General features: G+C 50.6%; 2 protein-coding genes and 1 long non-coding RNA gene across 9 annotated transcripts in view; 1 reads left to right on the top strand and 2 right to left on the bottom strand.

Annotated features, from left to right (window-relative positions):
• The window catches only part of LOC110403097 (putative P2Y purinoceptor 10), a 7,231-nt gene extending 6,605 nt beyond the window's left edge, over positions 1-626 (bottom strand). Inside the window, exon 1 of one of the 2 annotated variants that reach the window (XM_021405918.1) lies at positions 485-626. In XM_021405918.1, the coding sequence (XP_021261593.1) occupies positions 485-593 (109 nt within the window). In that variant the 5' untranslated portion in view covers positions 594-626. The remainder of the gene's footprint in view (positions 1-484) is intronic. The other variant, XM_021405919.1, reaches the window with a different exon arrangement.
• Positions 9,930-60,887, top strand: LOC110403162. 5 transcript variants are annotated; one of them, XR_002441533.1, is made up of 4 exons: positions 9,930-11,718; positions 16,396-16,564; positions 53,316-54,321; positions 57,447-60,887. It is a non-coding gene; the product is annotated as an uncharacterized LOC110403162 (long non-coding RNA). The 5 variants fall into 5 exon arrangements; XR_002441534.1 differs by lacking the exons at positions 9,930-11,718; positions 16,396-16,564 and adding an exon at positions 52,016-52,516 and having other exon boundaries at positions 53,316-53,737; positions 54,157-54,321; XR_002441532.1 differs by lacking the exons at positions 9,930-11,718; positions 16,396-16,564 and adding an exon at positions 52,017-52,516 and having other exon boundaries at positions 53,316-53,485; positions 53,599-54,321.
• Positions 26,636-40,235, bottom strand: LPAR4 (lysophosphatidic acid receptor 4). Of its 2 annotated transcripts, none has more exons than XM_021406068.1 (2): positions 39,860-40,235; positions 26,636-29,002 (listed from the first exon to the last, which is right to left on the bottom strand). In XM_021406068.1, exon 2 carries the CDS (start codon positions 28,847-28,849, stop codon positions 27,803-27,805), a length of 1,047 nt encoding a protein of 348 aa, XP_021261743.1. In that variant the 5' UTR covers positions 28,850-29,002; positions 39,860-40,235; the 3' UTR covers positions 26,636-27,802. The 2 variants fall into 2 exon arrangements, with proteins under 2 accessions (XP_021261743.1, XP_021261744.1); XM_021406069.1 differs by lacking the exon at positions 39,860-40,235 and adding an exon at positions 39,015-39,816.

The following is a 62,715-nucleotide window of genomic DNA, read 5'->3' as shown; positions in this document are numbered from 1 at the left end:
AAAAGAAAAGAAAAGAAAAGAAAAGAAAAGAAAAGAAAAGAAAAGAAAAGAAAAGAAAAGAAAAGAAAAGAAAAGAAAAGAAAAGAAAAGAAAAGATAACCCAAACAGATCCACAACAGTTCCCCTTTCTGTCAAGTACCATTTTAAAGTAAAAGGCTCGGAGAAATCGCACAAAGGAAGGAATTTGGGCCTAGCAGTGATCCTGGGGAGCAGCAGGAGCACCGGGAGCTGCCCACGCTGAACCTTTGCCTGCTCTGGTGGCAGCAATTTCATGCAGCTGCTGTTGTGCCTCCTGCATGTGCTCGTGCTGAGGATGAGAGCACCCGGAGGGCTGCTGTGCCAAGAACCAGAGCTCCCGAAACCCCCTCCCTGCAAGAGCTGAGCCCGGGGAAAAAGCCAGGGAGGGCAACGCCTTCGCAGGAGACCCTAAAACTCCTTAATGCTTGTTCTAGATCATGAAGAGAGAGCATAAAAGCAGCCTTACCTCTTCGGGCAGCGACCCAGGCGACGCAGCGCTGCAGGCAGGAGGAAGTGCGCCGGCTCGCAGCACCGCTCCAGCCTTGTTTACACCAGCGTGGCAACCTGCGTGACATCACGCCGTGCCACAAGGTGCTGCTCTGATGCGTCCCTGCAGCACGTGGCTCTGCTTTGGGGGACTCAACTGGTGGGCTCCCAGCCACGCCGAGCTGAGTCCTGGATGGGTGCACGCAACGTTAGCTCAAAATGGGGTTCGTGTGCCTTCGTCTTTGCGGTTTTGATTCCAGGGTGGCTTGGCACCCTCAGGATGCTGCAGAATGCCCCGAGCAGAGTAGCCCTGCCACCCTGCCTCTGCTCCAAGCTCAGCGCCGAGCTGCCCAGGGACATGATCCCACGGCTCCTGCAGTCAGCTCTGCCCTCACCTCCTGACCAAGGGGCTCAGACACAGCCCGTAGCTGCTCCGTCTCACCCACTCCTCTCCCCGATGGAACCCAACTTCCCAACAGCTTTTTATAGAGCTCACTTGAGCCTTGCTTGACATTTCTCTTGCTCTTAATAAGCAGACTGCTCAGACAAGACATGCTGGAGCTGCTGCCAGCAATGTCAAGTGGTGGCACTATTTAAAATGTTTCCAGCAGTGGTGGGAAATCTCACCTCACCTTTATCTTGGGGGTTAAACAGCTCAGCCCTCCTGCTCTCCACTCCATTGAGGTTTAAGAGTATGTGGGTGAACATTGCTGTGCCCACGTCCTGATGGGTGTCAGAGGGCATCGAAGCATGGAAAACTAATGGCTCTAATTCAGGCGATTATGGCCCACAATGAACACGCCTTAAAACGCCTCGCTGTGCTTTATGGGCTGCCCTGCTTCCATGAATTGTCTAAGGAGCTTGCTAGAAGCCGGGAGATTGTCAGATGTTTATTTTAAAATCGTTTATAGGGCTTGATGAAAAGCAATATTGAGCAGTTGGCCAATACTGCAGCATTTATCTGTGCATCCTGTTTAGCTGGTCTGTGAGTTGGTCACGGCAGCTGGAAGTTATCCAGCCGCTGTCACCTGTTGCATGCGGGCACCGCTCAGCGCTGCAGCTCAGCAAGGCAGAGCCTGAGTGGGGAAAGGACCTCAGGAGCAGCTCAGTGATGGACCTGAGCAACATTAGGGAAACAAACCTTGCCCCTAGGCAGCTGGGATGTCTGCATGAACCTCCACCTGCAGCCCTTTCAGCCTCGCTCAGTTCGTAGACATGACCAATTGGAGCTAAATCCATGTTCTTTGGGCAGAGGAGAGATGGAGTTAACCAGAGCCACGCTTGTACGTGTTGGTACATGAGACACATTGCCCAGCTCTAAAAGTGAGCTCTAACAGAAGGAAAAATTGTAGAAGTGCGCTGCATACGTGTGAACAGCTCTACTTGCACAACAGGCGCCGCTGCCAGCGCTGCACGGAACAGTTCAGCAACTTGCACACAAATGGTTCTTAAGTTCAGTGCAGGTGGCTGCACAAAAAGCACAGCAACAACACGGCAGTTCTAACAGCACCGAGCCGCTCTGCTGAAGCTCTTCACGCTGAAGTTGACCCAGCTGCAAAGCGGGGATGGCACTCGGCTGTCCAAAACACAAGGATGTTTGTTGTCTGGGCTTTTGTAAAAGAGTTGGCAAAAATAACACAGCCCAAACCCTCTTGGGTGACCACTCCAGTTCCGTGCTCCTGCTCCTAAGGGAGCTCAGCGCTAGGACAGGGCAGCAATGTGAACCTGGAGGATAGAGATCTCACTTGCCTGCGCTGCGTATCGGTTTCCTATGTACATTGTCATGCAGGCAGGGAGCAAGGAAGCGGGTTTTTTGCTGATAAAGCCAAATTTACTCTAGGGATTTTGTAGACAGTTTTTCTGGTTACAGAGGTACTTTCCCCATAGGTTTGCCCTAATTATACAGGTAAAACTTCAGTTTGCATAGCGGGCTGGAAATTGCTCCTGCTCTCGGTTTGGCTCACCGGAAACATTTGGTAGCAGGACGACCTGTAGGAAAAGAGAGCTGTGCTCCTGTAAAACACCATGAGCAATACCTGTGGGAGCTGGTAACCCGGGGCAGGGCACACACGGTGCAGGGAGCTGTGCAGCACCGCTCACCTTGCTGCCCTCTGCCTCAACTGTGAGAAAGATCCCCTGGGCTTTGTGCAGCCACCAGCGCTACCTGGGGTTGGGAAGCTGTGGGGCTTAATAATTATTACTATTGTAATAATATTGTATAGTCGTTATTCGGCGTGTTATATGTAAATTATATATAAGGCTTTTAATATCGATCTCTATATTATATGTGATATACGCAGCATGTAGCAGGTAATATACATAGCTTATTCATCACACTACATCTTTGTATTTATGCATACGCCATCCTTACAAGCTGTAACAATTTATTTATGGGAGTGCAATCAGGAAGCGAAAAGCAGATGTGGACGTTGAAGAACATGAATGTGTTATTTATTCTAAACCCCCTCGATCAGATAACAGAAAGAGGAACGCCGACAAACATTTCAAAATCCGCTGCTTCCAGCCCCCTCCCCTCCCCTGATGGGAATCAGCTCTTCCCTTGCAGGACTACAATTAAAACAGCCATAGGGGAAAGGTAACAAGTGGGCGTCCTGCGAGAAATAATTTCGGAGTACCTGGAGGTATTTTCATGGCAACTGAAACATCACTGCTCAGAATTGGCTCTTCTGCTGTTACAGAGCCCAAATTACAGAGCACTGTTAAATCGCACGGTCAGTAATTTCCCCTGCTCCTAGCACTGGCACGCAGGGCAGTGCTGTCCCAGAGGATTTGTGTTCAAACCAGGGAGCATTTGTTCACAGAGAAGCCTGTGAGTTCTGTCGTGGTTCGCTCTTACACAGACCCCCAGCGCTCGTCCCTTCCGGACGCCGTTGAAACTGAGACTAGATAATGAACTGAAAAGGTTCATATGATGCATTCGTACAGCAACAAAAATACTCCTTTCTGACCCCCCAAAAACCAGAAGGGAAATAGAGTGTTTCGGAGCCGTGAACCATTGGCAGCTCCCCCTGGGCTTTATGCCCCCCAGCTGAGCCCCTTGACCCCCAGATCTGGGTGACACTGAGATCTTCACCCAACCAAACGCTGCTGCCAACGCAGCCACGCGTGGCCATCCACCGGAGCTGCTGTTTGCTCGTTTTTGCTGTTTGCTTCTCAAGTTCTGTTCTTTCGGTGGGAACTAGGAAGGAGGAAACGTGTCTTGTACTGCAGCACTCCACAGCCTCTGAGGAGCATTTTCCATGCCACTAAAAATAGGTTTATCCATTGTGTGGGCTGAGACTTCTTTGCTGTCCTTCACAGTTCCGAATCCCCCAAGGCGGTAACCTCCGCTTCTTGGAGTGGATGAATGAAAACCAGTGTGTGTGGGAGGGACCTGGAGGGAACGCTTGCTCATTTGTCACAACACGGTGATTTTAATTGCTTTGCCCGCTTTGTCCAAGAGGATTGTGAAAGTTCTGCTTCTAAAGGTTTCTGTGTAGCTGTACGTAACCCGTGCTCAGTAGCAGCTCCAGCACTCCTGCCCGTGTTTCCTTACCTGCCTATGTCCTGAACGCATCCCATTGTGCCTCTGGGAGCACTGTGCTCGCTGCCAGCAGCGTTCCTGGAGGGCTCAACTCAGCATAAATGCTGCACGACTGAGCACTGAGCGGATCTGGAGTGCTCTGCGTGAGGGTTCAGCTCTTCATGTGCTGCTGCAAGGAGATTTTTCCCACCTCCCAGTACCACATCATTGTACCAAAGGAACCAAATCAGCTCTGAAGCAAACACCTGCCAGCTATGGCAATTCGTACATGCTGGTGGCTAACCACCTAGTATTAGCAAGACAATTGGAAGAAGAGCGTTAATGAAAGCCTGTGCTCCTAGGCGTGCAGCTGTATGCCCTCAGGGTGTTGCCACTGAGAACCTACATGAATACAGCGGCTGGCTTTCAGAAAATGAGGCTTTCAACCTGTGCTGGGCCACTGGGGCATCCCCCAGCCCACAGTTCATGCTCCAGCCCGAGGCAGCAGGTTTGGTGTCTGTGAAGAGCCTGGCTCTGCTGTGGAAAGTTCATGAAACCAGTGTGGGAAGACCCATGGCTCTGAGTTCAGCTGTTTGCATGTTTGCATTACTTCCTCGCAGCAAAACAGGCCAGAGGAGTTCCCACCCATTGAGTGATGCTGCCTACAAGCACCAGAATGCACAGCATGCTTTTGGCATGCACCGAAAGGTGGAGGAGTGGGCACCGAGAAGGCTGGAAGGAAAACAACGATGCTTCAACAGCCACCGGTGTGTCCATGTCCCAAACACTGTCTGTGATGCTGCGGGCTGCGAAGTGAAAGGGAAGCATTCTCATATGAAGTGGAACACAGAAAACATGCATTAATTCCACGGGGGGTTCCCGAGGCTGGAAAATACCCTCCTCGCAGCCCTGAGCCCCCTCCGCTCCTGTCTTTCATCACATGAGGCTGTGCTTCCCCTTTCGCTTCAGCTGGGCAGACAGCATCAAAGGTTTCAGCAGAGAACTTGAATAAATTGAAGAACAGGAATAGCTTGACAAGACTGAGGTCAGACTGCTAATGTCCACAAATGAGGTCGGTACGCAAATCGAACCGTGCGACTGCAAAAGTCAAAGCAAGTCAACTAAACTGACATAGGGAAGTACTGGCAGAGGCATGGCACTAATGCTAATCCCCTCCAAGATCCGTTCCTACATCCTGACCTAAACCAAAGCCACCTGAAGCTGAAAGAGGCTGAAATCCTTCCTAACTTCATTGACTCTCCTTCAGGCGTGTAGCCAAAGGGCTGAGGCCCAAGGAGCCACTGATGCTGCTGGTGACCCACAGGGCCAAGAGGAATCCAGGCTTGAAAGCACTACCCAAGGCCCAGGCAGGAAAAGGGCTGATGGGGGTACAGGGGGGATTACAGGTACATGAACAGGGAGCAGTAGGACTGCAATGGAAACACTTTGCATTCGTGCTCTGTGGGACCACGCTGCGTTACAGTTGGGTTGTTTCCCAAGGGAGGTCTGCATCCCGGCCACTGTGCAGAGCTGCCAGCATTCTGCTGGACTTGTGCAGCTAAAGGCCGGTCGGGGGATGTGCAGGAGAAACAAAGTGCCTTACAAACACGAACACACGTCTAGGCACGTGCCTCGCTGTCAGGATGTAAACCTCTTCAGAGAGAAAAAACAAGTTTGATGACATCAGCAACTACCACAAAGCCAGAAGTCAAACTGCAGCTCTGCTTGGGGGAGCCGCTGGCTGGTAAAGGACTCTGAGCAGTCCTCTTTTGCTTATAAAGAACTTAGGTAAGCTGTCATTCCATGCAGAGTGTAACAAACTGCCTCACTGCCTTGCTGCTTGGACTCCACCAAGGCTGAGTATTGCTGGTTACCTGTGCCAAGGCTGCTCCTTCCTGTGGGCATGGAGGGCTCAGGCTGAAGTCCTACAGAACAGCAAGTTCCAGGCAAACAGGCAGAGGAGAGCTGGGGAGGGGCTTGGAAAGGAGCTGTGGCATCCCATGAGGAGGTGGATTTGGGCTTCCGAAATTGGTGGGAGGCAGCAGAGCAGGAGGCAAGGGAACGCGTGTCGGGGCTGGGGCTGCTTCCCAGCCTGGCGAGCGCTGTCCTTCGCTCACATCTCCCGGGGGCCGTTAGCTCCATCTGTGTGCTGGAAGCAGTGAGTAAGCCTGTACGGTTACGGGCAGTTTCATTTGGACTGAGGAGTCAAGATTTCCTTGGCAATGGCAGTGCATTGGCCCTGTTGATCTGCTTCAGTCACGACTTCTCCTTTTGATGGTTTCTCCAGTATCTCTGTATTTAGGCTGTCTCCTTTTTTTTTTCTCTCTCTATTTTCTTGCTTGAATTTGTCTTTCACTCACCTGACGCAGTTTTTCTGTGACAACTGAGGAGGAAATGAGACACAATATCTTAATTACATCTGCAGCTTTCCACAGTTTTGCCATGCTTAGTGCAAACAGAGAGCGCCCTTCAAATTCTGGGATGACACGACTCAGCTACGTCCATTTTTCTTCCTTTTTATCACTGTTCTCTACCTTTTAAGTTTCTCGCTTTTTTTTTTAATTTTCTATCCATAACATGGATTCTGTCAAACTACCAGTTCCCTAGACAGTACTGCTGAAGCTTGGGTATCGGCTGCCCTAAAGGACTGGAATCTAAGTCCCTGCTTTTATGCATAAATGATTACATATAGGACTAATGAGCAGGGAGAAGGAGACGTTTGTTTCCCTTGAGTCAGCCTAAATTTATTTTCCTCTCTGCATTACAGTGGCACGTGGAGAGGGAAAGTGCACTGTGCCTGACCCACTGCCTCGAGTCCTGCCTGCTTGCTGGGGCTGAAAGCAGAGCTCTGGCTGTGAAGAGTACAACGCAAATGCTCTGTGCAGTTCCAAGGGCTGGTACGCTGCTTAATTCTTGCACAGAAATTGGGTCTGCTCGAAGCGTGTCTGAGCGGTGCGTGCATACATTAAGGGCATTAATGACAAACATCTCTTGCCACTTCCCACGCACGCTGCACACGTTTAGATAGCGCCGAGGAGCCGGTTCACACCACTTCTACACCTCCTGAGGAACCAAGGATCCCCCACGCCTCTGCCTGCATTATAACCCTCAGGTTTTGCTGCTTCAGGATGAAGACCTTTGAGAATGTTTGGGAGATCTGGCAGAAAACCTTTGAGATCGGGATGATGCCTTGCCATCGAAAACCTGCCGGGGGGGCTCCAGGTGTAGAGCATCCCAAGAATTAGTAAAAGAGAGAAAGTGCTCAGAAAGCCTCTTCTCCAGGCTGAGAGCACGTTTTCTTGTTTCTCCTTCCCCCTGAACTCGGTGGAAGATGCCTCGTGGTCACAGGGCACTGCACAGAGCCCTGTAATTCCAAGAAGCACAGCAGCCCTCCGCCCCCCCGGGGCAGCAACGCAGAGCAAACCTCAGCGTGCCGTGGGCTCTGGCTGTGAACCAGCAGCGGGCTTTGCAGGCGGTTGTTGCAATTTCTCCTTTCAGGCCAGGCTAGCAGGGTTTGTCTGGCTGTGGGTTTTGCTTTGCTTGTCTGCTGAGCTTTGGTGAAGCCCTTTGGGGTGTGTTTTTCTGTTTGCTCTTCGTGAGCAGAACACGGACGTTTCCCAGACCCGCTAGCAGTTCTCAGGTTCCTCTTCCACAACGGCATCACCCCCCCATCCCTACTTCTCAGCATCTTTGCACCCAGATAAACACATGTTTCGCCACCGTAGATGATAGAGCAGATTGCCTCGGGGAGCTGCCTCTCACGTACTCACAGAGCAGCCATCCTTTTTTGAGAACGATGAGGCTGTTTTTTAAAAATAAGACAACCCTGGTTTGTGGTCAAGGCATACATGGTGATGCGAGAACTTTGCTCAGCAGAACAAAGGTGTCGGGGAGCAAAGATGTCAGAGGGATTCTTCTTTCTTCCTTTCTGACTGGAAGGAGAACTAATAACTGGAAGAAGCGCTGAACAGTATCAGGGATTTCGAGTTAGCTCCATTAGTGTGTATTTATTAGATTGCCACGGAGCAGAAGGCATCATGCTTCATCAAAGCAGTGTCCTGCCTTCTGTCAGCAGCCTCAGCAGATGCTTCAGAGGAAGGAAAGAAAGGCCCTCCCCAGAGTGCTCGGCTGCAAGGCAGCATGTGTCAGAGCAGCAATGAAATTCCAGCAATAGAATGAGAGGGGTATGGCCAGGGCTGGGGAGGGCTTCACCACTCTGACCACAGCTGTGGGTGACCCGTGCACCTTCAGACAGCTCTGGCAGGTAGGAAGTGCTGTGCGCTGGAAAGGATGAGCAAATCCCGAGCAGTGCACAGAGCAGCTTGCGGGAGGACGGAGGGATGGTGAGCATGAGAAGTCTGGCACTGAGACAGTGTTGGGCACAGCCACCAGGTGGTGAAGCCTGCTTTGAGCCTCAGAACAGGGAGAGAGAGTCAGGACTGACTTCACGCACAGTACGGCCAAACCTGCAAGCAGGAAATGTTTGCTACTTGCTGGCAATACGCTTTCTTGTTAAAACTGGCAAAAGTAATTAAACCCATTCTCCTGAGGAGTGAATGGGCGATGGCAAAATATATATTTTTTCTTCCTGAAACGTAGATTAAAGCCAGAGGAACTCTGCAGCTGAGTGCTCATTGTTTTTCTATGTCCTCTATGCCAAAAGACGAGGGAGGGCATTTAAATTGCACTGCTACGCCATTTAAATGGGAGCCCTTTCACATAAAGATCTGAACTCATCTCCTCCCGTAGCCAACAGCCTCTCCTGTTACAGCTGTATTTTGAAAATTACATGTTTAAGTCTCGGTTGCCCTTCATCTCATAGCTACTTCTGCAGGCACAACTATATATAACTTCCTTCTGAAACTGGCCCAAGGAGTACGTGGCTGTTTTCCGCCCATGTGAGTTGGGGCTAGAGCCAGCACGTCGGCCCGTCCTTGCACAACAGGCACTGCTATGCCTGCTGCTGGGACGCTGAAGCAAGCTCCATTCATTGCAGCTGGTGGGATTCTCCTCTGGCACCAGGGATGTAGGATCCTTGGGAGAGCACGGCAGGGAGCTCAGAGGAAAAGCTGAGCCCACAGTGTGAACTTTCCCTCCTTCATTTGACTCAGTGCATCTTGAATTCTTGGCTGCACGAGTGGAAGAGCTGAGAAAGGAAGGGTGGAGAAAGCACCCTTCCTTTCTACAAGAAATAAGCGACAGGCGTGGTATTGAGGGCAGCCTCCCTTGAGATATGAGACATGGGTGGGAGCCTGCTTCGAATGCCAGCTCCGCTGGCGTTGCAGACAAGGAGCACCACCACAGCTGCCAGGCTCGTGGCTTCCATTTGTTTAATTAAAGCACCTCTGCAGCTGTGTTCTGAGAGGAGCCTGATCCTGTCAGGACGCGTGCTGGGAACATGGGGACTGGGCCAGCTAAGTTCCCTAGGAGCTCTTTTGGATTTCAGCCGGACTGAGGCAGGAGTTGCCCCGAGCATGGCCAGCTCGGGGCCTGTGGCACAGCTCCAGGGTGGAAACACAAAGCGTCTGCAGGGCTTTGGCACATCCAGGGCAATGGTGTCTGTATGTGGCTGCAGTTTAGGTACTTTTGTTTGACCAAAACCACTTTTAAGAAGCCCAGGTCCTTAGCTGAAGCTCATTTTGAGTGCTTGGTCATGAGGTTGCTGATGGAAAGCTGATCACTGGTGAAGGCAATTGAGAGACTTCCTCATGCAGGTCACCAAATTGAACTTTAAGAATAGTACACATTTCTCTCAGCCTGTTTCTCATAAAAAGAGTAAATTCAGGCAAAAGACTGCTAACATTAGAACACAAACCAAGCAGCTGCACGACGCACAGGTGTACCTGGTACAAATTCACTGAGATTTCACATTCGTTCCCTTTGCTTTGGAGCAACGTGCTTGGGAGCCCTCTGTTCTCTTGTCCTGCGCTCCCCACTGCATTTATTGGACTGAGGTGTGACTGCCCCAGCTGAGATCCACACCATCCCTGGCTGTTGGATGATCCCACAGAGCACAGCAGGTGCAGCTGCTGCAGAACGCATTGTGCTCAGACCTCAGCTCCAGCACAACGAGCAGCATGGCTGTAACAGCGCAGCTCTGTGCCGGGCTGCCTCAATGTATTTCTCAGTGTTGTGGGCAGCTTTACAGCCCACACTGTTTCATGCAGCTGTGACTGTTACTAGCTCCCCAGACAGCAGGTTGGGACCCTCCTGAGGTATGAGGTGAAGTACGGACTCGTTTGTGTGTTTATGTAACACCCCTGTGATCTTTAATGTGTTCAGCATTAGGCAGCGGTATTAGATCTACTTTGTACAAAGGGTGCAAGAAACACAAAGTACTGAGACAAAAGGCTTCTGATTTCTCATGCTCTTGGCCTCCTTACCCACGCAGCCTTTCCCATCAGCGTTTATGCAGCTCTGCCTCTGCAGCTGCCTGCCACAGTGCAGAAGCTCACTGCTCTGCAGCTCTGCTGATGGATGCAGCCGTGACAAACCAGCACGCTGTCCCACAGCCCTGCAAAAAGATCTTCACAGATTTTAGGGCCTTTTAGCCTTCATAAAAAACAGAATGTGTCCAGCGTACCATGGCAGTCTCAAATCACTTCTGAAACAGCAGCTGGTGCTCTGTCTATTCTGTCTCTAGAGAGTCACCTGGCACGCCACTGGAATGCACACCTTGCATGGCAGGACGGGGAGCTCTCCTCATTTCTGTTCTTGCTATCCCAAACCTAACAGTCACTAGGGCTGACTCCTGCACTGTGCCATCCTTCCTTTGCTCTGGCTAGAGCTTTTCTTCTAAGCAGTCCTGGAAAAGAGTCTGAGAACGGACTCATCTACAGATGAGATGGATCAAAGCCTTGTGCCAAGCACTGCTGGAGGATTTGGGGAGCTGCTCAGGTGCCAGCCCTGGTCCAGCTAGAGGTGGCCGGGAAGAAGCAGGGGCCTCCTCACACCAACCCCACAGCTCTGTCAGGAGCTACTCAGGCCTTGGCTCTTGCTGCTGCCAAAGCTGTGGTTGATGGCTCCTGCAGTGGAAATCCACACTCCTCTCAGCCTCCCCCTGCTTTTGCAAGGCCTCCTCACTACCTTGGCTATGCGGTGGGTAGGCTACGTGGTGTACGACAGCACGCAGCAGGCTGCAGAGCCAGAGTGGTGGGAGGTGAAGACTGTCACCATAAACTGTCACCAGGTGTGTCCTGTCCCCGTGCTCGGAGGAAGCCAGGGAGACCTGCTGAGGGTCGGCCTCACATCTACAAGGCCATGTAATCTCACTGCGGTCAACAGTTGTGGTGGTGGCAAGGAGAGCCAAGAGGCATCTACTGAGCTAACAAAACTTCGGTTTACTGGAAAGGGAAGAAGGGTTTTTAGGGGCCTGCCAAAAGGAAGCTTGGTGTAACAGTGACTCAATGTCTTGTATAGAAGTCTGGGAGGCTGCAGGGCTCTGCAGGCAAAAGCCCTGTAGCAGTGATGTTTGGCAGCAGCTACATCCAATTACAAAATCACTATGCTAATTATTGTGCTGTCCCTTAATAGCCCTGAACAGTCTCACCTGGGCTCCCCACACTTGCCCATGGCTCTATTTAAGCTCACACCAAGGCTCTCAGCTCTTTTTCACTTTTGGTGCGGCCATGCTCACCTCTAGCCTCTCCTCTGGTCATATTACTGGGATGGACATCAGCCTTACAGTGCAGGTACCTTGCCCCTGGGGAGAGGCCTTGGAGAGTTTGTGGGGATCCTGCTGGGGCCCAAAAGAGTGCTCTGTACTTGATTATGGCCACCATACTTTAGGAAAATACTGAGTTGGTCATTTCCATGACTTCAGGCATGCAGCAGAGCTCTAGGCTCCTCCCATTACTAAGGAGAAATGGGCATGGGTAGGGTGTGATTCTTTCAGCTGTCTGTTCTCGAAGGTAAATTTTGCCGTTCTGTCTGTTGTTCTTCAGGGGCTATAGGGAAAGCCTAAATGACTTACTAGTACCTAAGACTATGTAAGTTGTATCACATGCCCTGTCTGGAGCTGCTGAAAGGCTGAGATCAGAACCGCCTACAGAGTTCAGGCAGCAGAAGTACCAGAGAATGTAGGATCTCAGTTTGGGGTTTAAGGTCCCGATTTTCACCTATGTGGGCTGCCGGAATCCTTTGGGACCTAGCCTGGTGTACCTCTAAGGTTCAGAGCAGGAACTGAGTACTGTTCTCCTTCAACCCCATGCACTTACAGCTGTGGAACTGCTGTTCTTCCTTATATCTATGAAACCGCTGGTGATGGGCTTCCTTCTCTACCAGCATCCAATCCACTCCTTGCTCTGTAGCAGACATGGCTGTGGAGTTCATTTCAGCTTCATACACTTGTATTTACAGGGTTAATTATAATTACCAATTATTATCTTCTTGGGTTCACTTGCTATTTTAAGATTATTTTTTCAGCTAAATGAACTTTCCCTTGCTGCACATGTGCGTTCAGAACAGGAAGGAACTTGACTTTGTCAAGATTTATTTCCCTTTTAACCTCATTATGTGACTATTTGCAACAATAAGCTTCAGTTCTACTTCAGATACTAAAGTATCTTGTCTTCTGTAGGCGATTGTTTGCCTCAGGCTGTAGTGTCTACTACTGAAACTCAGTGAAATGAAAGAATTTGTACATATACTGTCCAACATGTGTTACTGAAGTCCGTCCCTGTCCTGAATTATTTGAGCAGAAGATGTGGCGCTGGAAATAAGATGTGTGTGGAACTACACCAGAATTGTCTGTTTCCCCCCATGCTTCCTTGCTCTGTGCAGCTGCAGTAGTTAATTAAAGATAACAATGCCAAGCTCTCCCCTCCACAGGCCCAGTGTGAGGCCTCTGTGCTGCCTGGCCTCTCCTCCTGGAGATGCCCCCCAGGAAATGGCGGCTGGGCACAGTGGGAATGGAGGAAATGGCGGCAGTGAGGCTCACAGTTGCCTCCAGCCCCAAGGGATGGGGCACTGCCTGCTCTGTGCACACCCACGTGCCACCCTGGGACCGTTTGCCCTCAGCTGCTGCTCATAGCACTCTGCTGGGGTGGAAGGGCTCCTGTGGCCATCTTGGCAGCCCCATGGTGGCAGAGGGGAAGCAGTGGGTGTCTGCAGCCGGGGCTGCCTGTGGTGAGGGCTTACCCCTGCCAGCAGCCCCTGTGCCTCAGCGACGGTTTCTGGGGGAAGGAGTCTGTTAGCTGAACCCAAGGACACTTCTTGTTTTTGTCAGCCCACACAGTGTAACAGCCCTGTATGTTGCTGCTGTCCTCCATGCAGCTCTCCTGGCAACAAAGATGTGCTCATTTCCACCTTCCTCCTCTTGTTCTTTGCTGGCTTCCCCCCATCTTCCCTTTCCCAGTTCTCATAAATCCCCCCATCTCTTATTTCTTTCCTTCTAACCTGAACTTCTGTCTCCTTGCCCTCTTTGGTGCTGTGATCCTCTCTCTTACACAGGCAGAAAGCCTTTTTTCTTTACATCGCCCACTTGTTTCCAGTCCTGTTTCTGCAATGCTGGCTCTCATTTTGTTCATTTTCTATTTCATTTCCTTTACCTCTCATCTACATTTTCCTTTTGTCTCTGAAATCTTCCATCGTTCTCTAGAAAAGTCTTCATCCCTCACAACAACCTCCACTTTCAGGCCTCCAGGCTCTGCCCCACCTGAGACCACCTTGTCCATTGACCACCATTCAGCTCTTCATTCTTTCTCCCTCCAACCCATCTTTTGCTCTTGACGTAGAATTAAAGATACTCTTTTCTGGGTGCCAATCTTGTCTTTAATAACCAGTACTGTCTGTAGTCCTCAGGTGCCCCTGGGCCCACCTCCACTCATCTGAGTTAGGACCTCAGAATGACCAGACGCCCATTCAGCTCAGTGTTGTCCTTGTTCTGCCTTTCCAAACTCCTTTTCTTATTTGCAGGAGGTAGCACAGAAGACTTGACTGTCATCTGATGTGTTTATAGCTGTTGCGTCACTTAGTAAATTACAGAAAATTTAATGATGGTGGCCAGCAAACTGGCCATCTCTCTGTTCAAGTTTTCAGAGTGAAAGCGTGGTCTTCTCCTGTTGGGTTGCTTATGGAGAGGAGATGTGTTCTCTAAAGAATTGTTAGCAATTAGTAAATGTTAACAATAAGTGAATTCCAAACATATGTTTCCCCAGTTTTCCCATCCTTCTCCTCAAGAAGGATTCTTAGATTCTTATCTAAAACCTCTATTACCACAGAAGGCTTCTGGCTGCTAGCAGGTAGCTCCCGCTAGCATGATCCACACAAGAGAGTCTTGTCCATGAAGCTTCTGGTAAACCACAAAAGCCCTGCAGCCTATGTAGGAGTAGAGCAGCAGGATGGAGGCAAGCAGAGTCACTGCTCATAATTGCTCAGGACTGTGCTTAATTATAAAAGGAAAGAGCCTATGCTATGACAGTGATATTAGGGGGGTCCAAGCAAGCCACCGGTACTTTCAATTTGGAATGATGCGATGACTTTCTAAGAGGTGTGAAAGTTGGAGGGGCAGAAAGAACTTTGTTCTTGCAAACCTCAATGAATAAATCATTTGGTTTGGGTTTACATTTCAACAGATGGTTCTTCTCTCAGTTTTAACCACTTCTGTGTGTGCTTGGGAGCTCGGTTTCACATCAGCTTTCATGTGAATCCAGGGACCTTTCAGATTGCCCCTTCTCTTAATATTCCTGATCAACACTCTTCAATTATGAAGATGTGAGATGTTCAGCTTCCTTAAGTAATGATCACTCTGTCCATCTTGCTGCAGTAAGCGCTGAAAAACTCTCCTAGAATGATCAAGTTTCCTCTCAGGATGATAACACTCTGGTTCAGGGGATTAATAAGGAAAGTCACCAACAGATGTGTTCCATACCTTTTTCAAGAGCCTCACTCTAACTCCCAGCATCTGTAGGTCACCTTCTGCGTAAGTATGTCTGCCACCATAATAACCAAGGGTGTTATTGTCAAAGAGTGGCTCTGAACTGCAGTTCCAAGAGCAGTTTGATAATCCATGAGCAACTTTTTATGGCAAGGGTGGAGGGCAGTGGCACGGGGAGGGGGACAGCTGGAAGGCAGATTGCAGCTGGAGCCTTGTTCCTAGGTCTGCTTGAAGATCTGGAGAGCAGTGACTTCCCAGCCACGGAGCTGCTCAGGTCGGAGGTTTCTCTCATTTTCCTTCCTGCACACACGATGGCAGTATGTGCCTTAAGCAACAGTCACAGTATTTAATTCTAAAAAAGCAGAGAAAACTTCTAGTCCTTTACAGTGCCTTGCAAGAAATGAAAGAACTATTTATTTTCCCATGCCTAAAATCTCATCTTCCTGTCCACTATAAAAATGCAATTCATTCCTAGTTCTTCCCTAGCTTAAGGTGATGCAATGGGAAAAGCAATTTTGGGCTTCGGAGCAGCAAACATTTCATGAGAGGGATGTGCCAAAGGAGGGACAAAAGCAGCTCAGAGGGAAAGTGCCTTCAGGAGCAGCTGCAGGGAAATAAATTCTGGCTGTGGCCATCATTAGGATTTGAAGTGCCTCACCTGGACCTGGAGAGGATGATTTCAGATGAGCTGAGTTTTTTGAAGGCACCTTAATGATGGTTTTTCCTTATTTCCTCTACTCGCAGGGTCACATGGGTGCCAACAGTGTTTTTCCTCTAAAGACACCCTCAGCTTTCTGTCGGGAGATGAATTTGTGGAAGGAAACTCTCAGCCCCGTGTATTTTTCGCCTCTGATTGCATCTTCCTTCCGTGTCCCACGGCTGCCCTCTGCTGCTGCTTTCAGCAGGATCAGGATTCCGGTGTTACTAAACGGTTTTGGATCCAGCCCTCGCAGCTGGGCTTCTGGTTTTGTTGCTGATCTGTTGTCATTAGCTTGACCATTACCTTGGGCGGTTTCTCTGGTGTGATACAAGGGCAGAGTATAGCCTTGCTTCTCCAAAGCACCAGAGAAGAACTGGCCATGTGGATGCAACCATTTGTCACTGGGGAATACTTCCCTTGTAAACAGATCCAATAAACTCAGGAGCATCTTTTGCCACCCTCAGTGATAAGGCTTTGACAACAATTACCTTAAAATATGAAGGCTCTGAGAGATGTTCTATGTTAGTTGATGTCAGGCTTGGTTCTGATTCCTTAATGCAGGGTAATGCATTTAACTGGATAAAATCAAATTAGGTGGCTAAGAGGTAACTTGAGGAGATATATCTCGGGAGCACAAGTTGCCAGGCAGAATCCAGTTGGGTTTCTAGGGCTGAATTAATCTCCAAACATGGCCTAAGACTGCAAGCAGGACCCAAGAGCAGCTGACATCTCTGTGCCTGCAAAGCAGCACGTGCACAGATACTGGCTGCTAATGAATGCGTTCTTTTCCAGGATCCTCCTACAGGCAGCGGGCAGAGAAGCATTGTGCTGACCCTCCTACCTGACCCTGTCTCATCAGTCCTGCAACGTGTGCAAGGAGTCGTGTCAGTCTGCAGATCCCACCCAGTGTTGCCCAGTGATTGCATCCTGTACCGCCAAGCATCGAGCCTTTGGAATGGAGGTAAGGAGACAGCTGCTGGCTGTGAAGATGCCACTTTCAGACACATGATGCTTTTAATGCTTACAAAAGCTGAAAGGAGAAGAGGTTTTGTTCTACTGTCTTACTTTTGAGCTGGGATAGCCTGCATTATTGCTTGTCGCGTTGTCTGTTGAGCCACTGCAGTGATGCTTTAGAGAACTGGGAGAGGTGTACTGGAGAACACTTATCCTCACCTCAGCTCTCACTTGAAATGAGCACCAGAGTTTCAAAGACCAAAGACAAGTAGTGACATTGTCTAAAGTCTTGATATTTTGGAGTGATTGCACTGCTGGTGCCTTAGGGATCTGGCACCAAAGTCAAATTTCTTGGTGTGTTAGTGACATTTAATGGTTGCCGTGAGATGACTGGGCATCCAAAGCAAAACCCAGCACACCTGGCACTCACAGCCAAGCAATGTCCAGCTGCCTCCTTGCTGCTGCTAGATGGAAGTGCTGGCTTTCAGAGGGGAAGGAACACAATGTTGTCAGCATTCAGCTGTGAAGGTGGATGCTGTAGCAGTGCTTGTGCATGAAGCCCTGTGCTGAGGGCAGGCAGTGGTTTGCTGCTTTGTGTGTCCGAACTGCAGGGGTGTGCACCCTTGAGACTTGATGCCTTGTTGTTGTTGTGTTGGTGTTTGTTGTTGTTGTTGTTGGAGTGCTCAATCCAGTATCTGTGGGGCTTTTGTTACTTTTTAAAGGAAAAGCTGTTATTTCCGTGGTTGCTGGGAAAAACACCCTATGCAAACAGTTTCAATTTTGATACAGAAATAGGCTGTGCTTGGAACAGGCATCTTGGCATGACCTCTGAACTAGGGCTCAGTTCTTCCAAGCCTGTGATAACTCCAGGACAGCTCAGCAGAGCTCTCTAAGGGTGATCTTTCCCTCCAGCTTTGGGACACAGGGCTGTAAAGTTCATGTTTTGAGTCAGCTTTGGTCATGCCTGCATCACACCTCGTTCTGAGCTGAAGCAAGCGGTGGGGCTGTGACCATTCAGAAGCAAGCAAGTGAAGGTCCCGTCCTAAAGGCATGGGTTTTCACACTAGAAGAGGGTTTTTTTTTTTTGTAAATCAGTCTTAAAAATCCAGTAGATTTTTGTGCTTGGCATCAGATTTCTTGTAGTAGCCACAGCAAGAAGGTATTTAAATCACGACCTTTCCCCTTTGCCAGCGTTCTCTGCTGTCCTGAGAAAGAGTTGCTATGGAAATCCAACTTTGCCAGGCTGTATGCATGGGATTAGGGCTTGACTATGAGTTGAGAAACAAAAGGAGCTGGCTGAAAAGTATCTTTATCCAAAGACACATCTTCAGCAGTGCTCTCTTACAATCAAAATTCCTTCCCTGATTTCCTGCTCAAGGCACAAGACTTCAAGTGTGGCTGCAGTGTGAGAGGAGCCAACATGAACCAATGCTCTGTTGCTATGGTGCTGGGAAGAAATAGCCTTTTCTAGGATGGTCTCCAAAATGCGAACAGAGCTTGCTGGCTAACTCAGTAATTCAGTTCCTAGATTATCTGCATCCCTTTGCGTTTTGATTTATCCCATGTTCCCTTAGACAAAATGTTTTCTCTGTGCAGATGGAGCTTCCTTCCTCACTTGCTTTTCATGTTCCCATTGTGAAGAGTAGCACCAGTCAGAAACAAGCTGCCTGCCAGTGTGTTTTTCCCTGAGAAATGGCAACCTGGTGATCTGTGACTACCTGAAGTCTGGAACTATTGTGTGAAACGCTGTGGCAGTGGCTTCACCACTGCAGTATTGACTGGGGAGACAGGGGGTTGGAATTTCTCCTCCTAAAGAGTGGTCGGGTGCTGGAATGGGCTGTGCAGGGACGTGGTGGAGTCACTGTCCCTGGAGGGACTGAGAAATGTAGAGGTGTTGTACTGAGGGACATGGTTTAGTGGGGAAATATTGGTGACAGGTGGATGCTTGGACTGGATGATCTTGGAGTTCTCTTCCAACCTTGGGGATTCTATGACTCCAAGGAATGATTTTCCTTAGCGCTGCGAAATAGCTGGGGCAGGAGGGCTCGTGGCATGGCATGGGGTTGCAGCTCAACCGTGCTGCTCTGTGCAGGGTGAGCTGTGACCTTGAGCTGCACAACCTGCCTCGATCCGATAAGCACCTCATGGCTCTGGCTTGGTGTTATGCAGCCGAGAGCTGCAGCTTTCATCAGCTCTGCTCGGGGCCTGGAGTCCTCTGGCAGCCCTCGGCCAAGCACGTTAGCAATTAACTGGTTACATTCTTCCTGCAAATGTGTCCTCTAACGTATCTCTGGAACTCTGTAGCTGAAACCATCCAGTGTAATGTCAGTGATAGACAGATACCAGGCCCTGTCTCTGGTCTTTATCCACCGCAGTCATGCGTGGCCATTGCAAAATGAATATATATGTCTGCTTGATATGTTTTCATGAGAGAGCACAGTGAAATATGCTCTTTTTGCTTTAAACTCTGCAAGAAAAGGAAGTGAACTTGATCTCTGGTCCTTGCCTAGAGCCCTCAGGTTTCTTTCTGTAGCAGTCAAGGGAGACCAAGCCAGTAAAAATATATCCTGTGCAACACATTGGTCTCACCCCTCTCCAGCTGCAACTGTCTGCTCAGCTTCACCAGATGAAATTTCCCTCCTGGCGCAGTGGAGCGGAGCGGTTTTTATGAGGAGCTGCTTTAAATCTCCTGCGTTATCCATCTCCCCCAGGTGGGACATCCAGCAGAACAGCAGGGGAAGGGGCAGCTCAGGGAGCTGTGGAAGCACCGGCAGCAGCGGCTGCCGCTCACAGAGCCCCTGTGATGCAGATTTCCTGTTTGAAGCACGGACACAGCTGTGGTGCTGCTCACGGTTACCAGATAGAGATCACTTTTAATGGTGGCAGAGTGAAGCAACACCGCATGAATTAAGGTGGTTACACAGAGACCGGGTTTTCTATTGGCATCAGCAGAGGTCGAGTTCTCCTGATCTGGAAGGCGTCCAGAGAGCGCTTTTTGGCACGGGGACCCCGATAGCTCATTTCCCAAGCAAACCCCTGGTTGGGGCTGGGACTCTCTTGCCCTGGATTCTCCCTGGGCACAGACAGGAAGACACAGACGGGGTCTGCTTCTGAGAACGCCCACGCATGAAAAAGTCATTCTGGAACTGCAGGGTAATTCCGGCTCTGGCTGAGAACTGCTCGCATCACGACTATCTTTGCATTCTCAGCGACTCGTCCCATACGTCTGCTGCATAGATTCTCGTAGCATTTCCTTTTTTCTGAGATATCTGTATACTCCTTTCTGTGCTGTGATATTCAGCACGTACTTTCCCATAACTCTCCCCTGGCTGTGTCTGCGCTGCAGCGCGTTGCCCCGTTGGGAACAGGCATTTGGCTGCTCCGTGAAGCCCCTGCCAGCTCCTGCTGCAAGCTCTGGTGCCTGGGCCCCCCCCCCCCCCTGCTCACAGAGCCCTCGCTGTCCTGCACCTCTCTTCGTGCCCCCTGTGCCTGATTTGGGCTCATCTTTTGCGGAGTTTCTGCAGATGTTTTTTTATTTAAACCACATTTTATGAAGGGAAGGAAAGGAGACCCGCGGACGCAGAGGAAGGAGGTGTGTTTCATGGGATCACATTTATCCCGAGGTGGCTCTGATGCCAGGAAAGCGCTCACATCGTTCATAATTTGTCTCATTTGTTCTTCTCTCCAGCTCCCCCCTCAAAAAAAACACCAACAGGAATTCCTTGCTTCCTCGCCTGCTAATTAAATCTCCCTGCCTGCAATAAACCACGAAGGTCTATCAATGAGGCAGTATGTGGTCAAATGATGGTTGGAACAGCTCAGCAGGAAATTTGGTAGGAAAATACGACTTCAGCAGCTTAGCAGGTTTATTTTTAGGGCGCGTGAGCTTGTTTAACTCGCAGATGCAAACTGCCAGATTGCTATTGTTGTCAGATGGCTCTCATCCCGCCAGGCTGGGGGCTGTGACTCACTGCAATGGCTTTGGCAACAGGCGGTGATTTTGTTCCCTCCTGCAGCCGAAGATGCATGATAGACACAACTTGTTTGGAAAGCTCCTTTCCAGCTTGCTCTGGTTTTAAAACCTACATCGGACTGCAAAACTGTTTGCGAAGCACCTGATGTGTGGAGCTTTGCTGCTCTGTGGGCGGACGTGGGCTGCGCTGCTGGCTCTCAGGGCTGCCCAGGTGTGAGCCAAGGCCAGGCGGAAACAAGGGGCTGTGTTAGCTCAGTGCTGAGCCCGGGCCAGCAGCCCCTGCAGAGAGCTGGGATTTATGGGGGGCTGGAGCACAGCGCTGCTCTGAGCTCAGGTGGGGCTGACTGCCCCCCACCCCAGCTTGGCCAAGTGGATGTAAATCCTGAGGAAGGCTTGGGTCCATGTGCTGCTTGGGAGGATCGAGTCCTGATTTCAGAGCACAGCCTTTTTCTTCTTCCCCCAGCCCCGCTCCTCCCACATCCTAACTCTCCTCTGTAGTGCAAACAGCTCCTAGAAATCATTGGATTAATTATTTGAGATATGTAAGTGCAGATACGTTAACAACCTTGGACTTCTTACTGTGCTTTCTTCTCAGCTTTCTGCCTTCGTAGCTCTTTAAAACCTTGTGTGAAATCAGATCCCAGCTGGCACGTATGGAGGACAGCTCTCAGGCTGTCTCCCTCAGGGATGAGCAAACTTCTGGGCACTTCTCTGTCTGCTCCAATGCAGTGGGGGGGGGAGAGACAGGGGGGGTGGAATCTGTGCTTTGCAGAGCAGCAGCAAAGCTGTGCAGGGATGCATCATTGTGCAGGCTGTTGCTGTTAGCTGAATTGCACCTGAGCATCCCTTTAAAATGAGCAACAAGCTTCTTCCTCTAACGTGACATCATGTTGTGCACGCTGTGTCAGTGGGAAGAAGACAGATGGCCTTAGCAAAAGGTATGATTAAAAACTGGTGCAGTCAGCTTGTAGCATGACACTCCTGCTTATCGCAGGGTTATCTTGGTTTAAGCTTTGGTGGATTGGGTACTGAAGGGTCTCTTATGGGGATGTATTTGGGTAACTAAATGAGTTTGCTTTTTTGTTTATTTTACTCTTAAAGAAATTTGCTCACAGTGAGTTTCAGTGTAGCACGTCCTTCAGCCTATTGCTGAAGGGTTGGATCACACCAAGCCTGAGGATTTGGTGTTGGATAAATCCACGTATGATTGAATAGCCTTAAATAGGAAAAAATGCCCAGTCCTGCGATTTCTGCATCCAAGTCTTGCTCATGGCCATGGCTGTCTGACACATGCAAGGACTCCTCCTGATCTCAGGCAATTGTACTCGCTTCCTGACACTATTTATCCAGATCCCTTTTTTTCTTTGGCCTTGTAACTGTGCTCAAGCTGTCCTGCTGTGCCCAACAAGGATAAGGTGATAACTGCCCCTCCTCAGCTGCAGGCTCACTGATAACTTTAAAGGATGCTTTTAACAGCACCGCTTCTTTCTTTCCCAAGGACGCGCTGCTGTATCAGCAGAAGGTGCTTTGATGGTATGAGAGCTGAAGTGCAAACCCAAACAGGTTCAGATAGCAAAGTGAAAACAGAGCATGAGTCGGGCTCCGCAGTGAGGAAGGCGGTGGTTTGCTGGGGGGGGGGATGCAGTACATCAGGAGAAGCTGGGGGTGTACAACCAACAGAAAAAGCAGGTTCCTGTGGTCATGGTTTCCAGGGAATTCTCCACGCGTGATGGATGTAGTCACTTTCTCAGGAGGTCTGCAGAAAACCTTCAATCTAAGTATTATTCCAGCTAATGTGTATTTATAGAAGTCGGGGAATAAATGAGCACGCTCGCACGTACTGTTTTTCCGGAAAAGACTTCCCCGCCTCACTGTACACACACATGCACACACACACACGTTTATGAAAGAGCAAGCGGTGCAGAACACGCGCATTGTTCATTTCTGTGCAATATTTACATTGGTCAAATCCCACAGGCAGAGAGAGGAGCCAGTGTGGGGCTTTCGGAGGTACTCAGCAGTGAAGTATTTTGGGAGAACCTGCACACAGCGACCCTAAAGATGCACTGCCTGACTCCCTTCTTGTCCCCCAGTGTTCGTGAGCCTGCTTTTGCATGGGAGAGGTGCAATTTAAGAATCGAGGACAGCCAGCAGTGTTGTTATTTTTAAGTGAGACGACATTTTCTGTAGAGAAACAGGAATTGTGCAGTGCTTTTCCTTGCTGTGAAATGAGAGCAAAATCACTGTGTTAAATGATGAGCTTAAGACATGTTGCCTGTTGTCTGTCTCCCTTTCCCCCATCCTGCTGGCCCCCAGGGTGCAGCAGCCTGCCCAGCACCAGGCTCTGCTTGGGGCTGCATTGGCTCTGCCTGGGAGCTTTGCTGCTGTTGGTGCAAGCTCACTGCATGTCACAGCCCCAGCACAAAGCACAGCAAGGGGCAGGCGCAGCCCTTACTGACATAGGTGGTTGTTTGCAGAACAAACAGAAAACGAAGATTCCAGCGGCAGGGATTGGTATCTGGAGGCAAGGTTGTGACTGCTGTTGTGGGGAGTAAATGTTCTGCACGGATCTCTCTCACTTTCAAGGCTCTGGTTTGAGCGCGTCATTGAATCTGCCATATGGTTAGCTTCCCAAACGTGTCACCTCTGCAGTGCAACACCTTGTGGTATTTGGAGCCGTGTCAGAGGCCCCGTGTACCACTTGCACCCAGATAGAGCTCGTGGGTGAGCCCGAGGTCAGCACTCAAAGTTAACATCAGCATTAGATGGGGAGAAACAGTGTTGGGACTTGTAATCTTGCACAGAATAGCTGTGCCCCTTAATGCTGAGCAGCGTAATCTGCTTACTGCAACAAGGGCCGTTGTGTTTGCTGCCCTTAAATTGCACCCCAAGGATGGTTTGCAGCCTGCCCCTTTGGCTGCAAGGAAGGCCTGGGGTCACCGTGTGCTGGGGGGGAGGCACAGCACCGTGCCAGCAGGATGGCTGCCTCTGTGCAGCTCCCCACGGCTCAGTCTGTTTGCTTGGGCTTTGCAGGCTGCAGTGCTGATGGTTCGAGCATCTCCGTGGTGTGTTGTGGAAACACTCTTCTCCAGTACGGTGCTCCTCCTGAGTTTTTTCTTCTCCAAACAGGGCTCTGTGCAAGTGCTCTTTCACAGCGGTGTTGTTTGTTGCCGTTCCCTGTTCTGAGACAGCGTTTCCAAGACGGTCATTTCCTGCCTGTTTTACAGCAAATCCGCTGCTGAGAGACATGGAGCGGCGCTGGGGGTTGTGTAGGGACACCAGCCTTCAAGGAGATTGTTCAAGCTGTTGTAAAGCCCCATCAGGGCCATGGGTGCCCTGCTCCTTTACCTGCTGTTGGTTGGAGGGAAAACCTCCAGTCTGTGCAGAGCAGTGAGACCCAGTGTCCCCCATGCAGCACCACAGGGACAGCTTCCAAAAATGCCCTGGGGGTGTTCCTGGAGGGGCCCAGAGGCAGAAGCCACACAGCAGGGCTGTGGTGGGCACTAGGAGGGAACTGCTTTGCTTGCTGAGGAGCAGAGACTTCTCATCCTTCTCACTTGCACAAGGAGCCAGTGCACAACCTGCGTGTGACTTGTGCTGTGTTCTTGCCTTCGCAAATCATAGATTTGAGCCTGAGTAATTCACACTACAAAGCTGGGAGCATGTGTGCTGTCACAGAAATACTGGGCACCTTTTACGTGCCCAGAGCCTGTTGCGTTACCAGAGACTCTTACTATGGGAAGAGACCTTCGTGGTGGCTGTCATACTCTTCATACCCTGCTTCCTCATGTCATGACACCCACAGTGAAAACTCAAACCAGCACATCATGTTGCATCGATGTGCGTACGCAGAGGTGAGTTTGGGCAGAGATTGCTTTTCAGAGCTCCAGCTTGCAGCAGAGCAAAGCCATCTGGTGAGCTTGCAGCAAACAAATTGCATAAGGAAGGCAGGGGGACAGGAAAATTGAGCTGGCAGGCAGCGGTGGAACACTTGGCTGATGCTGTATGTCCAGCATCTGAGAGGGCTGCTGCATCCTCTCTCCCCGCTCCAGCTAGATAAGGCATTAATTTCTCACTAATTTGATTTTTGCTTTGGAACTCGCACTTCTGGTGCGTGCTGTTTGCTGACAACAGCCTGTTGTTAGATGGGAGAAAGGACACCACGTGTTAGCCAGAAAAACTGTGAATCCACTTTTCATTTACCACCATCATTCCTTCCAGCGGGGCTTTACCAGCCTCTGGAAAATGATTTTTCTCTCTGAATGCATAATTGGTTATTTGTACACAAAACATAGAGCATTTACTCGGTATACCTGATCTAGAAAAAAATAAGCCGAGAACTATCCTACCAGATGTGAGTGTCAGTCAGCATCTGATCTCCATATAATTTATAAGGTATTAAATTACAAAATAATGAATCTTTTCAGTTAGCGTTTTGGCACATGATGATAGCATTACATTTTATGTGAGAATATTGACCGCAGCTCTCGCCCCATAAAACTGCAAACAGGGATTTGTAAGCATTGGCACGGGTTTCACTTAGAAAAAGACACCCATTATGCTCGGGTTACAGTTAAGCTATGTATGCACAGCCTGGAGGCTGTCCAGTCACACACAGTTCTTTCCTCCTCTCTTTTAACATTTCCTTAAGAAGGCGAGACAGTGGTTTCTGGGCTGGATGTTTTTTCCCCTGGATTTTGCTGGAGGAAAGCTGAGGACTACAGAGCTGAGGGTCCTCCAGGATTCCTGTGAGTGGTGTTTGCTGTCAGCCCCGTTCTGCCCCTGTTCAGCCTGGAGTGATGTGGTGAGAGCAGGTCCTGCCCACCAAGCCCCCAACCCCCCGAGTGGTGTGGGAATCCCAGCTTTCTGCATGGTGCTTGCAAGCTTTAAAGATTTGCAAGCTAACAAATAAAGGTGCCCACTGAGAGCAAGCTAGCGTGGAACCAGGCTTCAGTCTACGTAAAACTGAAGAAAGAAGGTTGTGTGTCTTTTTTTTTTTTTTGCATTGGAGAAAAGCATTTGTTTATGTTCCATGTATTTTTCCCATCAACAGAGTGAAATGCACGCTCAGTACCATACCCTCAGATTTTAGTGGTTCTGCTTGTATTCTTTCTCTTCCATCCCTACGAGTAGAGCACTCCTCTCACCGAGCTCCATTTCCAACTGGTGGTTAATGGCAGGGCAATGTGATGGGTCCCAGCTGTCACCCCTCTCTCAGCCCCCTCCCTTCCCCCAGCAGTGCTGCGTGAGCTGTGCATGGAGAACTGCCTCGTTGGAGCCTCTTGTCTCACTTGGCATTTTGGTCTCGAGTTATGGCAACGGCTCCTCTGAAATAGCTACGTTTCATGGCAAGTGCTGAAACAGGTTCATCAGCCAAAGGAAACACAAATTTTAAAGGGTTTTATACGAACAGTACAGACTGTGTGGGAAGGGAAGGAGAGAAAGGGGCATGGCAGCTCTCTCTTGGCACAAAATGGGCTCAATTACAGGGGCATGTATGCGGGGTTAGAGAGGAGCACTGATCTCTAGGAGGAGGAAGGCGAGAACAAAGCTGGTGTTAAAATCATTGAGACACTGGGTTCTTACCCTTCTGTAAGGGGTATGTGACAGTTCTATGAGCGCTAGAGCAGTGACCTCTAGGATCTGTCTTGGCTTTGGTGAGCAATGGGATTTTTTTATTTGAAGCCAATGTATTGCGAGATAAATATTCCTGTCAAAGCGTAACATTTTTGTTTGCAGCCAAATTCTTTTCATGTGTCAGAAAACAGATTGCTTTTAAGCAGTAATAACGCTGCTGTAGCTCAGGATCTCATGAGATTTGATCTGAGGGAAGTAAGATAAATGGCTGCGTAGAAAACATCTGTTCATTTAATAGTTTGCCTTTTTTCCCATTGTAGCCTGAGAAGTACCTTGATGCTATACTGTGGAAAATGTAGGTTTTACTGATCTAAGAGGTCACAACTTAAGATTTTTTTTAATGTTTACTTGGTTTTCTCATTTAAGTGTATGACGTGTAAGAGTGAACTGGCCTACTTAGGTCAGGATAGCTTGAAATGTGAAACAACAGCTGGAGAAATGAATCATCTCATCAAATGCAACAACATATACAGAAAGTTACTTTCCACATATATTTATATGATCTATGTCTATAAAAGGAAATGCAGGATATGTAATAAATTAATTGCAAAACAAGAAAACATTGCGGTGATGAGGAAGAGTGCGGCTAACTTGTTTAACTTCTTCTGGAATTACTTTGAGACCTTCTAGTTCAATTAGTTGAGTGTGCAGCAAAAATCCAGCAGGCAATCACTGACAAGATCTTCTGTTAATTGGATGTCTTCTGTTAATTGGATGCTCTGACACCAGTTGTCTGTATCCAAATGCTCTTTTGTAAGGTCAGCACTCCGGGGTTCTTTAGCCTCACACTATCCCACTGGAGAGGCTTAGTCTGGCCAGAGCTGTGGGCTTTCAGGCCCTTTCCTTCAGCTGACTTACCAGAAATAGTCCCCTAATCTCCTGGGACATAAAAGCCCAGGTGCAGCAGAGCAGTAACGTGCTCTTAAGTGACATCTCTAGGGAGAGTTAAAAATAAATTAAAAGACAGTTTAGTCTTACAAAATGAAGCTTACTTTGAAACTGCATCATTAATTACTCTTCTAGCTTTTTTTATATCATCAAGCAACTGATCTACCTACTCCCAAAAGAATTACGTACACTCCAAACCTTTCCATACAGTAAACTTAACATGCCTGTATCTAGTAAAGCCGGGATGCATATGCTCTTGCAGTGAAATAAGGAAAATCCCAAAGCTTTTATTATACCTCTTTAAGCAAACATACATAGTGTGTGAAGTTATGAGTTAACATACGATGATGCGTTTCCAGAAGGCATGAAATATTGGCAGATATCTCTAAGAAAAATTAGACTTCGTATTTCCCAACTGGTTCCATGTCAACCACTGGGGAAAAGAAATGCCAAATGCTGGCACGTTCTGCATACTCAGATTAAAGAATCTGTTCTGTTCCCTCCTTTGTTGGTACACACGTTGTCACTCAGCCATTCTCTCCAAAGAGAGCCAGGATTTTTATATTTTGTTTAGCTGTCACATCTGGTGGGACCATCCCACCATAGGAACTTATCTACCTGTGCAGTTATTCCCCAGTAACTTGTATTTGTTAACACCATGCGAGAACCCACATGCTCTGAAAGAACCATTTCACACCTGCTGTTAATTGAAAGGTAATGGGGGATAAGGCATGTGTCAACGTGGCATTAGAAATGTGATTCAGATGTTGGATCTCCCCCGTTTGTAATGGCCTGGTCACTTATTTCATCCTGCGGTGCTGGCAGCGCAGTCTTTGTTAGAGGGGTCTCAGTCTTGAAAAGAGAGTCCATTTTTATCTGGGTCTTTATGTTGAAAGACTTCTGGAAGGATTCTGATGTGAAGTAATAGATGAACGGGTCAAAGCAGCAGTTCATTGTTGCAATGCACAACGTGATTGGGTACATTGTCCTCGCAAACCTCTCCAAGGAGCAATTTGCTATCGCCTGGGACCGCACGAGAGCGTACAAGAAGAGTATGGAGTTATAAGGCACGAAGCACACAACAAAAATGGCCACGTGCACGATGATCATTTTCAGCACTTTCTCTTTGTTTGTCCCGATCTGAGACAAGGTGGCAGGTTTCCGGAGAGTCCTGAGAACTAAGGAAGAGCAGGTGAGGTTGAGTAGCAAAGGAATGATGAATCCTACCACCTCAATAAATATAGTGATCTTCGACAAATAGGTTTTCCAGATACGTTTGGAAAAGCCTTCGAAACAGGTGGTGCTAGTGTTGGAAACATTGGTTGTGGAGAACAACGAGGCTGAGATTCCACCGCTGAGGACCAGTATCCAAACACCAGCACAGACTATGCCTGAATTTCTTCTGGTCCTGATGGTACGAGATCGGAATGGATAGACGATTGCAAGGAAACGGTCAACGCTGATGCAGGTGAGGAACAGCATGCTCCCATAGATGTTGGTGAGAAACGCTGTACCAGAAATCTTGCACAGGCTATCTCCAAAAGGCCAATGCCGGTTGAAATTATAAAAAATTTTAAAAGGCAAAGTGAACACAAACAGCAGATCTGAAACCGCCAGGTTTGTCATGAAGATGGCCGTTTCACTTCGCATCTTCATCCGACAGCAGAAAACAAAGAGGGAAGCGCAGTTAGTAATCAAACCAAGGATGAAGACCACGCTGTACACGGCTCCGTACAAGTTGTACTTAAAGGAATCATCCGTCAGACAGGTATGGTTGTTGCTGTGGTTTCCCATGCCAAGTTTGTGATGTGCTTCCGAACAATGTCAAAGTCTACTTCAGTGACATCCATAAAATAAGGCAGTGATCTCTTTTCTTCCTGAAGAAACGCATTCCAGGAAGGTCGCCTGAACCCTGGCTACCATGTCCTCATCGTGCGTCCTTTCATCCTACAGGGGAGAGAAAGAAAAGACATCAGTCTTGCCATCTATTATCACCCAATGTGTCTGTGCAAGAGAGTACCTGCTCTTTCCTTTCCAAACATGCAAACAGGACCAGGAATTAGTTTACCTGCCAGTCCTTATACATCTTTATAAATTCCACTTTTACTGGGATTTATCAAAGTTGAACACAGCAGTTACTGTACTCGGTTTTCCTTTGCTTCCCCCCTTTGCTCTCTCATCCTCCTGCTGGAAGGAGAGTGGCAGCCAATTCCAGCGTTCCTCCTGGAAAGGCTTTTCCTTAAAGTTTGAGATGGAGTTGGCCCAGTGTGTTTGGAAAGACATCGTGGGCTCTGATATTCAGGCTATTCTTTGATTCTACACCCGGGCAAATGCTCATCTAAGTGTGTGACAAGAGCAGAAAGGAGTTGAAAATATCCGTGTTTACTTTGAACTGTGCAGGAAGGAAGCCTCAATGGCTTTGCAACTGCTTTAAATGAAAAAATATTAAGAACTTACTCTGACAAAGTGCTCTTCTGCCTTTCTTCTACCTGAATGTAGGAGCGTTCTTGTGCAGGTTTTTCAAAGCTTAAAACTGGAATGTTGTACTTCATAAATGTTTTTCAAGGAATACTTTCTAAGGCAATGCTTGCTACTTGGGAAAATGCTGGGGTTTATATTCTTCAATTTTTCTGCAAAAATGATATTATTTACTGAAGGGATTTTTTTTTTAAACTTAAATTCTTTGCAAAAAGGAATCCTCCCTAAGCTGCGCTGATGATTTCATTTTATTTCTCCTCCTTGTCACCTTTCAGAACTTGAAATCTGGCAAATCTCATGAGCTGCACTTTTGTAAGACTCTGTCCCAATTCACTAAGCTTTGGGGAAGTGTAGAGTTGAAGTAAGCATGCCATTTCTTGGAAATATGTGTTCTCTGAAGCAGCTTGATCTTATTCTCCTGTGGCTACGCTATGTGTTTGAGGCCTGCGAGCAGAAGCAATGGGGAAGTCCCATTAACCTGCATAAGAAGGGCATGTGGGCTGGAATGGGAGCATGGCGGCCAGCACGCCCTGGCAATGTGGAGCTGGGTAACCAGGGTGGGAACCTTTGACTTGTTAAACACAGCAAAATGAATCCAAAAGAGTTTGTCACCCTTTTGTAATTTGTAATCTAGGAAACGTCTCAGTAACTGCAGCTATGGAGTAACTTGGAGATGAAACCATTGTGAATTGTAGGACCTGTTCCAGAAAGTGATTGATAACGTGGTTACAACAGCAAACATGTAGCTGAACAGGCTGGTGTTAAAGGTTGGAATGGCAACGCGCAAACAAACAAACCAGGGGAGAAAGCACGGAATTGAGACCATTGAAGATGCAAGCAGATCAAAATCAAATGTTTTCCATATGTTTTCCTACCGGGAAAAAACTCACGCTAGCAATTGTTCTTGTGTGCTGTCAGTGAGCCAGCTGCTGAACTGCCAGGTGCTGGGGGATGCAGCAGGGACTGGCTGTACTCGCACCCTGGCAGCACGGGGCTCGCTGTGTGCTGCCCAGACCAGGCAGCATCCTGCCTGGGAGATGAGTGGGGTGTGAAGGCAGGAAGGGAGGATCCCTGCATTTCACTCGTTAGGTGGCTTTGAGCAGCTTCAGTCTTTTTAGCATCCCAGAAGATGACTTGGGACTACTGTGTGTGTCCTGGTGGGGGGGGTTTCTTCCCTGCTGCTCTCTGGCTGGGTGGTGAAACGCTGCTCTGTGCTGCGCTGCTGTCCTGCTGGGTTTGCTGGGCATGCCCTGAGCTCCCTGAACTCTGTCGTTTCCATAGATGGCACTGGTACGTGCTTTTAACACTGCAAATCTTCCCTCATTTCACGTGCATTTTGTGTTACGCCTTTGCAGCGATAACGATATCCTGCCTTAGCAGATATTCAGATCAGGGGTAGACGTGCCTTTATCTGATCACGGTTGATTGTGTGACAATGAGAAATGAGATGGAAGCCCACAGAGAGGCTTTCCTTTGTGCTCGTGTGGGCAGCAGGAGTGGGCTGTGCAGGGGAGCCGTGTGTTCTGAGGCCCCTATGGGCTTCTGCATCCATCTCAGCGTTTTTCCTCCTTAATTATGGCTAAATGAACTTTGTTGTGAAACGACTTAAGAAAATGAGCACTTAAAATTATTACAAAGAGGGCAGTAACATTTCAAGGGTGCACTCTTTTTCTTTTTTTTTTTTTTTAAGAATATGTGGTAATCTAAATAAGTGGAGTCTCACCTAGAAGTTGAAATGCCCCTTGGCAAGATCTTGGCTAGATTCAAAAGCAAACATTAGCTCCAACAGGAATACTTGTGCCTCTTAGCTCCAGCCTCAGCCTAACGCATTAAATTCTCGGCTTGTAACTCTTCCAGCAAAATAAGAGACCGTGTGTTATCTCCATCAGGAGCAAGTTCTGTTTATACCGAAGGGTAACCTGCAAAGGACCTTTCCTCCTGCTGTGTGCAGAACCCAGGTGTGCCCAGCTGCTGGTACGGGTGAGGTTTGAGGATCACTGGGTGCCTGCACAGCGCTGTGCTGGGGGGGGGGGGTGGAAGCCCCGCTTTGCACTCTGTGCACACACTGGGGGTTTTGGCTGCTCCTCAAAGCACAGCCGGGCGCTGCAGGTTTAAAAGACAGCTTTGAAATCCTTACCTTCACTGCTGGCACACGTGGTCCCTGCCAGCAGCCTGACCCAGATGCTCGGAGCGCAGGAGGAAAGGAGCTCCATCAGCTGGTTATTTTTTCCTGCTCCGCATCAGACAACCACAGGGACAAATACAGCTTTTCTGCTGTATGAGAACTGCCTGCCAGCAATTGTCTAGCTAGGTTATGGTCTTGGAAATACAAGCGTGTGTTGTTTACCTACCGAACCCTGCGGTGTTTAGACAAGCTGACAAGCCGCTTTCAGACTGAGCCACGTGCTCTAAATTCTGCAGCATCAGTCCCCAGGTTTGGTTTTCTGGATGTAAGGAACTCTCCTTCCTTTTCACCAAGGATTAAAGCAACAGGATGCTGCTCTTCATGTGCATCACGTTCACTGCTGCTGCTCTGCTGGGGGAGCTAGCAGTGTGTTATAAATGCTGAGTTAAGTGAGTACGAAGAAAGCATCTCTTCCAATGCATCTTTCAGGCAGCTCAAAGCTTTAACTCCAGCGTCTAAAATGGGCTCTGTGGGTGAGGGGAGGAACGTGTCGAGCCATCAGGAGTGGCACCGTAACAGAATGGAGAGCCTGGCTCATGTGGGGATGCTGTCAGCATTCCCTCTTGTAGAAGGGATGATATGAGCAAACCCACAGCAGCTGTCCCTCACGTAACCCCTTTATTTTCAGTTACAAAGTGGGGCTCGGGATTTGCTCACATTTGCCTTCTGCTGCCGAGTCCCTGTCTTTCACATACTAAAAACAAAGGAGAACCTCTGTGCCTTGCTTCCCTTGGCACACAAGTATCCTGTTTGAAATTCTTTGGTTTCCTCCTCCTTGCACCCAAGAAGTCTTCAAAGCATCCAGTGCACAGCGGGATTCTGAACAACTTTGCTTTTGTTCTCTTGGGTTTGTTTGTTTTTTTTAGGGGATAGAAAATAACTTCAGGTAAAAAAAAGTACTTTTCAAAACCCTATTTTGTAGTTCCATTAAGGGCACTCCTCCTTTCACACCCATCTCATCGTGTCCTCACGTTTTCTCCTCTGTGTTTTTAATACAAGATGGCAGAGGTAACTTGATCTGCTGGAGCATGTCGGGCATCCTGTGTGCTTGTCTCTGTGGCTGAGCACCGCAGAGCTGTTTCAGCACCAAAAGTGGGAACGCTTCAAATCTGAAGGATCTTTTCGTAGGTTATCGCTATCTGTGCTCAAGTTATCTCTGACCTTGTGAGAGGCAGGCTTCATAGGTGCTGATGCCAAAACCTGTCAGATCAAAAGCGGCGATGCTGGTTTTGGGGTGGTTTCCCCAGGCTTTGTCTAGAAATTTCTCCAGATTACGGCAACATTTGTTGTGCTTTGATTTTATCTCAGACTCTCAGCTTGGAAATAAATAACTATTTACCTCAGGCACAGCACACGCTTTATGCCTTCCATTGACAAGAACCACATTCATTAGAGAATTTATTTCCCTGTTACCCAGGTAGTACAACAACAACGGCATGGGTTAGTTTAGATCATTCTGCGTAATCATAGAATCACCAAGGCTGGTGACCACAAAGATCATCCAGTCCAGCTGTGGGCCCAGCCATAAGGCCATGGGCCTTCTTCCAGACCAGTTACAGGCACTGTAGGTAGGGTGAGATACAACACAGCTGTTTAGTGTGAAATAGATGGATAGAAACCACCATTTTTTAGCTGCAGAAGCAATCATTTGTGATAACTCTATAGCAGCACCAGCGGGCAATCAGAGCACCAAAATGGTTAGCACTAAAGGCTGACAAATATTCATTTGAAAACCACAAAAAGTGAATTCAAAGCAGGTAAAGCAACAACGAAATGCAGCAGTGTGGTCTCACGCTGAGCTCAGACTGCTCTGCCGCTCACAATCCCTGTAACCGCAGCGGGATCCCGGCTTATCGACACCGCCTCCTCTCAGTAGAAGCTTTGCTGGTTAGTTTTGTTTGCCAGGAGAACTTTGTGAGCGTTAACTGAAAGGAGTTTTGGGGGAATCCTGTTGCTGGCTTTGTGAGGCTCCATCCCCCTGCGCCCATGGGTGCGGGCTCGCGGCACGCTGCGAGGTGACGGGTACGGTTGGCAGACCCTACTGCAGCATCATCAGCTTTGTGATGGGATGCCACCTTCGGGTCTGGCTTCTGAGCTGAGCAGCCTGCAGGGCTGCTTTGAACTCTCCATCCTCCCCAGCACCTCCAGCAGGCCGGTGTGCTCCATGCTGCAGTTCCTGGGTGCGGTGGGAGCAGGAGGAAGGGTGGGGTTTGGCAATGGGAGGCAGCAGCTGCCCGTGAGCACCGTGCTGCTGCTGCAGGAAGTGAGGAAGGCAGAGGTGCTTTCATCTCTTTCGTTGACTAATCTGAAGCGATGTATCTGGCAACAGTAGGAAAGGATTAGGCAGAAGTGTGAACTGAAGTCAGGTATAGTTTTCTGTAGCTTCAAAGGGCCGTTCTTCGCTGGGTTGATCTAACAGAGCGAATGCCTCAGCTGTGCTGGGCGAAACGGGGATGACGTTTGATGATTAGCACAGAAGATGGGCAGCAAGGCTCTTATTCGTGACTCTGATGCTTACAGTGCCAGGCTCTTCGATAGCAGTATTAAACCATCTCCCAGCACTCTGCTGTTGGCACAGTGACACCTCCCACGCTGCTACGTACGGGCTCCTTTCAGTCCATCTGCTTTCTCCATCCGCTTTCCCACTCCTCTTCAGCAGAGGACAGGCAGAGCTCTCCGTGTCAGCGGGGCATTTCCCACTTCTCCACCACCCTTGGCAGCAGGTGGCAGTGCTCCGGCCCCTGCTGCCCTCCTGCCACCAGCCCTGGCCCTCCCCATTCCCCAGGAGGACCCCGGTTTTGCTCTCAAAGATGGAGCTGGGAGGTGGAAACCTGAGCCTATCAGACCTAATCCTCACCGCGTTCTCCTTTTCCCCTCTTTTTTCTCTTTTTTCCTTTTAATTGCTCGGCACCGCCGTTGTCTCCTCACTGTCCTTTGAGACCTACAAAGCATTTCCTGCTCGTGGTGACTTCTCAGTGCTGTATCTGTTTTGTATTGAGCTAATTAAAATGTTTCCTTCTGCAGAGCATAGTGAACTGCCTTACCCCATATCCAGACGCCGATCCTCGGGGCATGACTCTCTTTTTGTTTTCACTGAGAATGTCTGTCTTCATTTACATCACCCATTTAACCCTTGCAGTGCTGTGGCGTTCCGAGGGCCTGGCCCACAGCCCAGAATTGGTGGGATTCACCCCAAGCTTCTCAGCAAAGTCTGCGTTATTTTACTTTTGTTAAGAGGAACAGTTTTCTTGCAAGGAAACCTCAGGCTGATGATGGAGGACTGTAGGAATGCTGCTCTTTGGACTCTCGATCTCCCCTTAGCAAGAAGCTCACGCTATAATAGCATTGCTAGGTGCAATGGAGAGTGTGGTAAGGAGGTTCAGATACAAAGAATAGTCTTGATGAGAAGCCATGGTGCTGCCTGTCCCAATGCTCGGAGATTCACAGGTTGTTTTCGCTCAGGAGCAGAAGGTGGTGCTGGAGGTGGCTGTGCCTTTGATGTAGCCCTGTTTATTTACAAAGCGTGGTGCAGGAAAAAAAAAATAAAAAAAAATAAAAAAGAAGAGTCCTGTTTCCCCGAACCGCTCGGGAATCCTACAGCAGGACTGGGTTTATTTGCTTACGCTTCCAGAATGCCTTCCAGCCAGTGCCCTGCCCCTCAGCTTCCTTTCTTTGCCTTCGGACACTGCTTGCAGCAGTTCCGTGGTGACTTGGTGGCTGCTGGCTGCCGGCTCCCTGCTGCCCTCCCCGGCCCCGCAGCATGAAGTCCTCCTTCCAGCCCGTGCCATGCCTGCTGTCTTGCTCTGCGCTGCTTCCTCTGCAGTCCCTTTGCTCAAAGCAGTGTTGAACTTTCACCTCTGTTTATCCAAAAACCATAGGCTTTTTTTTTCCTCTCCTTTATATGCATTAGCATCAACTCTGCTCCTCCAGCTGCCAGCACCGCAGCACAGATGCCTGTTTCAGCCTTTGCGAGCTCAACCTCAGTGCAAGGACAGCTGGTTTCCTAGTAGGTCCGCATCCATGGAAATCAGCAGGGCAGAAGGCAACCTGTTTGTCGCTCTAGCACGAGGATTTGTGCCCCGCATTCGTTTACTGGATGGGGTAAATAAAACAGGGCTTTGTTCCCTCTAATTGCATTATTTGGGGTGTGAAGGATGGTCTGAGGCTCCCTTCTGACAGGAGCGGGTGTGGGCAGCTGCAGCCTCATCTGCTCCATCCATCTGACCTGCCCTTTCCAGCAGCCCTCGATGTGCAGTCCTGCGTGCGGCCGTGCCATTGTGCAGGCAGAGAGATGGAGTAACACGCTGCGCTGGTGTGTGAAAATAAACGTGGAACAGCTCCGCAGTGCAGAAGCACCAAATCTCAGCCGGTGAGCGCAGTTTGTGACGCAACTGCTTGGAAATCTCTTTATCTAACAATGAGGTGAGAGAAGGGCGGTGGCATTTTGACATCCTGCAAGGCACGCTGCTTTTACGGATAAACGTAATTTCCATTTTCCGCGTAAAAGCAAATGCTTGCTGGGTTAGAAGATGGGATGCTGTCTGTAGGTTCAAGAAAATGAGAATAGGAATGATGCTAGCTAAAAAGAAGAGCTTCAGTTTTGGCTAATCGGTGCTTAAGGTGTTGTGGAAGCGTGTGATGTACAGAGAAAGCAATCTGCTGCATTGCTAGGTTGCTCAAGGCTTAGGGACCAGTCAGTGCCCCACAGTTTCACTTGCCAAGATCAAGAGACTGCATTTTCTATAAAACCAAGCCAAACTGTTACAAACAATTCCGCAACTTTTCTTGCAGTGAGGGTCAGCTCAGGCTAATTTGGCTCTGAGGCTGCGTGCATCTTTACCAGCTCTTAGGGGACCGAGCTCAGAAGACGGCGCATTAGAGGAAACCTTGCAGAGCCACTGTCTGTTCTTGGGAATACAGAGATGCTCTTTTCAAGGAGAGAATTTGCCTTTTGTGCAAGGCAGTGGGCTCCCCTTCCCTGAGACTAAATCAGGTCCTTATTTCTGGAGGAGGTGCAACGTGGAAAAGAGCAGTCTGCGCATGCACTTGACCTGGAAAGACCTCCTGAGGGCTGGATGTGAGCTCCAGGAGCTGTCCTCACCCCTCCGGCCCCATGGATGGGGTGGCTCACTGGTGTCTTGCTTGTGACCGTGGGCCATGAGACTGGGACCAGTCACCCATATACAACTGGCCAGCAGCACTCAGACAGCAGTGAATGGAGGCCCAACGATACGACTTCAGCCAAAGATAGTTGCAGCCCGAACAGACGCATTAGAAGTATCAGCATATGCTGAATATGGCCACTGAGAATCTAGCTCATTAACTCAGGAAATCTTATACCTTTCCTACCCTTAGCCAGGAGTTGGACTCCTTGATCCTTATGGGTCCCTTCCAACTCGGGATGGTCTATGATTCTTCCCTCCTATGCTGCTCCCTTTCCCTGGGAGCTGGATGAAGCTTTGGCTGAAACCGTCTTAATTCCTGCGCTTGTGTGGGGTCACATGCAGGAGGAGGGTAACCACCTCACAGCTGGGAGTGCACCCCCCCCCCGCTGCAGGCTGCAGGGCCCCAGTGCAGTTGATGTTACTGGGGCTGTGTCTTAGAGCTGGAGGGCACTGTGCTTTGCATTTTCTGTCTCACTGCAACACTTTGCAATGCAAGTGAGTGGATAATAGCATTCAGGCATCGGTTCTGTTTGTCTGTGTCCAAGCTCAGCTCATAGAATTACTAAGGTTGGATCCAAGTTCATCTATTCCAGCTGTCCCATTATCACCAGTACTGCCCACTAAACCACATCCCTAAGGACCACATCTTCCCTTTCCTTAAATGCCTCCAGGGCCGGTGAGTCCACCACCCCCTGGGCAGCCTGTGCCAATGCACCACCACTCTTTCTAATCCTTCCTAACATCCAACCTGAACAACCCTGGTGCAACTTGAGGCCATTCCCTCTTGTCCTGTCGCTGTTAGCTGGGTGCAGAGGCCGATCTCGGCACAACCTCCTTTCAGGGAGCTGGAGAGAGCAATTCTACAACTTGTAGAAAGCTACAAGCTGCAGAGAGCAGCTTCCTCTCTCCAGAATCTAATGACTGATTTCTATCAGCTGCCCTAGCCCCAGCCAGGCAGGAGTCTCATTTTCGGTCTCAAAGGATTAAAATGAAATGCAGCTCAGCTTCCCCCACCCTTCCTCCCTCCCATGTTTCCAGGACTGTCTTTCGAATTGAATAGGCTTTGAACCCCCTGAAATAGCAAGGTTAGCTTCCTGCCTGTTTTATTTTGGCTTTCAGTAAGGGAAAGAAGATGAAAAAGTGCTATGGGGGGGAATATCCTTATCACCGACATGTGAACTTTGCACTTCCCATCGCGTGGGTTTTCCCATTCCGTTCTTACAGGGGAGCAATGCTCAAACACACAATTGTCTCCTCTCAAAGAAAGATTAAGGTCTCTCATTTCAAACAAACAACAAAATAATCCTTGCAAACCCTTCCACAGCGAATTTATGCTGTGTTAAGTCCTATTTCTTCCGAGCAGCTGTCTCTTTAGATTGTTGTAAGTATGTTATTGATCATTCATTTTACATCTGACAATGGTATTTTTGTCTGCTCAGAGCTGTACTTGATTTCTTTTTCCTGTGGAATTCTGCCACTGAGTTTAAAGGGAGTCAATGTGAGCCACAAATGGAAGCCAAGGTGAGAAATAAAATGCTGCACTTTTGCAGCATAAGAAATGCAACTCATTTCCTATTTTTTAATATAGCCTATAGGAACCAGACCTCACAACACGTGAAGCTGAAAGCATGTTATCATCGTAAGCTGAAAGTTTAAGTTTTTGCCCCATTTATACACAGCCCTTTCTTCAGCTCATATTCAAGTGTTCTTACAACCCTGACTTCAAGTATGAGAAAAGAACCCTTGGAATGGCAAATTCACAAAGCTGCACCAAACACCAGGGGATGGAAAAGCGTCATCCGGAGTGACACGATGGCATTTATGATGTGAATTAGGACAACTTCCCCAGCAGCAGCTGGGACACGGAGCTCCTCCAGGCACCCCCTCCCACCAAGGCAGAAACAGGGACAGAAACATTCGCTTCTTCCACTCAAATCTCAGCACGGCGCTGAGAGGAAGATCTGCCTGGCCGGAGAAAACATGGCTATTCCGCATTGAAACGCACCGCTCGGCGCCGCCAGCGAGGTCCGTGCCCGGCTTTGTCTGAGCTGGCACATTTCAGAAAAGGCCCAAATCGTTTCTTGGAGCTGACACGCGATGGGGACGGGATGGCTTTGTGCTGAGCACTTACCGGGTTCGGACCCGTTCCTCGCTGCCGTTCCCCATGGATCCTTTTTGTGTGCTGCAGCCAGCGCCCAGCTAGTCCCACGCGGGAGGGCTGCGCGCTCTCGCCGCTAAAACTTCGCTGTTCATCTTTAAAATCCGAAGCGCCCGGCAGCTATCTGCCTTCCTTTGTTCGGAGAGGAAACAGAACTGCTGGAGGCTGCGGCCATCGCGTCTTGGGAAGCGGGACGCACGAACGGGCCCGACGTCTGCGGGCAGCACTTGGGGGTCTCTATAGGAAAAGCTTTCCGTGGGGCAGGGCCACGTTATGGCAGCGAGAGCCCGCCCCGCCCCGCGCCCCTCTCGGGCTGCCCCTCGCGGAGCATCGCCCGGCGGAGCAGCTGGGGGGGCCGGCACAGCCCGCAGGGCCCCGCGCCGGGGGGACGCTCCTCGGAGCTCGGCTTTTCCTCCTTGGTGCTTCCAATGACAAATTAAAAGAGAGGAGGGGGGTGGGAGTCGGGAAAGCAGCGGGAAGCTGCGAGGCAGCGCCAGCCGTGAAGGAGAAATCTTTCTAAAGGGATTTCGGAAGCCTTTGTGTTTGTTTGCTGCTTGCTTTTTTTTTTTGTCGGGGAAAACTTCTCACTGAGGTTGCCCAGAGTCCCCCGGACTCCGGTTCCCCAGCAGCCTGCTCTGAGAGCCCCAGGTTCCGGCTGGGAAACCTGTAGGCTCTCAAAAACACAGGGGCACAGCTACGAGCACTGCTTTCTGCAGGGAAAGCGTTGCTTTCTCCTTGTGCTGCTCGCCCCAGAGCTGCGTTTCAGTGGATCTGCCTTTCAGCAGAGCCAGTGTCTAAGGCTGTGCTTTACCTCTTACCTTCTATATCAGCCCTCCAGCCAGGACAGGGGATCTCCAAGGCAGCAGCAGTGCAGCAGACGGCTGATTTGTCTCGGCCTGTTTGCGCTGCGGAGCAGCCAGTGCCCTTTTATTTCTCTTTCAGCCCTCTCCAGTTCCATAGGGTTGAAATCCTGAGGGCGAGTTTAAAGCCCAGCCTCCCATCTAGCGCGTCCCGCTCGCATTGTGTTTGTCTGTCCTTTTCCTCCGCTCTTCTTGGCCGTTCCCACAGGCAGCCAAGGCCAGTAAACAGCTCATTGTGAGGCTGGAACTAATGTTATTCCTCGGGCTGGTGGCTGATGCAGCGGGCTCCGTCTCGCTTCTGCAGCACGCCCAGCTGCCACGGGCTTTTATCCAGGCGACTCGAATAACTTCCTGAATATCTCATGTAACAGCCTCCCTCCAGCCTGCAAACCTCATCCTCCGAGGGGTCACGGTGCTGCAGCGACCGTAAAAGGCGAGCGTGGATTTCAGCTGAAAACGCTGAAGGTGCAGATGTTTCCTACCCCTCGTGGTCACGGGGGCATTTTTCCTTTTTTTCTTTCTTTTTTTTTCTTTTTCTTTTTTTTTTTTTTTGGATGAGATGAGAGACGATCTGGGTAAATCGCGAAGGGATGGACAAAGGCGACGGGCGTCGCTATGCATCACTGTGAATATAGGGGCTGGGGGAGGGCTGGGGTGCAGACCCCACCAGTCTGAGCAGCCTGCGTGCTGGGCTGGCAGCGGGGTGCCCCTTGGAGGAGCAGGCTGGGCTGTGCCTTCCCCTTCTGATTCAAGTATTGCCAACTTTCCCCCGTCCTTCCTAAAACTAATGGCAACTTGTGAGCAGCAGTCAGCTTCGGCCTTTTATGGCTTGTGGGCATTTTCCTGCTTTCAAGGCAAGCCTGATTGCTCGGGTATAATGCAGCAGCTTTGCAGCCCCTGGCACCCATTCTTATGCGAGTGTGAGTGCTCTCCGTGGGGACTGATTAAACAACACGTCTGCATTTGAAATCCCTCTGTTTAGGGAAAGAAGTGTGGTTTGGATGGTTTGAGGCTGGGTGTGCTGCGCCGTGATGCAGAACGAGCACGCTGAAACCCTTGGTGGACTGAGGGACCAGTCCTGTGCAGAGCCATGAGGCTTGCTGTAGTTCTGCTGAAGCTGAAAGCGTGCCAGAGTACCCTCGGATAAACACAGGATAAAGAATAAACCAAAACCTTTGTGCTTCGTGCTGTATTTGGCCAGAACGTGGCCATTGTGCCAACGTGGATGCTGCTGGAATTGAAACGAGCAGCTGTACCTGTCAGGGGTGTTTGCTTTCTCTCTAGGGATATTGGTTTAATTAAACACTCCTAACAAAAGTCTTCAGCTGTTATGAACTTCAAGGGCTCTCAGGGAACTCCTCCTTATAATGTTACCTCTCACTTAAGAGGTGATTTGGGTTGGTATTTCTGTCCTTTATGGCGTTTGTCCTTCTGTCCACCGCAGTTATTCCAACCCGCTCTCCACCCAAGGCTGCCACTGAGTTTAACAGTGTTTTAGCCAACAGGTGCTTCGGTCACCTCCCATTTTCTTTGCTTTTGTGGATTTGGGGTTTTTTTCTTGAAAAAGGAGCACGTTTTTCTGCTAGCTGCAGCCAGAACGAGGAGCTGGGCAGTTGCACCTCTAGGCTGACCCATGATGCTTCTCTTCAGCCTCTAGACATCATTAAAAGGAAAAAAAAAAAAAGGCACCTCTTCCCCTCTGGAATGTAAAGAGAAAAATAATGTCCCCAGAGCCATGCATTCCTGCCCCCATCCCCGTCACAGAGCAATGCACACATGCCTTTACCCTTTCTGCCACACCAGTGCAAACAGGCCGAGCGCAGCGCTGTCCGTGTCATCTGTATGTATTTTTTTAACTGAACGAAGTACAAACATTCCCAACAAAGTGCCCTCAGCATAGGTTTATTTGCCAAACACGAAGGACGGAGGTGGCTGCCTCTCTTCGTGGTTGCAGTTACAGGGAAGTGTTTTCTTTAACATGGAAAAACAAGGAGCAGACTGCGTGGCTCTTCATCTCCCCTCTCCGCACCGCTCCGCTGCTGTCCCCACCCTGGTCCCATGGCGTTGGGCTCAGGCTGGGGACAGGGCGGGATGCAGCAAGCTCTCCTTACAACATTGGCAGTGCACCAATACTCCCCAGTTATTTTGGAAAACAAGGCAGACAGGACTGCTATCTTGTTGGAAACCGAGGCTGTTGAGCTGGCATAGCATCTTTAAGCAGAAGCTTTACTCCTGTTTGCAGCGCTCTGGCTTTCTGCTTGTGCACAGAAACCCAACCAATATTTTGCTTTCTCTCGTGCTCCTGGTTCTGTTGTGTCAGTGATCTGTGGCTGTGGGATTGGCATACGTGTCCATTGATATGAGCCAGGCAGGAATATTGGAACTTTGGGGATAAATTAGCCCAGATGAGCAGCGTATTGCAGTTCTGGCTGATTGATGCTTAACTCTTACACTGTCAAATCATTTTCAGTCACTTGATGCTTTATTGTGCCAAGGCTTCTGCTTCAGGGCACTTCTGAGCTCTCAAAAGGAGCCAAAGAGCAGAAAGCCAAGACACATTTCATTATAAAGGCCACTAGAACAGGAACGATGCAGACATTGGCTTTTCCCCTTCCTCCTCTGCTTGTTGGCAAGACGTTTCCTCTCTCTGCTGTCTCTCCATCGCAGACCTTGTCACTTGGTCACTGAATGCTGCATGGCGTTGGGGTGTTGTACCCACAGCACGCAGCAATGCTGTGGGGCACCAGGAACCTTCATGCTGCGGTGTGGGGGGGTGATCTGTGACCAGCCTGCTGTTATCTGCCATGCTCAGAATGAACCCTCCATGAGATGCTTCCCACGTCGGGGGATCCTCCTTAGGGAAATGGACAACCCCGTGCTGCCAAAATTTCTGCCTTCTGAGATATCAGACTCCAATGGGTCGAAACACGTTGCCCACGTGCAGCATATCCCCATGATGTGCCATTTGCTCAGCCCACGAGGCTCACAGCTTCCGACCATCACACCCTTCTGAAGCAGCAGCCTTAGGACAGCAGCTCCTGCAGAATGAGGTTAGTGCTGGGGTGACCCCAAAGGAAACATCTGGATGATTGGAAAAAAAAAAAAAAAAAAGGTTCGACTCCATTCAAACAGAATTTCATTCAGACGGTCCCCAGGAAAGTAAAGGAAAAAATTAGTAATACTGATATTTTCATGGGGGGGGGAAGTCACTTTGCAGAAACCGCAGCCTCTGCTGGAAAAGGTTTGGAAGGAAAATTCCTGAGCACATCTAGGAGAACCATTCAGGAGCTCACTAATGCTGCAGTGTTCACTAATGCTTAATGGCTTGTCAACGTTTCCATTGGAAATCCTTTTTGAAGAGCTTCATGAGAAGGCTATAAAAATCAAATGGAAGCGCAAAGCCTCATCCTGTTTGTGTGTTTGCTTTTAAATACGCTTTTGGAAGGACGTGGAAAACCGTTTTCAGTGCTGCAGACAGACGACAAAAAAAAGCAAGTGCTCATTGGGATGGGTGTCCTTGCAGTTTTAAGGCTTTGTCTGTGAGCCGTGCCCTGATAACTCCCTGCTGCTCGGAGCTCTGCTCCTCTCCCGTCCAGCACGGCTTTGCTAACGAGTGACAGGATGCTTCTTTCCCAAATGTTCACTCAAATCAGAGCCCTCCGGGAGCAGGTGCTGCTGGTGGCAGAGTGGTGCTGGAGCATCAGGAGAGCCCTCTGCCCGGAGCTGACAGCCTTCCCCTCAGCCCCTAAACCTCAGGTTTGCTCCCATCCAGTGACGTGTCGGATTAACTGATTAATCTGTGATTTATTTCTCTGGTTCTCAGAGCCATCAAAGCGCAGCTGTTTTCATTCATGAGTCCTGAGGGCTTGCCTTTATTAAGTGCAATTAACTTGAAGCGAAGGCATTAGAACACGAGCTGCTGAAACGTGTTTCATTGAGTAAAAAAGTAAAACAGAATCCAGAAGAAAAGTAAACCCAAATCCATCACGTTGGCTGGGTCACGCTGAAACCTCTGGCAGCACCACCACCCTGAGCCTGAACGTCCCCCCAAACCAGACGTCTTCCCCCTACCCCTTTGCTGTTCTTCTCACTGGCATCCCCAGTCAGCCAGGAGAGTGCTGATCTTTTGGATGGTGTCCCCCTCTTTGCTCTCCGTGTTGCCCAGTAGCTCAATGGGGCTCCTCCAAGTGCGTCTCGGTAGCTTCAGACCCTTTAATTTTTCCTGTCAACACGTTCATTTCGCAGACTCCCCGCTCATTACTCATTTTTCCCCATTACACGAAGCCATTTCCAGTAGTGCGTGACCAACCCTAGCGCACGAAGTCTTCCTTCAGAAGCTGCATCCAGCAGAGGTTTAGCACACCGGAGCTGCTGCAGGTGGGAGAGAAACACATGGGGACCCCCCCCTGCAGGGAGAGCTCAGGCATGGCTCTGTCCTGCTGCACTGTGGGGTCCGGATGATTCTCTTTGCACAGTTCAGAGGAATCATCTCCTTGCTACAGCTCCCATTTCAACAGACAGCCTGTAACATACGCTGCTGTTTGGACAGGTGGCACCAGCGATACCAAAATCTTATCCTCTGGAAAAAAGAAGAGGTATTTTCCAGCAGAGCACGATTCCAGAGCTCCCATGCAGCTCAGGCACCCTGCAGAGCTGGGGGAGCATGGGACGGGGACAGGGACTTCCACTGGGAGGATGGCACTTCCAGCAGAACGAGCCCCAGGGACACGAGGAGCTGGCAATAAAACCCCAGTTTGGACGGAGCTGGGAGCGCCTCGAACAATCGAAGGCGCAGCCGGGCAGGAGCTCGCCATTCTGCAGCCATGAATAGAAGGAAGAAGCTGAATGTCAGGAAGCGTGCCGTAACAATGAGCGCTGCGAGGCTGCGCCGGGCTCCCGAGGGACGCGCTGGGCTGCAGGATGGAAGCTGAGCGAAACCATCGTGTGCGTATGGACAGAAATCCTTCATGGTTCTCAATACCCAGGGAGGGGAGAGCTGCTATTGCTAGTAACGTCATTGCGCGGTGCTTTCCGATGCACAAACAGGGAGGCTGCGGGATGCTGAGCATCCCGGGCTCTCCTCGACCCCGAGAGGAAGCCTGCTCTCAGCGTTGCCTTAAGGAGTCCCTATTAATCCCGGTCCTGCTCCCTCTAGAGGGCAGCTGCTTCCCTTGTAATCCCGTGGCACAGCATCTCCCATTGCATCTTTAGGATCCCACTCTGCATGCAGTGGTACTTTGGTGCCACGGGACTTTGGTGCTGGCAGGATTTGTGCTGTGCTGCAGAAGGTGGGGCTGGGTGCCCCGCTGCTCACAGCCCAACAGGATCCCCCTGGCCCGGGGTCTGGGAATTGCCACACACGTGGCTGCCATCATCCACCAAGAATGGAAAGAGAGCTCTATGGATGCGATCCATGGAGATTTGGAGGGCTGCACGCAGCATCACAGCACGCAGCTGCATGGCTGCTACCAGAGGGCTTGCTGGAAATATGCTGGAACGGATGGGAAATTAAATATTTCCCATTTTCATTGGTGACACCTAGCAGCCGGTGTCGCTGGAGGCTCCCCCTGCCCTCACAAGCGGGGGTATCTCAGCACAGGGGATGCTCTGGGCATGGCACGCAGCGTGGCTGCAGCGAGACGTGCTGCTGCGCTGTGCTCCAGCCCCGAGCACTGCCAGCAAAGAGTATTAAACCGAGCTAATCGCGGCAAGCCAGCTGCTTTGCTGCTGCACAAACTCACGGTCCAGCAGTGTCATGCAAACCAAAGCGGCATTATTCGTGTTGCGCCAGCACTTACCTCCTGCTCTCTACCAGCCCATTGTTGACCAGGCTTTGGCACCGCGTCAATCTGATTGCAATTAAGCTTTTAACAAAGCAGCGTTCAAGGCTGGCTCTTCGGGTTTTAATTGTTCGTGCTCTGAAAGGCTCTGCACAATGGGTATCACAGGGAATATGCCACAGGCTGGAGCGGTAATGCCCTTGTTTGATAGTTTTGGTCGTTGCTGGTGACTCATGGAAGCTATTTTGGTACTGGTGTGTTTGTTTTTCTGATTGAAAAGTGGTTTCTGAGGAGAGAAAATGACGTCTTTAATGCCCTGCAGTAGGGCACTGTTTTCCTGAAGCCTTTTTCTACCAGCACAAGATGCTCTCAGGGTTTCTTTTACCGGAGACTCCAAACACCTGCATTCCTGATGCGAGCAGGGTTATGTGTAACAGAGCAGGAAAATGGAGAAATCCTGACATACATATCAAGGTCTGGCTGTGTTGCCCATGTATCAATGCAAAAATGAAGCAAAGCCTGAGATTCGCTTTGGAAATAACTGTATTTCCAGCTGAAGACGGGAGCGTTGAATTAGGCAGATCAAGTCTCTTATTCTCTCGTCCTCCCCAAATGCAGAAGCCCTCTGTACTGTGCTCTGCCATCCTGCACTGCCTGCAACAACAGCAGGGAGACCGAGGAACCCCTGGACACCTGGGTGCCCCCCGAGATGCAGCCATTGCCCTTTCCAGGCTCTTCCTAACACTCTTTTATCACTCTGTTTTGCCCACGACCATTACATCTTATAATTCCAAGAACTGCTCTGTGCATTTCTGCTGAAGCAATGTAAAAGTAACGATGGGTTTGACCAGATAAGCACCGGACAACTTCCTCTCATTTTAATCTAGAAGTATCTCGCAGTAATTCAGTGCAAGAGGAGAATGTGAGGGTTTCTCTGATGCGAGGAGAGGTCTCTCCTCCAGCATTGGCAGACAGTGGAAATTCAGCCTGAAATTACAAACGAGTCCCAGTGGCTCTAGCTCACAACCCAAGGTTCATGCTCGCACTAACACTGATGAAATGGAGCGAATGAAGGATGAGCTGCGTGTCTCCAGGAGCTGAATCCAGATGATTTCTCATGGAGAGAGGCAGCAAATGGGCCAAGCATTGCTCCCACTGCACAGCGCCCGCTTCCCAGCAAGGAGGCAATGCACACACCTGGGGCACGTCAGCGTGTCCTAGCAGCTTGTCACGGGTACAGGACACACCGTGCAGCTTAGGGGGCTCATCAGTACAGACCAATCCAAAGCACACAGCTCTGAACCGCCATTTCCTGCAGATAAGGGGAGCTCAGGGCACACGTCTCAGCATGGTCTACCTGCCAAACCTCACAGCCGGTGCTGTGGTTCAGAACAAAGACGGGTGCTGCCAGCAGATAACGGCAGGCGGTCTCAGTGCGCTTCCTTGGGGCACCTGAGGTGCTTATGTGTGTGTGTGTGTGTGTGTGTGTGTGTGTGACACCTGGGCACTGCTCGTGGGACAGGGAGTGCAGGTGGCACCGTGCCACGCTCAGGGTCGGAGGGCAGAGCAGCGCACAGGGTGCGCATTCGGTGATGATGAACATCCAGTCCTGGGAACGCGGCTGCCGTGGGGCACTTCAGCATCGTTCTGCAGGTGGTGACTTTCTGTCCCGATTTGCAGCTCATCACATCGAGGGCACACGGTGGTTGAGGTGCAGTGGGCCTTTGGAGGACACGGGCATTTCTGCGGTGCCCCGAAGACCAAAAAAATATGAAAAATGGACTGAAAAAAATGCTGCTTATCCTACAGTGTGTGTGCTGCTGATGGGAGCAGGAGTGTGAGAAGCAGACAGCCATGGTGGGGAACGGCCACCCTGCCAAGGAGCACCCTGATAAGAATGGAAATCCTTGTGTAACATTTCCCTTTGTGATCAGAGGGAAAGAAACACTGAAAAAGCATAGTTTTCCCAGAGGAAAGCAGCACCAATGGAGCAATGACTTTTTTCTTTAACTTGTTCTCTGTTGACTCACTGACACCAGCGATGGCTGTCCGGGCTGAGCCTTCTCTGCCCCTTCCCCCATCTCTGTGGGTGCTCTCTGCATTCAGTCAGCTCCTGATGCAATGCGTCCAGCAGTTTCAACCACACCCTCCCTTGGCCAGAGCCGCAGGTGTGATGTTCAGCAAAAGGAAAGCCAGGGTGATTTTCATGGAATCGAGCTAGCAAACGATGCAGTCACAGCCCACAGGCTCGCTTGGATGGAGTTCTTTTGGTACTTCTTGGAAATGGCTTTTATTAACCTCATGCTTCCAAATGGCCCAGCTCCCAAACTCCTCTGCTGGGCCTGGCCCTGTGCTGCATTGCCAGGGATGCTGGGGAGCAGAGGGGCACTCCTCCTGCAGGAGGTGGAAGCCTTCCTCCTGCTCCCTTTGCAGGAGGTTGGTGCTGTGATCTCCCTGCTCGCAGGGAAATTGCTTTCAGTAGGAAGCAGCGAGTTGGGCTGCACAGAGCACTGGGCCAAGGGAGAGCCCAGCTGGGCCAGGAGCTTTTCTGCAGGAGCCGTTCCTAATCCAGACAGCGTCTCCCAGCTCTACGCCTGCACTGCGCCGTGATTCAGGACAGGAGGCAGCAACCAGCACACCCAAAGGGAAGCACCGGGGGAATTCAGGGAGACAGAATGCACTTAGGATCCCTGGACTCTGCCCAGGACCTTGAGGCTGTCATCCCACCTCGTGCAGCGCGCTGACAGCCGCGCACGGCCCTCACCTCGGAGGTGCCACATCCCAGTGGGGTGAGCAGAGCAGGACTGAGCATCCCCCGGTGCTGGGTGCTGCTGTGCATCGCTGGGTGCCGCAGCAGGGCTCTGGCGGCCTTGTGACAAGCATTCTCACGGGAATTCACAGTGACTTCTCGCACCGTGACCAGCAGGTGCTATATTTATCCCGGTGCTGACATGTCTTTAAATAGCAGAGGTTACACTGCAAGTTCCCTGTTTGAAGGGCTCACCACCATCACTTTCACTGAGTGCAGCTCTTCCAGAGCTGTTTGAAAAGGAGCAGAGCCTCCCTGAGCACTGCTTTGATCCCACCAACATTGTTCTGAGCAGAAATCGTTGCCAGAGTCTCTCCCCTTCTGTTGAGTCTTTGCTATACCTCTGCTGTAAGCATTTTCCCTCTCCTTTTGTTTTCCCTAGCCTTCCCAAACCACCTCCTCCCATCTCCCAGATCCTGCTGAGCTGTCCCCAAGTTGCTCATCGCCTCCATTCTCATTGCAGCCTGTTGGTGCAAGCTGCCCTCGCTGCCTCACCTTGGATCAATGCCTGATTTCCAGCCGTCCCCTGAGAAGCATGACCTCACTTTTTTGGCTAGGGTGCCCTGCTCCAGCACTGCTGGGACATCTGTTTGCAATGTGAGGGATAGAAAACCGTTGCCTCCTTTCTTTTGTTTCCATCACGTTGGTTCTTCACACTTAAACTCAGCTTCTGCTAATTCATCATGCTGATGGATGCACCCCTGAGCCCAGGAGTGCTTTGCAGCTGTCCCAGCTGAGCGAGCCCAGCCCAGGGTTAAGCATGCTGCTTGTGCTTCCCAATCTCTTTAATGTGATTTTAGTTATTTTTTTGACTACTCTGTCTTTCAATGAGGACAGCGTTGGCACATGGCTGTTCAATCTAAGCTTTCTGTGGCACCAAAAAAGTACCATGCATGGGAAATGAACCAGAAACCAGGACTTTCTGGGTGGCGAGCAGTGGCTGCAGCAGCTCTACAACTGTCTCCAGTAATGGTCCTTTGTTTGGAGAAGGAGAGCAGCAGAATCTTAGTAAAGATTCTCCTTCTGATCGGAGGAGAAAGCTTACCCAATGCACGGGGTAACCACTGGGGTTGGGTTGGGTTGGGTTGCACGAGGGTCGAGTGAGGGCGAGCTTTAAAATTCTGCTTTCCTCATCCTCTGAGCCCTTAGGGGCTGCAGAGCTCTCAGTGTGTTGGACATGTGCTGCAGGCTGTGCAGGAGGGAGATAATGCAGCCCCTGCAGCTCACCTCCTGGAGTGGGAAGGGAAAAGGAGCCGAAATGGCACTGGCTGCTTTTGGGGGACACTGGAGAACATGGAGCCCTGGGAAGCACCATAGCTTTGCTCTCCTCTTGGTGACCTTCCTCGGTTTAGTTTTGCCACGAGCACAAGGATGGCTGTTACTCTGCCTTTGCAGCGTCAGTGTTAAACTTTCCCCTTATTTTAGCAGAACACATGGTTTTGCTTAGCACTAGCTAAGGAATTACAAGCCGTATGTCTTGAATATGTATCTGCCAAGGTAAGTAATCTCTGCTGTGAACTTGAACAATCAAAGCTCGGGGTTATTTGTTTTCCTACGTATAGATTAGCCAGCTGCATGTCTCCAGCATTGGTGGATGTTTTTGCTAAGCACACCCCCATGGCCATGCTGATCCGGGCGGGCCATCTCTGAGCAGGGAGGAGACCTGGACGCCCTGCAAAGTGCTCTGAGCCACGGCTGTCACAATTTCCACCATCAGGTCCCTGCAGGAAGGGTGTCAGGTACGGCACGAGCTCCTCAGTAAGCGATGAAGAAAGGTTTTCCTTAAAGACTACTTGTTTTGTAGGGCAGCCTTGGCAGCATGGGTGCACGTGGTGTTTTGGGACCATTTTGTTGGTTTGTACAAGCTGCTTTTGCCAAGAAATTTCATTTTGCACTCTTTGGCGTTTAGGATTTGCCTCTTATCTCGTGGTTTAAACACAGGCAGGTGTGGATAGAGCGGTATTGTCAATCCAGAGTGCAAAAGAAGTGAGGAAATGCACTATTTCAACTGCCTGCACAAGGAAGAACACTGCTTTGCCCATAAGATGCTCTGCGTAGTGCACAGAACAATAAACAGCAGGATGCAGGGCTTGAAAAATTGTCTTAAGCCTTTACAAAGAGTTTATCTACCTCGGGGGCTTTTCTCATTGCCTGGTTTCAAAGGATTCCTCAGTGCCAGACAGATTCCTGGGTATGGTTGGCAAGAAAATATTAAAATGGGATTTGGAAGCTATCAATCACAACGTGCCTTTATTGCACAGAGCAAAAGAGATTTGAAATGCGGGGGCTAGCTGATAACGCGCTGCATGAAACGCCCATTTCTTTTGGCCCTGGAGCTGTTTGTGTGCTCAAAGCACAAAGCGCTGCAGGATCCCTCTTCCCCAGGGGTGTCCTGAGCCAGGCCCTGCAGGATGGCAGCACCTCGGCTGGAAAAGCTCCACCTGCGCTCCTGGCAGGGCCTGCACACGGCCATCCTTTGGTGCCAGGGCTGCAGGCGGAGCAGCAGCAGGAACAGAGCCTGGCACAGAGCCTGCCAGGGCTGGAGCCTTGCAGAAATGCAACCAGAGAGCAAAGCACAGGGCTCCGGGAGGCGTGGGCAGCGGGATGCTGCTCTCCCAGCTGCGGACGGCTCAGAGCTCGGTCTGCAACCCCCCTCTGTAGGGAGGTGTGAGGTCAGGAAGGAAGGAAAGTGTCTGCTCCCTCCTGCCCCAGGGAGCAGCTTGCAGGGAAGGAGCAGGAGGAAACCACGCGATTGCAGCGGGGATTGCTGCAGGAATCGCCATCCGGCTCTCCGGCAGCACTGCTGCCCCACGCCAACACAAATAATACAAAAGTCCATCATCCAAAGGACATAGAAACAGTGAAATCTGCTCAGCACAGCTCCCAGGGCTGCGACCTGTGTGTGAGCTCAGCTTGGCAGGGGACAGGCAGGAGCCCAGCTCTGCGGCCGCGTCCTGAGGGTTTTGTTTGGTCCGTGGGGCACAGGGCGTCGCTCTGGTTTGTTTGGGGTTCTTGTTGCTAATGTACCCGGGAGGATTTCCTGAGCTGCATCTATTCTGAGCTGCAGCACTGAGGTGTCTCAGCAAATGTGTGAGCACAGCGAGCCCTGTGTCAGCCCCCGGGCTCCAAAATAGCCCCGACCCCAGGGGAGAAGGAGCCTGCAGCACTTTCACAAAGCAGGGCCCTGCAGCGGAGCATGGGGACCTGGTGGCCAATGCCACCATGACTGTGCTGCTTGTGGCAGAGGACGTGCCATTCGCACAGGCATTGAGACTGTGCCATCAGGGAGATCTTAGAATTGAATCTTGCTCAGTCTCTACTTCCTCGGTCCTCATTTGACATTAAGCTGCTGTGAATTTGATACCTCCAGACTCAAACTCGTTCCATTATGGAGCACGCAGAGGGGGGAAGAGGAGAACTGGCTGGGCAGGATTTTCAGGTACACTCAGCCCTTCTCACCAGTTTTGTTTTTTTTTTTTCCTTTTTTCTGGCTCTCCGTATTAGAGAAAGCAGAGAGCTTGGCACAGCCTTGCAGCCCCCACCAGCACATCAGTCCCCAGCAACTCTGCAGATCGCTGCGGGGGAATAACCCACAGCTGCAGTGTACCATAGAGGCAGCCCCCCCGCCACGGCACAGCAGGGATGTGTCCTTCACAAGGGGATACTGCACAGAGCAGAAATCTGGCACGAGAGCTGCAGGGCACTTCTCAGCCCATTGGGTTTCTACAGCCCCCCCAGCACCTGTAGCTCAGCACTGGGGTGCTCAGCTCTGTCGGGAGGGTGGCAGTGCTGCCCCGGTGTCTGAGTGGCTCGTTAGGGAGGTTCTAATTAGCAGGCAGGCGCTCTGTTAGGTCAGGACGATGTTGACAGTTTCCAGTTTCCAGGGGAGCCAATGAAGCTGCTGGCTGTGATGCTGAGCTGCTGCCTCTCCGGGAATCTGGTGGAAAGCTGAGAGAGATTTTTCCTAAAGCCAAGCAAACTGGGCTGCTGGAAAAGGCACCAGGAGTTGCTGCCAAGCGCAGGCAGGTAGAAATAATAAGAATTGGAGATGCAGCCTGAGAGCGGTGCACGCTGCCATAAGCTAGGAGGACACTCAGCTCTGTTTTATGGCCCTGAGATGACTGTGGAGCAGTGCAGGCATCCCCAGGCTGCCTCTATCTTGCATGGACCTGCAGCTGGAGCTCCACAGAGCGGGGGACAGTGGGGTGTGAGGCACAGGCTGGGGCTTCAGCCCAGCACCAGGCACAGCAGTGCCTGCTGGTGGCTCAGCCTCATCTCTAACAGGCAGGTTCTCCATAATAATAATAATAATTAATCTGTGCACGGCCTGATACCTGGCTGGGGTGGTCACTGTGTCAGCTCTCTGCGTGTCAGAGCACAGGAGATGCAGCTAGATCAAAGGAGCTCACCCAGATTGCTCTCTGCCCCTGGTTTCGGGCCCTGGCTGTAGGGCACATGCAGTGGCCACGCAGGATGAAGTCCCGATGGAACACACGAGGTGAAATCCAAACCCCATTAAACAGGTCCTGGGCATCAAACTGGGCTCCCTCCATCATCACCTGGTTCTGCTCTGACAAGTTACACTGCACAAGCCGTGCTGCGTGATAAAATTACGTCGGAAAAGAGCAAATGGGCGCTGCCTGATTTATTTTCATTTGCCTGTGTTTTGTTTTAGCGCAGTGTTGAGGAAAGGCTTTGGTAGGAAGCAGTAATGTTATTCATCTGGCTGTAAGCACTGCTGGGCTGGGTGTCTGTTGCTTGATTCCTTGCAGCTGCTCGGGGTTAGTTAATTATCTGCTTAGAAGAGGAATTCATATTTTCACAGGGTGACTGGAAGGCGGATGGAAACGTGCAAGAGAGCAGAAACACAAATGTTTGGGCAGACCTGGAAAACGCTTCCCACAGCCGACCACGCAGCTGCAGCTCGTGCCAAACGCTGTTTGCTTTCTGGGTGATGGATTTTTCGTAAGGGCTAAGTTGCTGGAATAGCTCAAAGTGAGCATCGCCTCTGCTCTGCATAGCCCTGGCCACAGCTGGCGCAGAGCTGGGTGCTGGGTGCTGGGTGCTGGGGCAGCAGCGTTATGCTCACAGTGTTCGTGTGATCTCAGGACACCGCCGACATCCCTGTGCTGGCACCGAGGGGGGATGTGCCCGGCGGCGGGGACGTGCCCTTGGTCCCCATCTCAGTGATGACACTGCAGAGTCACTCCATACGAGCGTGATCGGAGCCACGCCGGAGCCCTGCAGGTTCAGTGGGACAATGGGCAGCTCTGGGTGCAGCACACGAGGTCTTCCTGCAGGTTTCCTGCAGGCTGCCCTCGCCCCATCCGTGGCCCTGGGACACACAGCCCGGCCATGCTGTCGTGCTGCAGATGGGAGCGGGTCCAGCACTGGGGCTGGGGAGGGAGGGAGAGCAGCAGCCCTGGGGGGGAACAGCGTCCTTCTCCCATTCCCCTGTCGGGGGCTGATCACATGTGCCCGTGCTGGAATGTAAAGGATATCTACGCACTTTTTGTTGAAAAGCACAAAATGAAACCTAGCCTTGTTCAGTCTCTCCCTTCCTTTCAGCCTTTTCGGCTAATAATAGGCACATGTAAGCGATTAACATAACCTCGTGTGACTTCCCCAGTGTTTGTGCAATCCTCGACATGTGCTTTATCTTCCAGGCACCAAGTGAATGCGTTTGGCACTTCTTGCAGAGCAGCTTTGCCATCCAGCTGGGATGCTGGGCAGCCCCTATGGCAGCCCCCTGTGCTCTCCAAACCCAAAGGGGATCACTCACTTTGTTCTGATCATAAACACCTTTTAAATTTCATGGTTTCATTTTCAAGGTGTTTACTTTGCTTGTGCTATGTGGTTTCTGTCCCAATTCCCTTCTCCATTGCTAACAGAGATGCTGGGCAGCTGCGGGCTGCGTGGGCAGGTCCTGGCTCCATCCCACTCTTCTGACCTCCACGTCCTTGCCCTTGCCTGGGTGGAGCCATGTCAGATGCCAAAGATGAAGTTAGAGGGAAAAATCAACTAAAATCTCGGAAAAACTTTTTTTTTTTAAAAAAAAAAAAAAAAGCAGCAATATTTAATGAATAGCTGGGTCTAGGTACCCCATTCGCTCCAGCTGGGAAGCAGTTCACAAAGAAGCCCAACAATTTGTTTTGAAGGCACCTTACTGACAACGTGCACCGTGTACCACACCCAATGAGTTAAAAAACAATGCAAGAATCGCAGGAAAATGAACACTGAGATTTACAGCTGGGCCAGTTCTAGAGGCTGTGGATGAGCCGCTCTCTGCTTCATGCCTGGGATTATTTTCCATGCAGTTTGGAGGAGACGGAGAAATAAAACTAGGTTGATGCTGTCCATATGAAGGAGGGTGTTGCCGTGCTGCAGTAGCAGTGTGGGTAACGTGGTCCTGGCAGAGCTCCTGCAAATGGAGCAGAAACGCCGTCGTGTGCGAGGACAGGTAGGGGAAGAAGCACCACGATTTGAGCTGCTTGGTTTATCTTTGTTTGTAGCTTGAGGCCGGGAATCTGGCTGCATTTTGGCATTTCCTCAGTGCCTCTGATAACCGGGGGGAGGAGCTTCCCTTGGGAACTGGGGAAGGTCCATTGGATGGGAAAATCCATGGCCAGGCCTGCACGCATAGGCTGGGCTGAGCAGCCTTGTGCTGGCAGAGCCGGGATGCTTCTGGTTGTATTTCTAACGTCTGTGCTTCTAGGACATGAGTAATCAGTTCATAGGCCATAAAAAAGCAGATAAGCTCGAACAGAGGTTAAAGCACACAGAGCCCCGTTATCTCCGACCGTCTGTGCCATGGGCCAGCAGCTGTCAACCCCCCCTGCTCTGAGCTCTCCCAGGAACCTCATTTCTCTGCAGTTTGACCCAAAAAACATCAGTGCCCTGCTTCCCCACGGCTGCTGTATGCAGGTTAACATCCGCTGGGAAACACGGGGCAACGGGCAGACCCGAATGTATGGGAAACAGGAGGCACGGAGCCTCTCAGCCTCCTGGGGCACCCGTTCAGGCCAGCGACACCGGGCTGTAGGGACAAACAGGGCCTCTCCACCAGCAAGCACCTTTTCCTGTCTGTTGGGCCACAAAAACTGTGCTCGAGACACAGCGCAACACCTGGAGCTCCAGGGCCCTTCTGCAGGTTCCAAGCAGAGGAGCTGCAGCGTCGCAGCATCACACCTACACGTGCAAGCTTTGCACGGCGCGTGCATCTCCTGAATTAGAACCCCACCCCAGCATCAGCGCAGGACCCGGGTGCTCGCCCTGCTCCGAGCAGCTGCTCAGTGCTTTGGAATGGAGAGACTGGGAAATTTGCTTCATTGTCACACATCCGCAGCGTCGCAAAATAATTTTAAGGCAAAGAGTCAAACTTGTTTCCCTTTCTTTTACATTTAAACTCATTTCCATCGTGCGCAGAGCGCACCTGAGGTCAAGTACTTCGCAGTAAACATGCAGAGCACCACGTTCTGCCAGGAGTCCTGTTTTTGTCCTTTGTGTTTTGCTGCGTTGGTTTTTTTTTTTTCTCTTTTCCTTAGAGTTTAACTGGATCCTCCTCTCATTCTCAAGGTCACTGTTGAATATTTGGAATAGTTGGTCGGATGCCAAAGTATTTTCATTGCTGGCGTTTCTCTCCTTGGAGAATTATTGCAGACAATGAAATGTGGCTTCTTCAACCCTTGTGTCAGGGAGGACCCCCCCACGGCAAGCAGTTGTATAACCCGGGACCTTGGCTTGAGTTTCGTACTGCGTTGAGCAGGACAAAGAGTTTCATGGTGCGTTTGACTGCAGAACTCTGCTGCGTTGCAGAGGTCTCAGTTTGGGGCTCTGTAAGGAATTGCCCCTCATGGCACAGTGGGGCCCATTGCAGATGTCATGTGGCTGCTTGGTGGTTCGGATTGAGCTCCTGAGCGGGTCACCAGCTTGCCATGCCATTTGGTGATGTGTTTTTGGAATTTCATAGCGGAACAAACTAATGAAGCTCCATCTGTGACACTCTCCCTTACTCTACAAAAGCATCCAAGTGACCACTGTGTTGTTTGCCTGACCCTGAGCTCTTGTTTGCCCCAAGAAAGACGTTACTTCCTTCTGTGCGAACAGAGCTGGAAAGCAGATGAACCTGTGCTCGACAGAACGAAATGTGTTCATTCTCATTTCCTTCCAGACCGCAGCCATCACTCCTGCCCTTGGGTGATGCTGACGTGCAGTGCCTGCAGGGCAGCGTGGGGTGGGGTTGTGCCTCTCCTCTCTCCCATCCTCATGGGTCCCTTCCACCTCGGGACCCTCCACAATCTCCCGCTGCCGGCGCCGTGGTTTGTTTCTGCATTCCCTTCTGTCCTCCTAATGGAAATCCAAGCAGGCTGCAATGAGGACAAGCCCGGCCCATGGAGGAGGGGATGAGTTCTGGCAGAGGGGGACGCTTGGATCTTTGCGTGCGATTCCTCTTTGTTCAGCCAAGTTTCTGAAGCAGCACGGTGCACGGGGACGGCCCCGTCGGAGCGTTTGCTGCTGCAGAACAGCTGCGTCACTAAGCATGCATTTCCAAAACCAGCAAGTAAAGCGGAGGGGATGGTGAGGTTTGCAGTCGCTAGAAAACTGTCACACGGGGCCATCCCCCGAGCATCACCTGCCCTGTGCATGGCTACAAACTGTCCCAGGTTGGTGGTGTCCCCAGCCCTGAAACTTGGCTGCCATCAGCAGAGGTGATGCCGAGAAGCACAGTGCTGGGGATGCTATTTCGGTCCGATCACTTTTCTGGCCCACTCAGTATTTTCTTTACGCAGCTGCCTCCGACATCTGCTTCTCGTCTCTGCTCTCTGGCTGTGGATGTATTCAGAAATGCCTTTCTTCTTTCAGCTGCTTGATGTGTCTCCTGTCTCGTCAACAAAACCCGCAGCTCACTGAATTCAAAAATAAGCGTCAAACTGGCTCTTGCATGTTTTATCCACAGGTAATTGAATTCAGCTTCCACGTGCAGGAACGCGGGGAAAAACAGCCAGGAGAGCCTGAAACTGTTCAGGAGTACGGAGCTAAGCTGAGCTTGTCCTGCAGGTTGAGCTGAGGCCTTCTCCCTCCTTTCTACCCAGCAGCTTCAGCAACTTTCCCAGCCTCAGGCTCTGTCCTCTTTGCAGGATGCTCTGGACCCCACCTGGGGCTCAGCATCACAGCCCAGGATCCGTGCCCAGAGCAGCGGTGACAGCAGCTCCTGGCTGAGGGACTGTCCCTAATGCCAGGGTTGTCCCCAGTATCATGGCTGTCTCTAATGTCAGCAGTGTTTGATTCTTTGACTTGTGACATCTGTTGGCATGAAAACTCTTAAGTTTTGCACTCCAGCTCTGCTTGCAGCCACCCTCGCTTCTCTCCTCCCCCGTAAGCACAGGGTTGCTGCTTTTGGATAACAGAGGCTGCAGCTCTGAGGCATTGCTGAAAATGCAAATACAACTTCTGACCTCAGCAAGGAGCAGCGTTTTGCCTGAGTTGGAGGTCAGCAGCTCCACAGTCACTGCCATCTCCCTCTGATATCCCTGCAGCCTCCTCAGAGAAAAGCCCTTTTTCTTCTCAAAAAGTCCCAATCCACGTGACATTTTTCCTATTCCATGTTATTTACACCTTGGACAAGGCTTGCCCTTTAGAAAACACCTCTCCCTGGTGCAGTGTTCCTGTATTCCCATGGCTGAGCTTTTCTTGCATCTTGCTTTGACCACGTAACAGCAAATCTCTGCTTTCTCATGCAGATTATCAACACTGAGCCCCACAGCTGATGTGGGGTAACCCAAAGCACCCCCCACCCTCCCTGCCCCATCAGAGCTCCCTTTGCACCTTCCCCCCAGCAACCTGTACTGCACAAAGCCACCGCGGCTCCATCCCATGCCCAGATGGTGGGCGATGGGTGGACAGTTGGAACAGATGATCTTCAGTGCTCTTTTCCAACCTTAATTAAGGATTCCACAATGGGTTTGCAAGGAGGAAAATGCAGAGCGGAACTGGGGCTGGGTGGGGTCTGTGGGGCAGCACCAGAGCTCCCAAGCCCAGGGCTGGGGTCTGCCTGGACCGCACCCGTGGTTTTCTTCAGTAGACACGGGAAAATCTGATTTGTTGCTGCGTGTCTGTAGGTCTGAAAATGTAAACTGTAGTAAAGTATCTGCTTATAGCGTGACCTCTGAACCCGAGGCTTCTCTCTGCTCTGGGGTGAATTCCAGCTAACCACTGCGCTGCTGTGTTTACAAGAAAAATGCATGTTGTCTGCGTTCTCAGGGCCACTGCTTGCTTCGTTAACAACATTCTTTGGGAAAAGAGGGCGAGCCAGCCCCACTGCCCTGGTACAGCTGTCGTATGTTCCTGTTCCTCTCCTTAAAAAAAAATCAAAAAAAAAAAAAAAAAGAAAGGAAGAAAGGAAAGAAAAAGAAGCGGCAGGACAGGCAGGCAGGCAGCCCTTGCAGAAGGATGCTGGCTCCCCACTGTGGCAACGAGCGTGAGCTTACTGGGGCTGCATCCCAGCTGGGGGTGCGACGGGCGGCAGCGGGGTGCAGCACCCAGCCCTCATCCTGCAGGAGCTCCATGGGATGAATCGTGCCTCCTGCAACGCGGGCACTTCCCCACGGCCCTGCAGGCAGGGTGCTGTGCTGCTGGTGCTGGGTCCCAGCCGCGCTGAGCGGTGTGGCTGGTGGAGCTGTGCGGCTCCGTCCTCGAGGGAGAGCCAAAAACGACGACTGTGAAATCAAAACATCGCAGATGCTCCTTATTGGCGCTGCTGACATGGGGAAGAGAAACAGATGCTTCTGGTCTGGGTGTCTGTCCGGCCTGATTTTAGGAAAATCTGTGGAGTAGCGGGAGAAATAAAACAAGGATTGAGCTGTGCAGTCCGACACATCTCCGGTGTTGGACGCTGAAAATCCCTGGTGTGAGGCTGTGCTGGGTGCCAGCCTGCGAGGAGCACCGTGGGCTGAGGAAATGGCATCGCCCAGCAGACAGCCCCTGGCACAGGGATGTTGGGTGGCACTGGCTTTGTGGCCAGGGAAGGTAAAACTGGAGCAACGCATTAAGCAGAGCTGCTGGCTGTGCCTGGAGAAAGAGGGTCTGAAAAACAGGGTGGGGGCGAGTGTGATGGCTGGCTGTCCTTCCTCCCCTGAATACCATGCAGCCTCTAAAATACCACACAGCCTCCAAAGTGATTAAGGTCACATTATTTGTACCCCGATGGTGAGAATTTTGATTTTGTACGTAAGTAATTTTAATTTATTCTTACAAGAGAGGGGAAAAAAAAACAACTCGTGTGAAGAGTCTTGCCAGTCTGGGTGGGACCGTCCGACCACTCCCACTGTACAGTCCAGGTTTGGTGCATCCAAACTTCCACCTGCTCGGCCCAGATGCCTTCCTAGCAATGACTCCACCACAGCAGCCATGGAACAGCGGTCTCCTCCGCTGCTGCAGATCTGTGTGAGCTCACCACGCAGGCTCTTGCTCATCACTGGTGCAAATGCAGAGCTCACGGCGGTGGCTGTGCTGAAATATCGCGTTTGGTAGCCGAGAATTTGCTCTACCTACAAAACAGTGCCACCGTGCTCTTTGTATCCGTTGCAGCTTCCATGGCAATAAATAGGAGGCATTACTTTGGGGGCGAACCAGGTAAAACAGGAGGCATTAGCTTGGGAGCAGCCCTCGGACGCGGGCAAAGAGAGGCTTTCCTCTTGCCCCGAGGTAGCAGCGGGGTTCTTGGGACGGGCGGTGCTGAGCTGAGCCCCGTGCTGGCAGCCGGTGCGCAGCAGAGGGCACTCGCTCCCCGGCCGTGCTGCTCGGAGCTGCTGGCAGCTGCGAAGGCTGGAGGGTTTGGGTTTTTTTTTGTGTGTGTGTGTGTGTTTTTTTAAAAGGATGTAACTTTTGTTCTTCGTTTCCAGATAAAAATCTCAATTTGTAGTTTGGGCAAGGCTTCCTGTAGGCAAAAACGGGACTGTTCATTGAGAACTCCAGAGCTCCGGCCAGCCCTGGCAGCGCACGCGGCTTCACAGCCAGGCGTGTGCTCGCATACTCACGCTTTCCAAGCACTAAGCTGCTCATCAGCCGGCTCATCCCAGCCTCTCCTCCTGCATTAGGTGTGCAGGCAGCCCCCAGCCAACGAGCAGTGACATCTGGGGGCTGTGTCACCCCAGCATCCCCCGTAGCGAGGCCCTCAGTGCCTGGCTGCTGCTGCCAGGCGCAGCTATTGCTGAGCACAGGAACTGTAGGAAGTGCCCGAGCACATCAGGCTCTGCACAGCCTTCCTGCTGCCCCCCAGGAGAGAAACCTGCTGCATTTAGGAGCCCTTTGCAGGGTACAAACTGAACCCCTTCTTCTTTTGCAGTGCTCTCACTAAGCGTTATTGCACGATGGAGATGCGTATCATGCAGCTCTTCAAAAGCGCGTTTTTCGTATTTTTGCTCCAAAAAAAAAATAAATAATCTTGTTTCTCTAGAAGCTTTCGGTGTTGCCGTGTCCTTCCTCTGTTCCCTGTAGGGTTATTCCCTGATTGGGCTGCTGGGTTTGAATGCAGCGAGGCGGTGCTTTGCTGCGTGCAGGGTTTGGGGAGAAGCGCTTGGTTCTTTCCATCTCGGTGCCACCAAGCAGCGCTGCCAGAGCAGGCAGCAGTGAGAGGCAGGGAGGGCTTTCCCTGCACTGCAGTGCACTTAGGTGGGTACATGTATCCCCACAGTGAGGTGATGCTGTGACCCTGCAGCCACACTCAGCTGTCACCGCTGGGCCATGCTCACTTGTCCCAGTGATTTCTTATCACCAGGCAGACCGGGTACCCCTGCAGCTGAGCACAGGGCGGGCAGCTCAGCCCCGACCTGGCATTGCAGGGAAGTCCTCAGTGCAAGGGATGTGGCAGCTGCGGGTTCTCAGAGCAGCGAAAGGCTCCGCAAAGCCCAGGAGCAGCAGCAGCAGCAGCAACAGCACGCTCTGGGCATGGCCAGGATTGGTCAGTGGGCAACCCTGATGGATGCTCTGTGTTAATGCTTCTGCTTTTGTTATCAGGGAACAGGAAGTAAAATAGGAAAAGTCAGAATGCAAACCCAAGAAGCAGACAGCAAAACCCCTTGTAGCAGAAATGCTGAGTCAGGGCCTGAAGCAGTGATGGAGCACCTGGTGCAAGGCAGGGCCAGCCCAGGGGAGCTCAGGTGCACGCAATGCCAGGAGCCAGGATCCACCCCTTCCCAGCCCTCATTTAAGGGCTGGCAGTGGAGGTGAGAGGTTAGAGCTCCCTGTTGCTTTCTAAGGGTAAGTGGAGTTTTTTTTTTTTCCTCCTTTGTTTTTTGTACCTGCAGCTGCTGCATTGAGCATATCCTCACTCACTGCAGCAAAAGAATTTTGGTACTCTGCTATCATTTCTATGCTTTCTATCACATTATATTGTTAAACTTGTATTTGAACTAAAAGTTTTTTAAAAATCATGGTGTTAATTATGCATTCTATTCCATGTGTACCAACACTTATTTGCTACAAAATAAGTGGGACAGATCTGTTCCTCCCCGTTGGCTTTGCAGCAGTGCAATGCATGACTACAGTGGTACCCCCCAGGGCACAGGGGTGGGTGCTCAGCCCTGGCAGGATTTGTTTGGCAGAGCTACAGCGTGCACAGCTCCAGGCTGTGTGTGCACTACAGCAAAGCAGGGCCGTGCTCCTCCCCTCTGCCTCAGCCTTTGTTTTCCCAGCAGAGGGCACAGTGTGCGGGTGAGAGGAGCAGCATGAAGCGGGCAGGCAGGGGTGGGTTCGATGGGCTCTTGTTGCTAACACTCAGGGCTATTTTTAATGTAATTTGGGTGGAATTCTGTGAATTAAAGGAAATTGAGCCAGGATCTGCTACGAGGAGAATAAGAGCTCATTTTCCAGAATTTCTTAGGCGTTGGTGTCAAAATATGCTGAGATAATTCAGTGTCTCCTGGCAACGTCCCTTAATATAGGGACTGAAAGCTCTTGGGTTTGCTTGGGTGCTGTGGGTCACATGCGGTCTATATTAAAGCCCTTCACTTGGGTCATCAGTGCTTGAGAAATCAGCTCTCTGACGGGTGGATGACCCCTGCATGGCACAGCACTTCCTTGTTTGACTCTGATTTTCTCAGAAATGGCTCCTCTGACTGTCAGCGAGAGTGAAGGCATGAGAGGCTGCACTCCTGCTATAATTACTAAGCGAGGAATACATGCTCCTTATCTGTGCTAGTGCATTTCAGCAATGCTGTTTTGGTCAT

The sequence above is a fragment of the Numida meleagris genome, chromosome 8 (genome assembly GCF_002078875.1).
Source record: "Numida meleagris isolate 19003 breed g44 Domestic line chromosome 8, NumMel1.0, whole genome shotgun sequence".
Lineage (NCBI taxonomy): Eukaryota > Metazoa > Chordata > Aves > Galliformes > Numididae > Numida > Numida meleagris.
This window is presented reverse-complemented; position numbering and strand designations above follow the sequence as displayed.

Bases quoted from the DNA above. Each gene is read 5' to 3' on its own strand.
- LPAR4 (XM_021406068.1), bottom strand. From the start codon at position 28,849: ATGGGAAACCACAGCAACAACCATACCTGTCTGACGGATGATTCCTTT.